A 72,089-nucleotide genomic window follows, 5' to 3' on the forward strand; every position below is an offset into this window, starting at 1 on the left:
ATGTTCATACTACTTTTTTAGATGGTACAGGCAAATAACTGGCACAATGGTTTCATATTTAATAGAATTTTTCTTCTTGCACAGTTAAAAGAAAAGATCACTGTCATACTTATTTTGTGCCTAGTGGTTGAATTTGTAAAAAAACCCATGAATCCAAGTGAAATATGAATGAGCAATCATCGACATCCTTCTGAACAAAGCACTAGGTTATTATGAAAGAATGCAGAGTAATAGTTGTGTTATTATCATAATAGAGGATAAAGGGAGATCTGATTAAACCACTGTGTTCATTATTGTTGTTAGATCACTAATCATCTGTGCAGAGGAAATATTCCTTGAAGCCCTGTAATCCATCTTGAGTAAGTGTGGAATGCAGTAGGTTGTAAAATACACTTTATTTGCTCAGTGGAATAGTTCATCACCCTGAGTAAAACCGGTACATGTTTTCTCATACTGGGTGGGCTGAATATAGAATTACGCTCTCCCCAATGAGTTGCATTTGTGAATCATACAAACCTGTATGACATTTGCATATTTAGTAGTACTGCAAACTCACATGCACACAAAGTCACTATTAAATATTATTATTCAGTCCATTTGTTTAATTCTTTTCTATTTTATTTATTCAACCCCAAATCAAAAAAAGTTGGGATGGAAAATGCAAATAAAAAAAATGCTTTGTTCCTTACATTTACTTTTTTATTTTGAACCCAAGATATTTCAATATACCTCCATTCCTGCATTTCAGGCCTGCAACACATTCCAGAAAAAGTTAGGACGGGGGCAATTCAGGGCTAGTCATGAGGTGAGAAAACTAAATAACGATGTGATTCCAAACAGGTGATGTCGACAGGTGATTGTAATCATGGTTTGATACAAAAGCAGCATCCAGGATAGATGACCAGAGGATCTCCAGTTTGTCAACAAATGTGTGAGAAAATTATTAAAATGTTTAAAAACAATGTACCTCAAAGAAAGATTGGAGGGGATTTGCATATTTCTCCCTCTACAGTGCATAATATCATTAAACCATTCAAGGAATCAAGAGGAATTTCAGTGTGTAAAGGCCAAGGGCGCAAGCTTAAGCTGAACGCTCCTGATCTTCAATCCCTCAGACGGCACTGACATCAAATACCACCACTCAACAATAGCTGATATAACCACATGGGTGAGGGATTACTTTGGCAAACCTTTGTCAAGCACTACAATACAGAGTTACATGCACAAATGCCACTTAAAACTTTACTGTGCAAAAAAGAAGCCTTATGTTAACCATGTCTAGAAGCAGCACCAACTTCTCTGGTCTGATGGACCATCACACAGTGGAAACATGTATTGTGGTCAGATGAATCAGCATTCCAGGTGGAAAAAGACCATCCAGACTGTTATCAGCAACAAGTCCAAAAGCCAGGGTCTGTCATGGTATGGGGCTGTGTCAGTGCCCTTGGCAAAGGTCATTTACACTTCTGTGATGGCAGCATTAATGCAGAAAAGTACATTGAGATCTTAGAGCAACATATGCTGCCTTCAAGACGTCATCTTTTTCAGGGACGTTCATGCATTTTTCAACAAGACAATGCAAAACCACCTGCTGCACACATTACATGCCTGCAGTCCTGACCTGTCCCCAATAGAGAATGTGTGGAGAATTTTGAAATGAAAAATGAGACAGCGATGACCCCGTACTGTTGCACATCTTAAGACGTGTTTGCAGGGAGAATGAGACAAAATAAAAACTGCAACACTAAATCACTTGGTATCATCGGTGCCAAAACATCTTTTAAGTGTGGTGAAAAGGAATAGCAACATCACAAAGTGGTAAATGCTTTACTGTCCCAACTTTTTTGAAATGTGTTGCAGGCCTGAAATGCAGGAATGGAACATGAAATATCTCATGTTCATACAGTCCGCAATTAAATAAAACTCAAAGTAAGAAACTTCCATGCTGTCCATGCTGATTTGGGGTTGTACATCTCCCCTTAATGGTCTCCATTTTCAGCATGCTCCCTCTGACCAATGGGGATTCGTATTGTGTACAGAGAGTCTGCAGATAGCAGAGCTTAGACTCAAATGTGTGAGTTCCAAATGTCATGCTAGCATGCACTTGGTTTTACCTCTGTGCCACACAAGCAGCCAATTTGTATAATGATATGAAAAACTTTATCGAGTTTTACACTGAAGCAAGTTGTGTTGTCAGTAAAAACATATATATCCAAATTTTTGAAAGGGCTATAGTAATGGTTTAGTTTATACTTTCATCCACAATACATGACCTTCATAAAATGAATACACAGTTGTTATCTACTGTGTTAGTGCTGCAGCTGTAAGGTATTTAGATTCTTTGAATATTATACCACAGAGATAGCACGGCTCAACTCTAAATATGTCAGGTGATACCAGTTTGAATAAAAGCTTGCAAACTGCCTTAAAAAACCGTTACTAAATTTCTAATATAATTTTCTTACGTAATGAATATAAAAACTCTACACAACACATATACAGGTCCTTCTCAAAAAATTAGCATATTGTGATAAAGTTCATTATTTTCCATAATGTAATGATAAAAATTAAACTTTCATATATTTTAGATTCATTGCACACCAACTGAAATATTTCAGGTCTTTTATTGTTTTAATACTGATGATTTTGGCATACAGCTCATGAAAACCCAAAATTCCTATCTCAAAACATTAGCATATTTCATCCGACCAATAAAAGAAAAGTGTTTTTAATACAAAAAAAGTCAACCTTCAAATAATTATGTTCAGTTATGCACTTAATACTTGGTCGGGAATCCTTTTGCAGAAATGACTGCTTCAATGCGGCGTGGCATGGAGGCAATCAGCCTGTGGCACTGCTGAGGTGTTATGGAGGCCCAGGATGCTTCGATAGCGGCCTTAAGCTCATCCAGAGTGTTGGGTCTTGTGTCTCTCAACTTTCTCTTCACAATATCCCACAGATTCTCTATGGGGTTCAGGTCAGGAGAGTTGGCAGGCCAATTGAGCACAGTAATACCATGGTCAGTAAACCATTCACCAGTGGTTTTGGCACTGTGAGCAGGTGCCAGGTCGTGCTGAAAAATGAAATCTTCATCTCCATAAAGCTTTTCAGCAGATGGAAGCATGAAGTGCTCCAAAATCTCCTGATAGCTAGCTGCATTTACCCTGCCCTTGATAAAACACAGTGGACCAACACCAGCAGCTGACATGGCACCCCAGACCATCACTGACTGTGGGTACTTGACACTGGACTTCAGGCATTTTGGCATTTCCTTCTCCCCAGTCTTCCTCCAGACTCTGGCACCTTGATTTCCGAATGACATGCAAAATTTGCTTTCATCCGAAAACAGTACTTTGGACCACTGAGCAACAGTCCAGTGCTGCTTCTCTGTAGCCCAGGTCAGGCGCTTCTGCCGCTGTTTCTGGTTCAAAAGTGGCTTGACCTGGGGAATGCGGCACCTGTAGCCCATTTCCTGCACACGCCTGTGCACGGTGGCTCTGGATGTTTCTACTCCAGACTCAGTCCACTGCTTCCGCAGGTCCCCCAAGGTCTGTAATCGGCCCTTCTCCACAATCTTCCTCAGGGTCCGGTCACCTCTTCTCGTTGTGCAGCGTTTTCTGCCACACTTTTTCCTTCCCACAGACTTCCCACTGAGGTGCCTTGATACAGCACTCTGGGAACAGCCTATTCGTTCAGAAATTTATTTCTGTGTCTTACCCTCTTGCTTGAGGGTGTCAATGATGGCCTTCTGGACAGCAGTCAGGTCGGCAGTCTTACCCATGAATGCAGTTTTGAGTAATGAACCAGGCTGGGAGTTTTTAAAAGCCTCAGGAATCTTTTGCAGGTGTTTAGAGTTAATTCGTTGATTCAGATGATTAGGTTAATAGCTCGTTTAGAGAACCTTTTCATGATATGCTAATTTTTTGAGATTTCTAATTTTGGGTTTTCATGAGCTGTATGCCAAAATCATCAGTATTAAAACAATAAAAGACCTGAAATATTTCAGTTGGTGTGCAATGAATTTAAAATATATGAAAGTTTAATTTTTATCATTACATTATGGAAAATAATGAACTTTATCACAATATGCTAATTTTTTGAGAAGGACCTGTATAGTTTAGCTATCTCTTCTAGTTGAATAGGCATTACATATACTGGCATTACATATACACCGATCAACCATAACATTAAAACCACCTCCTTGTTTCTACACTCACTGTCCATTTTATCAGCTCCACTTACCATATAGAAGCACTTTGTAGTTCTACAATTACTGACTGTAGTCCGTCTGTTTCTCTGCATGCTTTGTTAGCCCCCTTTCATGCTGTTCTTTAATGGTCAGGACTCTCCCAAAACCACTACAGAGTAGGTATTATTTGGGTGGTGGATCATTCTCAGCACTGCAGTGACACTGACTTGGTGGTGGTGTGTTAGTGTGTGTTGTGCTGGTATGAGTGGATCAGACACAGAAATGCTGATGTATCGGTGTATCAACAACTGTATAAAATATGGCGCAATAGTGACATCAAAAACAAGAAGAAATTGTCAAGCAGGCTTACCACGAGGGATCTTCAAAAAGTTTCCACACTTTTATATTTTCGGAGTAGTAGTAGTGTCTGAGAGAGCTTATAGTCCAGATTTAGCTGCACCTGAATACCACTTTTTTGGACGCTCAAAAAAGCTTTAAGGGGAAGATTTTCATGTGATGATGTGAAAGCAGTGGTGCATCAGTGGCTATGTGCTCAACCAACGCTGGGAAAAATACATCGGAAGGTGACTGTAGAAAAGTGATGTCATTTGTTTTTGAAATTCTTAATAAATAGAGTTTTAAAAACTGCAGAAACTTTTTGAGAAACCCTTGTACATGTGAAAACAATCTCTTATATTCTTCATATGTCTGGGCTGTAGCGAAGGATGGCAAAAAATACATCCAAGCCCTGCTACATCTTGCAAAAAACTTTATCAAGTCTGCCAAAAGTATGCGGGAACCTGTGTTATGGTCTGATAAGACCAACATTTTGGCCGTAATTCCACAAGGTATGTTTGGCACAAAAACAATACTGCACATCACCAAATCAACACCATACTCACAATGAAGCATGGTGGTGGCAGCATTATGCTTTGGGGTTGTTTTTCCTTGGCTGGAACTAGGGATTTGGTCAAGGTGTATAGAATCATGAACAGTTCCAAATATGAGTCAATATTGGCAGCAAACCTTCAAGTCTCTGCTAAAAGGATGAAGATGAATTTTACCTTTCAGTGTGGCAGTGACCCCAAGTATACCTCCACATCCACAAAACAATGGTTTCACCAAAGATCAAAGAATGTCCATCCTATTGTTTTAATTATCATTTTATTTTATGTTTTATTTATTTTTAATTAAAAAGAATTGGACTATTTTCACATTATACAGATAAAAGCTAAAATGCACTTTATATTAATTATTTTCATGAATTCATAAAAATCAACACTGGAATATGAATCAACGTTTAGGCTGTTATTTTGGCCAGCACACAAAAGAATAAAAAACAATAGCTACAATAGAACTCTTAAACTTTGCAGTTTGTTCTATGCTTTAATGGAATGGTAGGACACCAGCTTGCTACCACAATGAAAAGATTTCACATTCTACCCTTCTAAATCTGCATGTTAGGAGATTCCACGTGGTAAATGTGTCATATATGTTGGTCATTTAAATAATTTAAACTTAAATATTTTAAATGCAAATATATCTAACAGGTCAGCACATGGTGCAGCAGGTAGTATTAGTGCCACAGGGCCCTGGGTTTATTACTTATTTCTTTTTACTGTATGGTGGAGTTTGGCTTGCACTTCCAGTGTGCTTTGGGACTTCAGCTTGGTTTAGTGCTCTGTTCAGGGTATTCCTGCCTGCACCTAGTGTTTTCCGGTGGAACAGACCCCGCCACAATCCTGACCACGATAAAGCGGTTGATTAAATAAATAAAAAAACTATATAAAAATGAAATACCAAATACTAAAAAAATTCTGAAATGCATCCAAATTATTTTCAAGGGTTCAACTTTTCACTTATGTTGATTATTTTCATCTGATTTCATTTTCCTCAACACTGGGCACTAAGCAGAAACTCCCTGAACAGGATGCCAACCATTGCAAGGCTTCAGTTAACTCCCATTCTCAGACACAGCCAATCATGTCTGTGTAGAAGCCCAGACAGCTAATAGCACCAATAAAGATTCAAATCCATGCTAATAATATGATTTGTAATGACAAACTTTTAATAAAATGAGACAAAACTGGAAAACAGAAACATTTTTACTAATGGTCTTAGATGTCAGATGTTATTAAAATAACATTATTAATACATTTAGTATACTGGTTTGTTCTTAAAACATATAACTTAAGGCTATATAAAAAGCTTTGTATTCTTATCTAATACACTAAGGCAGTCTGTTAGTTCAAACTGCACCTTAAAATGACTAAGTGCTTTTAGAAATGTTTGTGACTTTAAATTGCATATTAATTAGTTATTTCTTCTTGGTTTAGTATTCTTCATGGTGCTTACAGCCGCAGCTTTGCTTTCATCCCATCATGTCTTCATTGTAATGAATATTCTGCAGACGACCATAAAGCTCTACAGACAGAATTCATTTTCTTCTGTTGCTGGTGTCAGTTGTTCTTTTTGCCGTGACCCTTAAACTTAGCCATAAAGTCAAACGCTCCCAGATACTCGCCAAGCAGCATGCCCAGTTTAACAGGTAAAAGGCTGTGAGTAGAAAAGAAAATAAGAGAAGATATGTACAAATGTAATGTGTATATATGACCAGTATTAAAGGGCAGATAAAGTCAAATACTTCATTTAAATGAAATACCAAATGTTATGATGTTTTTGGCATGAGCAATGGAATCCCTAACTGCACTGTACATGCTGTATTCCGGGTCAGTGGAACAAATTTATATTCGTGGACTTACCTTATTAACTGACAAATAAATAATTGTAAGGTAATTTAATGAAATATTAACGAGTGGTGAGAGGGTGGGGAAACACAACCAAACTGATTCTCGACCCAACTGCAGTGGCTGAACAGAATCAGCACAAAAGGGAAATCAGAAACACAAAAGTCACAGTAAGAAATTATTATGATGCTGTAGAGTGTCAGAGATGAGCGCACTACAAACTAAGCTAACCAGCAGGCTGGTAGAAACAGTAATGTGAAATGTAAGGAAGCGTGCCACACCAGCTACTCTTTCCACCAATGTGCCAAGACACAATAACAAGCCTGAACTACAAAAGAAAAGAGATTGGGGAATTCAGGTCCCTTTAAAGGTGGCCCACCACTGCTGAGATTTGGATTTGAATCTCAGAGGTGCTATAGGCTGGCCAGATGTCTACACAGACACGATTGGGTATGTCTGAGGGGGTTCAGATGGCCGAAGCCTTTCAATAGACTGGTGCCCTGTTCTGGATATTCCTGCCTTGCGCCCAGTGTTCCCAGTAAAACAGGACATGCAGCAATTAAATAGCTTGAGGAAGATAAAAAATGAATGCAATATTTAAACATCTATGCTTCGCAAATCACTCATTTGATTGAGATAACTCACTAAAATGAATAGGTTTGGTGCAAAGATGGTAACATGGTAACACTGAGCTCTCTTATTTAGTATAGTGGGTAGTGCAACTCTTGTTATAAAAAGTTCAAATCCCCTTTTCAAGTTTAAATATAATCAACAACATGACTGGATGCAGACACCCGATTGGTCGACAGCACAGGTGGGAATTCAACCCTAAATCTCAGTGGTAGTGGGCTAGTGTAGTTTACTGCTGCACTACCCAAGTGCCTACAAAACAATGTAATTTAATAGTGGTGTCTTACACAGTAGTGCAGCAGAACATCACACATATCTACACTGCTTAACTAATACTTATTCTGGTAAGTGTTGATGTGGGTCCAGCACCACCCAGAAGCACTGGGCTCAAGACAGGAACACACCCTAAACAAGGCAAAAATGTATGGGCAGACACCACACCTTCACTCTCCATGGGCAGTTAGGAGTAGACAAACCACTTTCTGGCTGTTTCTTGGGAGGAGGGTAGAAACCAGAGTACCAGAAGAAAGCCTACACAGACACCAGGAGAAAATGTGACCAGAGGCAAGAACAGAACCCAGGTCTCCAGGACCAGCAGCCCACTCGTTAACCAATAGAAAAATTAACAGCAGGATCGAATCCTCTCTCACATACAAAGACAGGACAATGCACCAGGAACCTGGCAGCAGATCAGACAAACATGTGAGTGGTTTATCCATTACAGCATCGTAGTCTCATAGCTACAGCATAAACTGACACGCTAATTAAAATCTTAATCCATGGCCTAATTATGCAAGTTGCGAGTTCAAAACCACATCAGCATTAGCATCAGAGAAAAAGTATACACACGTGTACAGACACATCAATAATGCACAGTACACATATACTCAGAAATGAACACACAAAAAAATATGCATGTATTAGAGTTATTACTGGGTACACATTAGAAGTGCTTACTGTTTAAGTGAGATGGTTAGATACATGCTGCGAGGAAGGTACAGATACACTTGATCTCTTCGAACAGCATCTACAATCTTTCTACACACGTAATCCGGCTCCAGAATAGGCATGAGTCTGGGCCACCTTAAAAACAACACAACACACAACAATAAGAGCACAGAAATTATAAGAGCAGGTCACCTTTTATTACTAGAAATTTACACGTTAGTCATTAGTTACACAGATTGACTTAGGATACATCTATGAAGCATCTCTGATTAAGACTGGTGATCATGAAAATAAATTTTAAAAAGCTAATTATAATTAATTATAGATAATTAATTGTGCGGCTAATACACATATATTTAAATATTTTCTTTAGTTTTTTATTCAATTGTCTAAAAAAAAGGTCACTTACCTGTCTCCATATTTTCAAATACGATTTAGCATATAGTATGTGGTTTGAAACACAGCCTGTGACCTGGTTTTGTTACGTCCTTGGTGTTGTTGTTATTGTATTATTAGTTCTTAGCACTGACACATCATGCCATACCAGACCCTGAATTGCTGATAACATGGTCCTTTCTGTCTTTTGTCTGGAGCACATGGACAAAATACTGACACTGATTTGTCTGTACACAAATACCAGACCCTGAATTGCTGATAACATGGTCCTTTCTGTCTTTTGTCTGGAGCACATGGACAAAATACTGACACTGATTTGTCTGTACACAAATACCAGACCCTGAATTGCTGATAACATGGTCCTTTCTGTCTTTTGTCTGGAGCACATGGACAAAATACTGACACTGATTTGTCTGTACACAAATACCAGACCCTGAATTGCTGATAACATGGTCCTTTCTGTCTTTTGTCTGGAGCACATGGACAAAATACTGACACTGATTTGTCTGTACACAACATGTTTACTGTTATGGTCCATCCCAGATGCCTCCAAACCCAGAGAACTCAACTCTGCTTCTGGACATAGTAAACATAAGGCTTCTTTTTGCACAGTAAAGTTTTAAGTGGCATTTGTGAATGTAACTCTGTATTGTAGAGCTTAACAAAGGTTTGCCAAAGTAATCCCTCACCCATGTGGTTATATCAGCTATTGTTGAGTGGCGGTTCTTGATGCAGTGCCGTCTGAGGGATCAAAGATCACAGGTGTTCAGCTTAAGCTTGCACTCTTGCCCATTATGCACTCTAATTCCTCCCGATTTGTTGAATTGTTCAATGATATTATGCACTGTAGAGGGAGAAATATGCAAATCCCTTCCAATCTTTTTTAAGGTCCATTGTTTTAAAACATTTTAATAATTCAAATGCATTAGTTGACAAACTGGAGATCCTCTGACCATGTTTGCTCCTCAAAAACTCAGCCAAGCCATAGCCTAGTGGTTAAGGTACTGAACTAGTAATCAGAAGGTTGCTGGTTCAAGCCCCACCAAAGGCCTTGCTTAAGGCCTCAACTGCTCAGACTGTATACCGTAATGTAAGTCGCTTTGGATAAAGGCATCTGCTAAAAATGTAAATATATATATATATATATATATATATATATATATATATATACACTGCCTGGCCAAAAAAAAGGTCACCACCTGGATTTAACTAAGCAAATAGGTAAGAGCCTCCCATTGGATAATTACTGCATGGGTGATTATGTTTCAGCTGGCAACAAGTTATTTAACCCTAACTGATGCAGTGAGTAGCTTCTCATTTGTTAAACAACCATGTCGAAAGACACATCCTGTGGTCGTGGAAAAGATGTTAATCTGTTTCAGAAGGGTCAAATTATTGGCATGCATCAAGCAGAAAAAACATCTAAGGAGATTGCTGAAACTACTAAAATCGGGTTAAGAACTGTCCAACGCATTATTAAAAAGTGGAAGGACAGTGGGGAAACATCATCTTCAAGGAAGGAATGTGGTCGGAAAAAAATCTTGAATGATCGTGATCGGCGATCACTTAAACGTTTGGTGAAATTAAATGGTAGAAAAAATACAGTAGAACTCAGGGATGTTTAATAGTGACAGTAAGAGCATTTCCACACACACAATGCAAAGGGAACTCAAGGGATTGGGACTAAATAGCTGTGTAGCCTTAAGAAAACCACTTGTCAGTGAGGCTAACCGGCAAAAACGGCTTCAATTTGTTAGGGAGCATAAAGATTGGACTCTGGAGCAATGGAAGAAGGTCATGTGATCTGATGAGTCCAGATTTACCCTGTTCCAGAGTGATGGGCGCATCAGGGTAAGAAGAGAGGCGGCTGAAGTGATGCACCCATCATGCCTAGTGCCTACCGTACAAGCCTGTGGGGGCAGTTCTATGATCTGGGGTTGCTGCAGTCGGTCAGGTCTAGGTTCAGCAACGTTATGTGCCCAAAGAATGAGGTCAGCTGACTACCTGAATATACTGAACCACCAGGTTATTCCATCAATGGATTTTTTCTTCCCTGATGGCACGGGCATATTCCAAGATGACAATGCCAGACCTGAACCCCATTGAGAATCTTTGGGATGTGCTGGAGAAGACTTTGCGCAGTGATCCAAATCTCCCATCATCAATACAAGATCTTGGGGAAAAATTAATGCAACTCTGGACAGAAATAAATGTTGTGACATTGCAGAAGCTTGTGGAAACGATGCCACATCGAATGCGTGCTGTAATCAAAGCTAAAGGCGGTCCAACCAAATATTAGAGTGTGTGACCTTTTTTTTTGGCCAGGCAGAGTATACAGTATATATATAATCTCAGTACTAGCCCTAAATTGCCCCGTCCCAACTTTTTTGAAATGTGCTGCAGGCCTGAAATGCAGTAAATTAACAAATGAAATAAAGTTGACCAGACAAAACATGAAATATCATGGGTTCAAGAGTCAAAGTAAATGGAAGAAACACTGTGTTTTTAAACATGTATTTTCCATACTGTCCTCACTGATTTGGGGTGGTATTTATAAAGTTAACAAAAACTGTTTAAAACAGTTTAAAAAACCTACCATAGCAAATGTCTGTATTTGCATACACAGAACATGTGGACTACATTACCTATACACGAACACAAATACTGTGTGTCTTACTTTGTGTTAGCCCCTTCAAACATTCCAGTATTGATGAAGAATGGACAGACTATGGTGGTCTTCACGCCATTACAGCCCAAAGCATGAAGCTCAAGAGCCATGGACTCAGCAAAGCCTACTGCTGCAAACTTACTGGCACAGTAATCTGTCAAACACACACACACACACACACACTTGTAAAACTAGTCTGATGTTGGTAAGGCTATACAGAATTCTGTTTACATACACATTGTGGTTTGGGTGTGTACCTGCTAGTCCACTGACACCGATAAGGCCAGCTGAGCTAGCTATGCTGACCACATGACCATGGTTTGCAGCAATCATCGCTGGAAGAAATGCTTTGTATGTCTAAAGAAAAGAAGAGAGGTTGTGTTGTACATCAATATTCCGGTGCTTTTTGCATTGCATTGTAGTATGCATTGTAAGGTGAGTATAAGTGTGTAAGCTAGACAGACATGAAATGAAATAAGATAAATGAGTGACTAACCCAGAAGTGAGCCAGACTGTTGACCTCCATGGTTTTCTCTATGAGATTGTCTGGACATTGTAGGAATTTCTTCCCGGTGACCACACCAGCATTGTTTATCAGGATTGTGACGTCGCCAACCTCCCGTTTTACCTACAACAAGCATGTAAAATTGTGTCAGTGTTTCCTTTCTCATTTCTCACCAGATGTTCAGTTCACATGACTGTTTTGCTTTAAGAATCAAAAGAGAAATTCAACATTTGATGCTACTTGTAACACCCACATTACTTTGATTTTACTGCAATATACACCAATCAGTCATAATATTAAAACCACCTCCTTGTTTCAACACACACTGTCCATGTTATCAGCTCCACTTACTATATAAAAGCACTTTGAAGTTCTACAATTACTGACTGTAGTCCATCTGTCTCTCTTTTAAATTATAGCAGATATGTGTTTGGCAGTTCCTGGATTACACTTGACCATGTGAACAAAATCCTCTCAGCATAAAATGACAGTTTGGAATTTATTTTTGCCATTGGCTAGAAAACACTGTTCCAAGTACTTTCTATTAACAAAACAAATGTACAAATGATTGATCTCCATCTGTGTTTAATCATAATTAACAAGAAATCTAGCAGCCATGCAACAAATTGTAATGACATTACAGAACTTTCTAAACCACCAAATTTGTCATATTTTCAGAAAGCCCATAATAACTAATTTTGGACACAATGTATCAATTGTAATCATTAAGTCACAGAAAAATAACAGCTACATAAATCATTAAAATCCCAACACAATGCCTCTGACTACATGACTGGAATACATAGAATTGCTTCTTTATTTTTCCTGTGGTTTAGAAGCTGTTGTGCAAGAAATAATCCTGTTTCTGCTTTTTCAAACTCTTGTTTTATGTGGCGGTTTTTAAGATTATGGTAAGTGAAAAGCTTGCTCGAGTTCAGACAGTTCCAGAAGCTTAAAATTTTTTTTTTCTGACATTCAAGCCTGGATCTCAGTAGGGGTGTCCTGAGCCAGCTGAGCACCTAGAATAAACATATTATTATTATTTTAAATATTATTACAATAGTTTAAGTAGGACCTCTTTTTCATTAATTTATAAATATTATTTCTATACAGTGGTACCTTGAAACTCAATGTCAATCGGTTCTGGGAATGGCGTTGAGTTTAAATGGCGTTAAGTTTGAAGGTATTTTTTCCCATAAGGATGTATGGGAAACCTGTTCATGCATTCCACTGTCCTGTGGACTTGCATATATTTTAGGCTTATGTAAAATAATAGGGTTGTTTTTGACACTTATACACTGAAAATAACACAAATATAATATAAAAAACACTGAAATAAAAAGCTGATTCTTACAAACCTGCAACACAAGTTTAAAAGTGAAACAGTGAGGAAAATCCAGCTAAACACAGATACATGTGGAGGCTTTCAGAGTGAATCTGACAGTTATTCCACACTTTGATGACCGCTCAAGCCAAGCTGAACAAATCGACTGTTCATTGTTAATTTGAAAGTAAATAAATACATTTTTTTAAAAACAAACTGAACACGTTGAGTTTAAGGGTACAAATTTCTCAACGAAGGGCGTTGAGTTTCAAATATTTTGAGTTTAGGGGATGTTGAGTTACAAGGTACCACTGTATTTCTATATTATATTATTTATTTTCTAAGTCATCAATTATTAAACCCTAAGACTGTCATGGTATGTCCCATACAAGTCAGTGTAAGTTTGTGTGTGTGTGTGTGTGTGTGAGGAGAGTGTCAGTACAGTAGTGACAAAGCTTCACTTTCTTACCAATGTACCAAGTACCACCACATTTGGTCCCAATTCTTCCCCAAATGTAACACCATCATCCCCAGGTAGCACTGTTGCCTCACAGCAAGAAGGTCCTGGGTTCGATCCCCAGGTGGGGCGGTCTAGGTCCTGTCTGTGTGGAGTTTGCATGCTCTCCCCTTGCCTACGTGGGTTTACTCCGGGTGCTCCGGTTACCTCCCACAGTCCAAAGACATGCAAGTGAGGTGAATTGGAGATAATACATTGTCCATGACTGTGTTTGACTTGTAAACTGATGAATCTTGTGAAATGAGTAACTACTGTTCCTGTCATAAATGTAAACAAAGTGTAAAACATGACGTTAAAATCCTAATAAACATTTTTAATTATGTCAAGATAATGCTTACATGACTTAATGATGGCTACAATTGAGCTTATATAGAATTTTAATATTTCATATTTATTTGCGAAGTGGTATAGCAAAATGTCATTATGTGTTGGTAATGACGTGTTGTGGTGATGATAATTTTTACTTTTTTTAAGAAAAAAACTAGCTAGGCCATGGATTTGCTAAAGGTAGTCAACAGCTAGTACAAGATGCACTTTAAATACATATAAATAATGTGTAAATTTCTTTTTTTTTTTTTTTTGGTAAAGTACTGCCATATTGATGTAAATGGTAATGACGCTGAATAAATATACTCTATGATCAGGAGGAATACATGATTAAATTACTCACATTTCCAGACATTAAAATGTTAATCTTCTCTCATGACTGGCATGTGCTTCCTTGAGTCTTTGTTTACATGGTTACAACATAAACAAGTGTTACCTTCAAATGATTCCCTACAGAAACCATACACTGTTGCGGTAATGACGATAATGCTGGGGACAGTAATATATTGCTCAAAAATATGCATAGGTTGTACAAATATGGAAACAAAAATTACATTTTTTTTCTTTTTAAGTTATTATAAAACTCGTATTGTGATTTTTATAATGAATTGATCACTTTTTAGCATTTTATTAGAGCAGAGAAGTTTTAAAGTCTGGGTCGGGGACAAGGCCAAAGTAGCAAAATATTGATGTTTAAATCATCATAAAAAATGGAAATCATAATTATTTTGGTATGTAATTTTTTTGTAGTGATGCAATGAATGATCTTTTTCATACCTAAAATATTTGTTTTGTAATAAAGTATTTTTAACACAAATGTATAACCTAGGGACGTAAAAGTTGAAGAATTGAAGAATCACCCATATATATATATATTATTGCATATTTTCTTTTTTCTTGCTATTGTTATTGTTGTTTTTATATTGTATTTTAAATTTTACTTTATTTTCATTATATTTCCTACATTTGTTACTCAGCTTTGATAATACAATGTTGTCATGCCAATAAAACTACGTTTGAGTTTAAGTGTGTGTGTGTGTGTGTGTGTGTGTGTGTGTTTACCTGATCTGCAACTTTGTACACATCCTCTCGTGTACTGCAGTCGCAGGTATAGGTGTACGCTTTGACTCCGTGTGTTTGCTGAACGAGGCGTGCAGTCTCCATGTTTGCTTCCTCATTAATATCCCACAGTACCAGTCTGGCACCCAGTTTGGCCCACTCAAGCGCCATTGTGCGCCCCAGTCCCGAACCAGCTCCGGTTAATAGTACCAGCTCCCCCTGCACATTCTTCCTCCGAGCGGATACAAACAGCCTAAAAAACGCCTCCAGGTAAAACACCAGGGACAGTCCCAGCACCTTTAGAGTCTCCAGAAAGAAGTTCATGTCGGCAGTGGACTGAAGACTGGGGCGAAATTCGTTTTTAGGCACAATAACGTCCTGTGTTTACAGTAACTTCCGTCAACGCGAACAAGTTCTCCCCGCTGTAGAATCAGCTCTGACTGACCACACTGAGAAACACAGCTGCTGTCCACCAGCTCCTCATCCCCTCTATTTACACAACCACTGAATGTTCGACCTTTGTTCACTGCGTATCACTTACAGTTCGTGTTTACCTTCAACACAAAGGTCGTTATTTCTGTACGGGACTCAGTAACGGTGCAGGATGTGCAAGGCGCGGCCTCTGGTTAACCATTTGTACGCCGTCAGAAACTCGAGCAATGCACACACAAGCGATTAAACTTCTTTTTAAACTTCCAAAACACTAACTAGAACAGTACAAAATCAGAAAAAGTTGGGACAGTATGACAAAGCAAATAATAATAATAATAAAAAAAACATTGTTTCTTACATTTACTTTGAGTATAAGCCCAAGACATTACATTTTTTGTTGGGTCAATTTCATGGTCAATTTATTTCTTAATAAACCTCCATTCCTGCATTTCAGGCCTTTCCAAATAGTTGGGACAGGGACAATTTAGTGCTAATAATAAGGTGCAAAAAACCTCATTACTGAATAATGATGTCATTTCAAACAGGTGATGTCAACAGGTGATTGTAAAATGCAATATCCACAAAAGGCTGAGCTTTTAAGTAGCAAAGATGGGCAGAGAATCTCCAGTTTGTCAACAAATGCATGAGAGAATTATTGAAATGTGTAAAAACAATGTTGCTTTCCATCTAAAGTGCAAAATATAATTAAACAATTCAAGGAATATGGAGGAATGTCACATGCATAAAGAGCTAGGGCCTGCTTGTTTTACCATGCTGTATCATCCCAACTTTTTTTGGGAAAGTGTTGCAGTAATGGTAACGGTTGCAGGAATGGATGTATACTAACAAATACAATGAAGTTGAGCAGACAAAACATGAAATATCTCAGGTTAATACTGTCTGCAATCAAATAAAAGTCAAAGTATATGTAAGAAACACTGCATTTAGCAGACGCTTTTATCCAAAGCGACTTACAACTATGATTGTAACACAATTTTGAGCAATTGAGGGTTAAGGGCCTTGCTTGTGGGCCCAAAAGTAGCAACTTGGCAGTGGTGGGGTTTGAACCGGCAACCTTCTGATTACTAGTATAGTAACTTAACCACTGAGCTATCCCTTCCCTTGCATTTGCCATACTGTCCCAACGTTTTTTGATTTGGGGGTGTATTTTGAATAGAAAAAAGGCACAAGTGCTAAAATAGTTAAACAATTAAAATATGTATGTGTTGTAATAATTCATTCATAGAAAAAGAACAAAAAAATGAAAGCACAATTCTGCCATGATATGCTTGTCTCCTTTGTGACTGAATGAGTGCAATTGCATTTAAAACGAAGTTTTTAGCATGAAAGAAGCCCAAGCTTCTTGGGATGACTTGGGGTTTCAATTATTACTGCAACTTATATGCTATAAATGAATAACTGAAACTAATAAGTCTTTGTCCATAAACAAACTTACATTTATACATTTTAATATGGTAAACAGGTTAGAAAGCTCTAAAGTGCACAGAATCTAATTTCATGGCAAGTGCTCTTTATGTGAAATATTTTAAATAGGCCACAGACAGACAAGACAAAAAAAACCACATGGTTCAAGACATTTACTAATGAAATATTTGCCTCTACATGTGTTACACACAGGACAAAAGTTAAGATTATTTTAAGCAGTCACTAACTGCTTATTAAAATTAGTAGTGCATTATATAATAAACTATATAAACAATTACTAATGTCAGCTTTTAATGTAAATAAAAAAATAAATTACATTAAACTTTTATCGCACTGCAAATGCATTAAATATACAAGTTAATACCTGTTTACTCTGTGTATGTTAAACAATATCCTTCCAATGTCTTTTTTTTTTAAATGACTTGTGTCCACTGGGTTGTATTACAATTTACAGTCACTGTTTAACAAACTTTCATGAGAACAATAGTTCACATTTAACACATACAGACATGAGTTGGATTTGGATTCCATTCGTATTGGATTCCTGATTGGTGTTTTAACATTCGGATAGGTGATACAAAGTTGGGTATCCTTAATATTTCATTTAACCTATTCAAATAATCTAAGTAAAGTAATACATTGTTCAATACTAAACTGCCCAAGAAAATACTGAAAAAGACCTCATCTTTACATCTGTACCCTCATATAAAATAGATGGGCTAATAATTTTGCAGTTCCTTCTGCTATTCCACTATAACAGACCACCTAGGTAGACAAAGGGGGTTAGTATAACATTCTCTATATCTTTTCATATACTTTATTATTTAGAGAATCTTTATTTAAAACAAAATTAAGCAGTTATTTAAACAGCTAACAGACTTAAAATGTGCTATGTTTGTGGTTAGAATTTGGTGTGGGTATAAATTTAGTCAGCTACAGTAAAGCACTAAATATTTCACAAAGCATTATATTGTATATGTTGTATAAAAAGAACACAAGTTCAAGAATGACTGTATGTAACAGGGTGGGAAATATCAATAAACTATGTATATACATATGTATACTGTAGTGTAGTGTTCACTTTTGTAATGATTTTTTTTTTTTTTTTTTACAATATTTTACAATATTTTTATTATACCTTTATAACACCAGGTAATTATTCTATTACCCATAATTATAACTGAGTTAAGGTTGTACTTGTAAATTATTGTTATTTTTATTATTATTATTATGTCTGAACAATAACATAATATAATAATACTAGCCATAATACTACCAGTAAAATTATATCAAAATGTTGTTAATCCATACAGGCCTTTACGTCTATTATTTTCCACATCTGACCCTGACATACTGTTGTCTTTTTTAAGGACACACAAAATCCTAAGTGACTAGCTACACTATGTAGCAACAATATGATGTCAGTAGTTATATAGTTATAAAATGATATGATGTCAACTCTGAGTAATCTGTTACATAATCATTTCAATTGATCTAGATTATTGCTTTATTATTTTACTGTCCTCACTTATAATAATAATCCATGATAAATACAGTGCTATAAAAAACCATTAAGCCACTCCCGAGTTTTTTCTGTTTTTGCATGTTTGTGAGACTAAAAGTACCACCAACCATAATAAAAAGTTTAGCTACAACAACTGCATCCAGATTGCTTTGATAACTGGACTCACTCACATAGCTGTAGAGAAATATTGTACCACTCTTCTTTGCAGAATTTCTTTCATTCAGCCACACTGAAGAGCTTTCAAACCTGTTTAAAGACCGGCCACAGCATCTCAGTTTAGTTCAATTATTCAAGAATGTACTAATATTGTTTCTTTTGAGTTATTCATAGGTGGACTTGGTCTTGTGCTTCAGCTTAACTCAATAACTGTACACTTAAGCTTTAGATCACAGGATAATGGGCAGATATTTTACTTCAGGACAATTTGTTTTGGTAGAGAGCAGAATGATTCTGTCAATTATGTTAAGTTGCATAGGCCGTAAAGCAGTAAGGCATTCTCATACCATCACACTACCAGCACTATGCTTGATTGTTGGTATGATGGTCTTACTGTCGAACACTGAATTAGCTTAATGAAAATTCCACTTTCAGAAAATTCCACTTTCACCGTATCAGTACATGGCACAGTCCAAAAGGTTTGGGGGTCATTGAGGTGTTTTCTGGCAAATGTAAGGCAAATCTTTGTGTTTCTTTTGGTTAGTAGTCTGCTCACTTTTTGAAAGATCCACTATTTTATTAAGTTTTCTGGAAAGATTGTTTTTAAATGATTTTATTTAAATTTAGATTTAACAGAGCTTGCTGTAATCAATCTTGTGTATGTAGGCTAATTAAACCCTGTTGTTAATTACATTTGGTTAATTGAGCAACTAAGTGTGCATATACTTTTTATACAATGACAGTTTGTGACATATAACTTTTTCATTTGTTAATATTTAAAAATATTTAATGCCGTATTTTGTGTTTTCTTTGTCCTAAATTGTGTTCTGAAATATGTAATAATAGAAAAACAGGTAGGCACTCTAAGAATAATAAACTACCAGAAATAAGGACAGTCTAACTTTACACTTTACTGGCATTTTTACACTCACCTATCATTTTATTAAATACACCTGCTAACTAACTAAATAAATAAAAGAGTACATAAACAGGTATTTATTAGGTGACTGTATGATCATTTATTGCTGTGTAAATTTTACCACCTTTTGTTTTTCAGTGGAAATGGACTAAAGAACCATCACTGACTGGATACTAAACTGGATACTAGATGGTGGACTACCAGTACCCAATAACATAATTGTGACATGTAAGTATATATAAGACTTACCTTCTGCATACATTAAATTGAAGTCAACTGACTTAACGATGAATACACATTAACGCAATCCAAAATCACATCACATGATAAAAAAACTTGACATGAAACAAAATGGACCTTTGTAAAAATAATTTAAGTTACTTAATGAACCAATTAATCCAGCATGTATATAATCGTTCTAAAACATAACTGACCTTTGGTAACTTCAGTCAGTTTACCAACTGTACTTGGCAAGCTAATTTAGCCATGCATGTGGAACAAAAAATCTCATGTATTTTCAAGGCTCTCAGTCTTAACGCCTACACATCCATGTTCAAGGCTCCACCAAACCACAGTGAATGCCATTCTCTCAACTAGAGTAAACTTGAAACAGTGGTAAATCTATTTATCCAAGACAAAAGATTGCAGTAAAATCTAAAGAAATCTCTAAGCTCAGTAATTATGACTTTACAATACAATATCCTTTTTGAACAACAGGGTTGTCATTATGACTAAACCATATATAGCATTTTATAACTGGAATATGTATAGAAATGTGATGGTCTACCCTGCATTATTAGGCCGCTCGGGAGATGCAACAGTCTCATTACACCACTGCTGGTTTGAATTTCAGCAGTGCTATTGGCTGGCCAGGCATCTCCACAGGCATGACTGAATCTGTCTGACGGAGGTATATGGCCACAACCCTGACCAGGATAAAGTGGTTGAGGCCAGTGAAGCTAGAGCTATGGACTGTAGCCAAAGTGCTACCATGATTGTCCCACATTAACAATTCAACAAAAAAATGAACTGGTTTCCCAGAGCAGCTTCACTATACCAAATTTGCCTAGTCATGCTGCAGTCGGTGAATAGGTTTGTGGACAGCAATGCCTTTTTGATAAGAGAGGTCAGAGGAAAATGACCAGACTGCTTTATGCTGGCAGGATGCAATGCTTTATGCTATGTTAACTCAAATAACCTCTTCTTACTATTGCAATAAGCAAAAAGCATGCTCATGCTCACTTACAGTAAAAGTGGACAATTTAAACTCAAAGATGCATTGTTTTGTCTGATGAATCTTCACTTCTTCTGTGACATACAGATGATAAAGGTCAGAATTTGGTATAAACAGCATAAATCTATGGACCAAACCTACCTTGCGTGACCAAATTATGTTGATGGTGGAGTTATAATGAAGTTGTGAAAGTTTTTTTGGCACCCAGTTAAAATTCATTGTAAGGATTGTAGGAATACAATTTAATACTATACCTTGATGAAGCTACTTTGAAGACCTCACAGTCACCAGATTTCAAACCAGGAGGACATATTTCATATGTATGTGAACAGGGAGATTTGCACCAATTGTGATAACATGATCATTCTCACTCTTTTTATGGGGAATCCATTCCACAAATGGATAAACCTTTAAGTGCAAAAGGAACCAGTATTGTTATGGTGTTAATAATAAGGTGACTAATGATTTATAGAGTAACCAGTTTACTGTGAACACCATAACAATCCTAAGGTGTCCAGGACTGTGGCTGATACCAGTGTAACAACCCCAAACATACAACCACGTCACTATGATGCCAGGTGTTGGTTGGTTTTGGAAAAAATCAAATGTATGATTGTGTGTGTGCCTTGTGTGCTACTCCTGGCAGCAGATGGATTAACAAACCTGCGATTATGTCTCTAGCTGGATTGTTGTTACATACTAGTCCTACACCGATCAGGCATAACATTCTCCTGTAAGTCCAGCAAATCCCACAGATGCTCGATTGGATTGAGATCTTGGGAATTTGGAGGCCAAGTCAACACCTTGAACTCATTGTTGTGCTCCTCAAACCATTCCTGAAGCATTTTTGCTTTGTGGCAGGGCGCATTATCCTGCTGAAAGAGACCACAGCCGTCAGGGAATACCGTTTCCATGAAAGGGTGTACATGGTCTACAACAATTGTTAGGTAGGTGGTACGTGTCAAGTAACACCCAACACATCAACTTTGAGAATAAAATGTTCACTTGCTGCCTAATATATCTCACCCACTAACAGGGACCATGATGAAGAGATAATCAGTGTAATTCACTTCACCTGTCAGTGGTCATAATGTTATACCTGGTCAATGTAATTAACCATCATTATATCATTACACACATTTCCACAGCTTTTATGTGTACCATGCTATGATTGTGCTTATACATTAAGGCTTTGGAATAAAAGCTTTTGGAAATAATTTCTACATAGTAATCAAGTAATTATTATAGGTTTTTTTTATGAAAAACTTCCTGCCAGACTTTGTTAAAATAGCTCATTATTGCTATATAGGTTGAAGTGGTTTTGAGAGATGAGACAGGTTGTTTTTTTCAGGAGCTGTAAAAATCAAGTATTTTTAAAAGACTGAGACATTCTGTTGCAGTTTCGAGCAGTTTATTCAAGCTGTACAGATTACAAGAAATGTAGACACACCAGACTGCGAAAAACACCGCTTTGGGGAAGAAATCATGGTGTTGTTATTAAATGTAACATTAAAATATTACTTTTTATATTATTTATGCCATTAATAAAGTAATTCTAAACATACAAAAATTTATGTCCAATGTACTTTGGTGTGAAGAGACAAGAAACTACATTTGGAGGTTCAAATGAATGAATGAGCATTCCACTTGGTGATTAAACTTACAGTATATTTGTCTATGGCTTTGTAATGGCTTTCAAAATTAATTGTAATAGCCGGGCCTTTGAGAGCATCGTGTTCCCTTACTGAATATGTCTAGCACAAAGACATACAGACAAATTATGCATCATGTCACCACAATTGAGTTATATTTCAAGCAGATGGACTCTGATAAACAGAAATGCAGATGGCTAACAACAGTCTGCAAGGACTTCAGTATTCCATGAAACCCCCATATCTCTTGGCCATCTCCGATGACTTTTCTGCATCGTTCTCCTCCTGTGCTGAGCGTTTAGGGAAGCTTCTGTAGAATCTAGGCTCCTCCCTCCAATCTGGCCTGCCCACTCGCCTCATGAACCCACCGTAGCGTTTCTGTAGTAGCCCAGCTTCACCCACTGTGTCATAACCTCTCCTCATAAATCCACCATATCGCTTAACCAAACTCTCTAAATCATCAACCCCTTTCTTTATTTTAAGGTTGTCCTTCATTGCAGCCTCCTCCCTCTCTCCGTCTTTTTCGACTTGATCGGCCAGCATCTTCATGTCGCTCGTGGACAGAATTGCTCTGCCTCGGTCAAAATCTTCCGGCTCCGGCCCGCTGAGCTCCGCTGCCTTCTTCATGAAGCCTCCGTAGCGTTTCATAAAACCTCCGTAGCGTTTCATGAATCCACCGTATCGCTTCATGAAGCCGCCATATCTTTTCTCATCCTGATGTTGCCCAGGTGTACTTGTGGTTTCCGTGGACACTTGTTCTGCCTCAGGAGTGCTTTCGGTGGTTTGCAGGAGATTTTGACACAAACCCCAAGAGCCATCGGTGTTAAAATTACCCTCACACTGTATCACACATTCCTGCCAAAACACAAGAACATCAGTGATCTAGTTAAAGGCAATATCTGACCATAGGTGCGAGTGGGGGGTATAGGGCTAAAAAAAACTAAGAACAGGAATAATAAACACAATATATCAGCATGACATTCACAGTATCAGTCTGAGGAACAGAGAGAAGATGCTGTGTCCCAAATACTATCCCGTACACTAAATAGTTTGCTCATTTAGATTCTAGCCAGTGGCAAAGCTACTTTATTGAGCACACTATGTAGGATTTTGTGTGCTGGAGACGCAGCTCTTCAGCCTTGCCAGGTAAGCAATTATGTTTTTGCTCCATTTAAAGCAAAATACAGCAAGTTTTGTATAGTGTTTCTACACTCACTGCCCATTTTATCAGCACCACTTACCATATAGAAGCACTTTGTAGTTCTACAGTTACTGACTGTAGTCCATCTGTTTCTCTGCATGCTTTTTTAGCCCCCTTTAATGCTGTTCTTCAGTGGTCAGGACTCTCCCAGTACAGTGCCACTACAGAGCAGGTATTATTTAGATGGTGGATGATTCTCAGCACTGCAGTGACAATGACATGATGTGTTAGTGTGTGTTGTGCTGGTATGAGTGGATCAGACACAGCAGCGCTGCTGGAGTTTTTAAATATCGTGTCCACTCACTGTCCACTCTATTAGACACTCCTACCTAGTTGGTCCACCTTGTAGATGTAAAGTCAGAGACGATTGCTCATCTATTGCTGCTGTTTGAGTTGGTCATCTTCTAGACCTTCATCAGTAGTCACAGGATGCTGCCCACGGGGCGCTGTTGGCTGGATATATTTTTGGTTGGTGGACCAAATTTTCAAATTATTTTCAGTCCAGCAGTGACAGTGAGGTGTTTAAAAACTCCAGCAGCGCTGCTGTGTCTTATCCACTCGTACCAGCACAACACACACTAACACACAACCACCATATCAGTGTCACTGCAGTGCTGAGAATGATCCACCACCCAAATAATACCTGCTCTGTAGTGGTCCTGGGAGAGTCCTGACCTTTGAAGAACAGGGTGAAAGGGGGCTAACAAAGCATGCAGAGAAACAGATGTACTACAGTCAGTAACTGTAGAACTACAAAGTGCTTCTATATGGTATGAATAGTAGCGTAGCAGAGCTGATAAAATAGACAATGTGTGTAGAAACAAGGAGGTGATTTTAATGTGATGGCTGATCGGTGTATATATGTTGAGTTATTGTATAGTCTTAATTTCTTTAATGGTTTGATTTTAATTGGTTTTGTTTGTTCACTCACCCTGTCACAACTCAATTTTTATCACTGGCAAGTATTTATATGAGACATTGATTAATATATATGTAAGAAAGTGTATTATATGAGCAATTTACTGGCTAATCAAGAGCGTTCATGCTTAAAATAACACAAAGGTTGCCAGATTTGTTGAATTCACAATCCACACTTTGTTGCACTGTTTCAGAATCTGACTCAGAAGCATTATGGTAAGAACGATGTTGACACAACCAACTGTAATGCTAGTGTATCATAAACATTCTGCACAAACTGAACATAACATTCCTTTTTGGAAGCTTTATCACAGCATGATTTAGTTGGCAGCTGTAAGGAGAGTGTGTGTGCCAAAATAAAGTTGTGATAAAATCTTGAGCAATCAGATAATTGTTATTCCTCAACAAATAATCAACAGAACACCCATCATAAAATCATTAGAACTTAAAAAAGTACTTTCTTTGCACTGTATAGTATATAGCGCTGTGGTGCATTGGTAAATTACGCTAGCCCACTAGTGCTGGAATCCAGGGTTTAAATCCCCTAGTGCTGCTATCGGCTGATCAGGCATGTACATACAGATATGATTGGCTGCGTCTAAGGGGAAGGCCAAGGCTCTGCGATGGATTGCTATCCTTTCTGGAGTGTATTACTACATTGCACCCAGTGATACTGGGGAAAACTAACCCACCGCCACCCTGACCCGGATAAAGTGGAGGAAAAACATAGAGGTAAAAAAATTATCATGTATTATGTAATTTTTCTAGGCACTTATGTGGCACAGAAGTCTATTGTGCTATCCCATCCACTGCTGCAATCCGGGTTTGAAATCTGTGGACTGTATAGGCTGGCCGTGTGTCTACACAGACATTATTGGCTAAGTATGCAAAGGATTGACTCCCTGTTCGAGGTATTTCTGCATTACGTCCGGTGTTTCCCTGTGAAGCTGGACCTGCTGTGACTCTGAAGTGGTTGATGAAATAATTATGAAGTAATTATTTTTTCATAATACATAAAGCTCGCTAGTCTTAGTACAACTGTGTTTAAAGACCCAGCTAGGAGCCTGGTGTGCTAATTAAAGCTTGTCAGTTGGATGTAGAGCCTATGTTTACTTATACAATTAGTACCTGCTATATCCTAATCATTGTGGTTGTGGGAACAGAGCTTACCCAGAAACACTGTAAAATACCAAATCCACTTATTCATGCACATTCAGGGTCAAGATAGAGAAGCCAATTCAGGGGTACCTGGTGAAAACTCAGGAGGGAAGATGAAGAGAAAACCTGCAAAACTAGGGTTAGGGTTAGGGTACTGGAGGAGCCAGTTCAAGCCCCACCAACACTAAGTGGCCACTTTGGGGGCCCTAAGCAAGGCCGTTAACTCTCAATTGTTTGAATCATATTCGGTCACAGTTGTAAGTCGTTTGGATAAAGGTGTCTCCTAAATGCCATAGATATAGACAGGTAATAAGTAAAATGTGCATTTTATTGCCTTTCTTGGTCCAGATATTGTTTTGCAACATTTTGCTTAATATGTAAAGTATAAGCGTGTTCAAACCTTTTATTGGTAAATATAGAATGAATATGTGCACATCCTTTTTGTGCCTGCTCTGTTCTATGCCATGTTCTAATTCAAGGTATGCAACGTATTATTTTTTTTAAATAAATGTGACTAACTGGGACATTCAGGTGGTGCAGCGGGTCTAACGCTGGTCTAGCACACCAGTACAGATAGAAGTCCACCATCCTGGCCAGGCATCCACACAAATGGGAATGATCCAGGCACCTGCGCAAGTGGGGGGTATGTGGTGGAACCCAACACTGGAGAGTGATAAAAAGCAGCCGCAGATTGCACACACGTCTCAGGGGGTGTGTGGTGATCCGGCTCTTCTTTATCAGATAAGGGGTTGTGCAAGTGGAAGCGGATTCGCTATCAGGAATTGAAAATGACTAGATTGGGAGATAAAGGGTGACAAATTAAAAAAGAAATGCAATTTTGGTTAGGATTCTACATACACTTCCAACCAAATGCTCCCTTGAAGTCAACATGACCTCAACAAGTAATTGTAACATAATTGCGAACGCACCATTAAATCACAACTGCCTTAACCACACAACAACCACAAATGCACGAAGTGAAAATAATTAAACCAGCCTAAAATGGTGTGTTGGTCGAGCTCCCAGTATAAGCTGTTAGAACCAGCCTTGGAGGTTGCTTTAAAACTGATTCACCTGGCTAGTTTACCCAGCTTGTTGTTTCAGCAAGGTAGAGAAGAAACAGAGAGGAAACATTGTAATGTAGATTAACATTCTAGAACAAGCATTAAAAGCACACAGGGTCAGTATAGACTTACTATGGAGTTGAGATGAATTTGTTGAAGGCGCAGGTGCAGTGAGCAGTAGGCGCAGTCGGTGCCGCAATTCGCACTCACCATCCGCGCTAAACACGCACTCACAAAGAGTGCCCAGTGAAAACCCACCACCAACCACAACTACAGACAGACAAAGAGGTAGTAGACATACAAAAAGTGATACAGAGTGAAAGAGAAGGAAAATTTGAGATTGATTATGGAAGTCACTGTTTAAGATTTATGTGGACATTAAACAAGATACTTAAGAAAAGAGGGTAAAATAGAAATTGGTTATAAAAGTTGCTGTTCAGGTTTTTTACTAACACTAAGACAGATAAAAAGAACACAAGACAACTGCTTATAGGATATAAAGCTTTACCTAAACACGAAGACAGAAAGAGACCAAAAGTGAAGGAGAAAATGTGTTATATGGTTACTATGGTATGTTTACATGTTCAGGATGTAAATATGGAGATACCCAATTTAGCACATTTACAAAATATGAGCTCATAAAAAATGCTCATAAAAAACAAAGATTATGAATCATACAAAACTACAACTCTCTGTTTGCAATAACTGATGTAAATCTATATTAAATTACCATCATGTTTATTTATTCAGATAGCAGACTTTCCCATGATTGTATTTAAACTGTTGTGGGAAAAAAGCCAAACTGCATCCAAAAAAAAAACCACTGGGTGCATGACTAGAATACAAAATATTATTATAACTAGATTTTAAGTTAATTGCAGGTCATTACACAATTACCCATTCACAGACAGGGCAAATTTAAAGTAGCGCATACAATTACTAGCATATTTTGATGAAGTAGAAAGACAAAAGGAAAAAAAAACACTCCACAGACAGTAGCTGGAGCTGAAAAACAAACTTCTCTATGGGAAACTGGTGTGGCACCATACTACCTGCTGTTTTACCATGCTATTTCGTATGTACTACAAAATTAGGGTAGCATTATATCCACAAAGCTCCATGTTCCCAGAGACCTAGATTTGAAAATTGCCTTAATCATAGTCTGTTTTGAGCTATGATACTCTATGTTCTTCATGTCTATATGGGTATGGGTCAGCTCCCCAAAAGAGTGGTGGGCTGGCTAGTTTAAATTCCTTATAGATGTCATTGACTGAAAGGGACTGATGCCCTGCAATGAATTTGTGCCCTTTTTTGCGCCCAGTGTTTCTATATCCAGACCCACTGCAGCACTAATCAGGATAAAACAGTTACAAAAATAGATGAAATAAGCTCATTTTTATTATTGTTATTAATATTATTATTATGATTAATAATAATATTAATATAAAACCTTGGCAAGTCTGCTATTTGTAAGACCATGGACACAAGCTATTAGCTCTAAGAATGTAGCTCAAACAACAGTTTGGTTAGTTATGGAAATTTGTTCTCCGTAACTAACCAAGAAGGGAAAATATTTGCCCCTCTCCAATTTGTTTTCTTTGATCCACACGCAAATGAAGTTGTTAGAGAAGATGAATACTGTACATTAAAATCAGTCAATAATATTTTAATGAATTTAAAGTTTCTTATCCAAAAATGATTCACTTAATTCTGCATATTGCCTTAACAATATTATAGTCTTCATGACTTGTTTTTAATTATTTAATTTAATACAATTACAATAATTTTTAAATCCACACATATAAAAAGAAAAAAGGGAAGGTTCACTGACCTTCATTGTTTCTTTATGTTGAGGATCCGCTTCAGTCTGATGTCGCTGAAGTCTAGCAACTGAAGTGCAGCCACAGGTCCGTCTGACTCGGCAGATTGGCAGCGAGTGAGAGAGGGAGTAAAGAGAGATGAAGAGAGGAGGGGTAACCTATCGGGCTTTTCTCACCCAGTACTTGCAGTACCGCTGATGTTCCAAAGCAATTCTCCGCGTCTCCCTGTGCTTTCTGGTGTGAAATGATTCCCACTGAGTAAGTGCACTGAATATCGTGCTACCACATAATGATTTACACTAAATGCATCTAATTATTCACAAGTGAAAGGGGAGAGGAGGTCAGTAAAAGGGGTCACTGTCCACTAAATCATCCCCCAGCCTGAGCTAAATGAACCATACACTATTTCTATTTCCATGAGGTCAATCTACTGCTTGGGGTTTAGAGTCTAGCTACAGGCATGGGGGTTCATGTAATTTCTCTGCAAGTCAATAAGATCAGAATCTCACAATCAGAGAGCCACCCCCATGCTTTCATAAACAAATAAATCAGTCTGAGGTGACTGTGGTTAATGTTAGTCGTTTCACTGAAGCTGGAACATGAGTATGACGTGCTTTTATGTCTTTGTTCCAGCATTTCACCAATATGTGAATATAGTCTCTGGCTGCTATTGACCTCATGCTCCACTCCACACTGCACAATAGCTATTGATGTAGTCGAAACACTCCAATAGCTATTTTACTGAAAGATAAAGATAGCTTTGTTCATTTGTGTGTAAAAGCCATGGGAGCAAGTACAAAACCTACACACAAAAAACTACATTGTTAAAAATTAAATATGTATTTCTTTTGGTGACAAATTGGTGACATGCCTTATTTAAAGACAAAGTAAATGATTACATTTAATTTTTTTTAGAATGGAGCCCTCAGGTTGTTTTTTTGTCTTGTTTTGTATTATGTATCACAGGCTTGTGGTTTTTATTTTTGGTCCTGCTATTGCAACAGTGGATCAGTGGGTTAGAAACAATGATAATTGCTGAAATTTCCAAACAAACTACTCATAAAATGGGCATTGATCTTTATTAAATTATGATCATGTTTATGATAATTAACCAACACAACATGTCTAACCTAATCACAAACAATGTTTATTTACCACATTAATTATTCATAGTTCAGGCTTAATATCTCAACCCCCTTTAGCAGCAATAATGTTTTCTACGCTTGTTGAGCAAACTTGCACAACAGTAAGTTAATACCATTCAAGCATTTCTTGCATTAACAGCTTTCTCTGGTCATCCCAGAGCATTTTAATTGACTTAAGGTCTTATCAATTACAAAACATATGTTTTCTTCTGTTTAAAACATTCTGTTGCTAATTTACTGATCTGTTCTTATCATTTAATTATCCAGCCTTTATTAGCCCTGGATTACTCCTGTAATATTTCTCTTTTCAAATACATTTTACTGTTTCCAAGTACAACCCCAAATCAGAAAAAGTTGGGACAGCATGGAAAATGCAAATAATAAAAACACACAAAGTTTCTTACATTTACCTTGACTTTTATTTCATTTCATGTATTAATAAACATCCATTCCTGCATTTCAGGCCTGCAACACATCCCAAAAAAGTTGGGACAGTAAAGCATTTACCACTTTGTAATGTTTCCATTCCTTTTCACCACACTTAAAAGACGTTCGTTTTGGCACCGATGATACCAAGTGATTTCGTATTTCAGCTTTTATTTTGTCCCATTCTTCCTGCAAACACGTCTTAAGATGTGCAACAGTATGGGGTCGTCGTTGTTGCATTTTTCATTTTAAAATTCTCCACACATTCTCTATTTAGGACAGGTCAGAACTGCAGGCAGGCCAGTCCAGTACCTGTACCCTCTTCTTCCACAGCCATGGTTTTGCATTGTCTGGTTGAAAAATGCATGTACGTCCCTAGAAAAGATGACGTCTTAAAGGCAGCATATGTTGCTCTAAGATCTCAATGTACTTTTCTGCATTAATGCTGCCATCACAGAAGTGTAAATTACCTTTGTCAAGGGCACTGACACAGCCCCATACCATGACAGACCCTGGACTTGTTGCTGATAACAGTCTGGATGATCCTTTTCGTCTTTGGTCCGGAGCACACGGCGTCCATTTTTTCCAAAAAAGACCTGGAATGCTGATTTATCTGACCAAAATACACGATTCCACTGTGTGATGGTCCATTGATGAGAAGTCAATGCCGCTTCTGGAAATAGTTAACATAAGAGTTATTTTTTGCACAGTAAAGTTTTAAGTGGCATTTGTGCATGTAACTCTGTATTGTAGTGATTTACAAAGGTTTACCAAAGTAATCCCTCACCCATGTGGTTATATCAGCCATTGTTGAGTGGTGGTTCTTGATGCAGTGCCGTCTGAGGGATCGGACATCACAAGCATTCAGCTTAAGCTTGCGCTCCTTGGCCTTTACATACTGAAATTCCTCTCGATTCCTTGAATCGTTTAATGATATTGTGCACTATAGAGGGAGAAATATGCAAATCCCTTCCAATCTTTCTTTGAGGTACAGTCGACTCTTGACTTACGAACTTAATTGGTTCCAAAGGGCTGTTCTTAAGACAAAGTGTTTGCATGTTAAACCTATTTTTCCCATAAGAAATAATGTAAATAGAATTAATCCATGCCAGACCTCCCAAACCACCCCCTTACCTAACCTCTCTAATGTCTTAAATGGTCTTTTTTGTTATAAATACAAGTATATTTTTTATTAAATCTTAAATTATAGAATAGACATTACTGTAATAAACAATAATAAACAACAATACAAAGTACTGTACATAAAAACACACACATCACATTTCATACACTATAATACATTTCCTTCTTTTTTATACAATGTACAGTGGGGCCAAAAAGTATTTAGTCAGCCACTGATTGTGCAAGTTCTCCTACTTAGAAAGATGAGAGAGGTCTGTAATTTTCATCATAGGTACACTTCAACTATGAGAGACAAAATGAGAAAAAAAAATCCAGGAAATCACATTGTAGGATTTTTAAAGAATTTATTTGTAAATTATGGTGGAAAATAAGTATTTGGTCAATAACAAAAGTTCAACTCAATACTTAGTAACATAACCTTTGTTGGCAATGACAGAGGTGAAACGTTTCCTGTAAGTCTTCACCAGGTTTGCACACACTGTAGCTGGTATTTTGGCCCATTCCTCCATGCAGATCTCCTCTAGAGCAGTGATGTTTTGGGGCTGTCGCTGGGCAACACGGACTTTCAACTCCCTCCACAAATTTTCTATGGGGTTGAGGTCTGGAGACTGGCTAGGCCACTCCAGGACCTTGAAATGCTTTTTACGGAGCCACTCCTTTGTTGCCCGAGCGGTGTGTTTGGGATCATTGTCATGCTGGAAGACCCAGCCACGTTCCATCTTCAATGCTCTCAGTGATGGAAGGAGGTTTTGGCTTAAAATCTCACGATACATGGCCCCGTTCATTCTTCCCTTAACACGGATCAGTCGTCCTGTCCCCTTTGCAGAAAAACAGCCCCAAAGCATGATGTTTCCACCCCCATGCTTCACAGTAGGTATGGTGTTCTTGGGTTCTTCTTCTTCCTCCAAACACGACGAGTTGAGTTTTTACCAAAAAGTTCCATTTTGGTTTCATCTGACCACATGATATTCTCCCAATCCTCTTCTGGATCATCCATATGCTCTCTGGCAAACTTCAGACGGGCCTGGACATGTACTGGCTGGGGGACACTCCTGGCACTGCAGGATTTAAGTCCCTCTCGGCGTAGTGTGTTACTGATGGTAGCCTTTGTTACTTTGGTCCCAGCTCTCTGCAGGTCATTCATCAGGTCCCTCCGTGTAGTTCTGGGATTTTTGCTCACCGTTCTCATGATCATTTTGACCCCACGGGATGAGATCTTGCGTGGAGCCCCAGATCGAGGGAGATTATCAATGGTCTTGTATGTCTTCCATTTTCTTACAATTGCTCCCACAGTTGATTTATTCACACCAACCTGCTTGCCTATTGTAGATTCACTCTTCCGAGCCTGGTGCAGGTCTACAATTTTCTTCCTGGTGTCCTTCGACAGCTCTTTGGTCTTGGCCATGGTTGAGTCTGGAGTCTGACTGTTTGAGGCTGTGGACAGGTGTCTTTTATACAGATAACGAGGTCAAACAGGTGCCATTAATACAGGTAACGAGTGGAGGACAGAAGAGCTTCTTAAAGAAGAAGTTACAGGTCTGTGAGAGCCAGAAATCTTGCTTGTTTGTGGGTGACCAAATACTTATTTTCCACCATAATTTACAAATAAATTCTTTAAAAATCCTACAATGTGATTTCCTGGATGGTTTTTTCTCATTTTGTCTCTCATAGTTGAAGTGTACCTATGATGAAAATTACAGACCTCTCTCATCTTTCTAAGTAGGAGAACCTGCACAATCAGTGGCTGACTAAATACTTTTTGGCCCCACTGTATCTACCAGAAACAACAATAACTCTCATATTTCTCTATTATTTCCTTCTTTATTTCAGTAGTGTTGTATTTTGTAGGTGTAATTGAACGAAAGAAAGAATACTTTACTCAGCCGAATTCCTTCTTCTCTCTCACTCACTGTCCCCTCTGTCTGATACACAGTGACAGCTGTAACTATACAACAACAAATAGTGATTTTTTTTCATTTTCTCAGCTCTGCACTCTCTCTGCACCTTATTTGGGGACATTTTAATATTGAAAACACCGGAAAAACACTGTCCACTGTGCGAATGTTCACTCACTGTATATATATATAGAGAGAGAGATGCTCGTCACGTGTTTCGCGAATTTCGGTTCGTAATCCGAAATTTGTTTGTACGTTAAGGTGAACAAGATCATTCATAACCTGAAATGTTCGTATGGTAAACCGTTCGTAACTTAAGGGTCGACTGTACATTGTTTTTAAACATTTAAACATTGTTCACAAACTGGAGATCCTCTGGTCAGCCTCTGACATCATTATTCAGTTTTTTCACCTTATTACTCGCCCTAAATTGCCCTGTTCCAACTTTTTTGGAATGTGTTGCAGGCCTGAAATGCAGGAATGGAGGTATATTAACAAATTAAATAAAGTTAAGCAGACAAAACATGAAATATCTTGGGTTCAAACTGCCTGCAATCAAATAAAAGTCAAAGTAAATGTAAGGAACACTGCATTTTTATTTTATTTGCATATTCCATACTGTCCCAACTTTTTCCGATTTGGGGTTGTAGATATTTTTTGGAAGAAAAAATATGCTCTATGTGCTCTGGATCAAAGACGAAAAGGACCATCCAGATTGTTATCAGCAACAGTCCAAAAGCCAGGGTCTGTCATGGTATGGGGCTGTGTCAGTGCCCTTGGCAAAGGTCATTTACACTTCTGTGATGGCAGCATTGATGCAGCAAAGTATTTTTTGCCACAAGACAATGCAAAAGCACATGCTGCACACATTACAAAGGCATGGCTTTGGAAGAAGAGAGTACGAGTCCTCAGTTGGTCTGCCTGCAGTAATGATCTGTCCCCAGTAAAGAAAAAGGAAAAATTTTTGGATAACGACAACCACATTGCACAACTTAAGATGTGTTTTGAGGAACAATGGGACCAAATAACCAAAAGCTAAACACAAATCAAAGCACTACCACACTACTGAAGCACTACTGAAATGTCCAAATTTAATTTAGACAGTATACTGAAAATTTGAACAGGCAAACTTGCTGTTTAGCTGGACAGTGTACTAAATGGTTCCATCTTTAGTTGAGAGTTTCTAGTAGAACAAAGAACAATTAGCAGCAGCAAACTATTATATGGTTCTTCTAGCAAAATACATTCTCTCAAGCCTAAACCATACAAAGAATCCTTAAGGGTCTTTTATTCTAGAAGAATATAGCAGATTGCTCTGAAAGTTTATCTTTAAGATGGTGTTGCACACAGCCACTGATTACAGAATTTCATCTTTCTGTGATTATTTATTGTTTTTTATTATGTGAATTTCAGTTTTTGATAAAGTTTTACCAAATTATTTCTTAGTTTCCTATAAATATTTAGCATGTCATATGTCTTTAATTATTCAGAATTCTAACCATAAGTAACTCAGCTAACTAGAGACTAGTACGGATCTTCAAAAAGTTGCTGCACTTTTATATTTTGGTTGGAAACGGTGAGGGTGAGAGGAGTAGTAATTGATCGTGTCTGAGAGACTGAGAGAGCTTATAGTCTGATTTCCACCTTTTTGGACTGCTCAGAGAAGCTTTAAGGGGAAAAAGATTTCCGTGTGATGATGATGTGAAAGATGAAAGCAGTGATGAATCAATGGCTACACGCTCAACCAAAAACTTTTTCCCCCAATTTTCTCCTTAATCTAGTCGTATCCAATTAACCTAATTGCATAACGCTGCCTTTGTACCGATACAACCTCCACTGCTGACTGAGGAGCGTCGCAACTGACACACGCCCCCTCTGTCACAAGTGGAGTACCACCTGCATCTTTTCACCTGCACAAGGAGAGTTCATATGCCGATCAGCTTTGTGTATGGAGCGCCAAACCCCGTCGACATTATTCCTAGACTCTGTGCAGGCGCCAACAATCAGCCAGCAGAGGCCGTAGCTGCATCAGTTATAAGGAACCCTGGTCTGACTTGTTCCACCCATTATGAACAACAAACCAATCGTTGTTCATGAAGCCGCCCAGCCGGATGGCAGAGCTGAGATTCGAAACAATGTATTTAAAATCTCAGCTCTGGTGTGCTAGCGTGTTTTTTTAGATTCCAGTAAACATTTAGTTTTTAACTTATAATTAATATAATTTATTTCAGCTTTATGTGACTATTTACACTGATCAGCCATAACATTAAAACCACCTCCTTGTTTCTACACTCACTGTCCATTTTATTAGCTTCACTCACCATATAGAAGGGGGGAGAAGAAGACAGCCTCCACGTGGCCTCCCCCGCAAGTAGCTGAAGAGTAGTTGCAAGGTTGCATGCCCTTCAAGCGAAACAAATGTCTTCACATCGTCCACTGACCACAGCCCCAGTGCTAGCACTTCTCCAGCTCAACATTGAAGGTCTTACCACTAACAAGATCGACGTCCTTGAGCAAATAGCCATCCAAAGTAATGTGACAGTGATCACCCTACAGGAGACCCATATGGAAAACAAGAACATCCTGAGGGTTCCTGGGTACACCTTGGCCGGTCACATCGCCAGTAAACATCACGGCATTGCCACATTTGTCCGCAAAGATATTGCCTGGTCAGCTGCTGGACAATCTCTGGAGGGTGCAGAGATAGAATGGTTAACAACGAAAGTGCATGACATCACCATCGTCAACATCTACAAACCACCATCCAGCAGACTGGTCCCATCGTCTCTGCCAGATGTCCCAGCCCCTGCTGTGTATGCTGGTGACTTTAATAGTCACCACACAGACTGGGGATACAGCAGCTCCAACAACGATGGTGACGCTCTGGTAAATTGGGCATCGACTGTAGATGCAACACTGTTATATGACCCAAAGGAGCCATGTACTTTCTACTCTGCCCGATGGAACAGTACCACCAATCCAGACCTGGCATTTGCAAAATGGCATAGTAACCAGCCACTCCCGGTAAGACGCACCCTGGACATGTTTCCACGATCACACCATCGACCGTCGCTTATCGCTATTCCATCTCTGGTCCAGCCTGTGCAAGGGAAGGATGTCAAGAGGTGGAACTTTCGGAAAGCGAACTGGGCAGGCTTCACCAAACAAGTCAGCAAGGCAGTTGCCAGTCTACTACCCCCGTGCCCTTACAACCTAAACGATGCCTACGACTCGTACTGCAAGATGCTGCTGGCCGCTGCCAAGAATAACATCCCCCGTGGTGTGCGTAAGGCCTATGTTCCCTGCTGGGACAAAGAATGTGAAAACCTACTGCATGCCCATACAGAATCGCAGACCAGGGAAGACAGGGACAAAGCAGCAGATGATTTATTTTGTAGGTTAACCGAGAAGCGTAGGCAACGCTGGACTGAGACTGTGGAGTCAATTAACTTCACACACTCCAGCCGACGGGGGTGGCAGACCCTGAACAAGCTGACCGGTAGGTCAACAACTCCGGCACAATGTCCCATCACTGCAAACTCCATCGCGTCACTCCTGCTGAGTAATGGCCGCTTCCCCAATGCAGACAAGGACTCCGCTCGACAGATATCAGCAAGAGTCCATGAGCTGCTTAGGGCCCCAGGGTGTGATTCCGACCTATCTACTAACTTCACGACGCAAGAACTTGAACTGGCAATTCAATGCCTGAAGACTGGCAAGGCACCAGGCATAGACGGCATCCACCCCGAATACATAAAACACCAAGGCAAGAAGGTAACTGACTGGCTCCGTTCCTTCTTCTCTGTATGCCTTCAGTATTTAAAGCTGCCTAAAATCTGGCGTCGTGCGAAGGTGATAGCCCTGCCAAAGCCGAACAAGCCAAGCGATGACCCCAAAGGATACCGGCCCATCTCACTGCTGTGTGTACCATACAAGCTCCTCGAACGTCTCATCCTGGCACGCCTAACCCAAGTGATTGACCCACAGCTGCCCGACGAACAAGCTGGCTTTCGAAGTGGCAGATCTACAACAGACCAGGTGACCCTCCTGTGCCACGACATAGAGAACAGTTTCCAGGCAGGTGAGAAAGCTGGGGCCATCTTCCTGGATCTCACAGCTGCCTACGACACTGTCTGGCTGCGTGGGCTACATATGAAGCTTCTGGATACCATCCCAGACAAGCACATGGTGAGCTTCATTATGGAGATGCTGAGCAACCGCAGCTTCCGGCTATATACCAGCAACGGTCAAAGCAGCAGGGTGAAAAAGCTCAGGAACGGCGTCCCACAGGGTTCAGTGCTGGCACCAATGCTGTTCAACATCTATATCCACGATCTACCCATAACAACATCTCGGAAGTACAGCTACGCAGACGATCTGGCCATCTTACTCAGCAAGCCATCCTGGGAAGCAGTAGAGGAGGGCCTCTCCAAGGACATGGCCATCTTGTCCTCTTACCTGAAGAACTGGCGCCTCAAGCTCAGTGCCGATAAGACTGTAGCAACAATGTTCCACCTATACAACAAGGAAGCAACCCGCGAGATCAACATCATGGTTGACAATGTCCGGCTACAGTCCCAGCCCTCCCCGACGTACCTCGGTGTGAAGCTAGACAGAGCTCTGTCCTTTAAACAACACCTGGAGAGTGTCAAGGCAAAGACCACTGCCCGTGCTGCACTGATACGCTGTCTCGCTGGCACTACATGGGGAGCCAGCACAAAGACACTGCGCATCTCGACTGAGGCACTGGTGTTCCCCACCGCTGAGTATTGTGCCCCGGTCTGGTGCCGTAGCCCCCATGTGAAGAAGCTGGATGTGGCCCTCAACACTGCCCTGCGGACTGTCTCTGGATGCCTACGAGCCACCCCAACCTATCAACTGCCTGTCCTCGCTGGAATAGCCCCGGCAGAGGTCAGACGAGAAGCGGCCATGTTGGCCCTCGCTCGGAAGGCACAGATGAGCGAATCACACCTCCTCCACAAGATCATCACAGAGACACCACAGCGCATGCGCCTCAAGTCCCGACACCCCTTTGCCACACATGCCCAGGAACTGCTCCGCATAACACCAGTTTACATCTCCAAGGCTTCCTGGGTGACGGCAAGATGGAGGGACCAGTGGAAGGCAGCAGGGCCATCTATGCTTCATCACTATATTAAAGATCCAACAGATGTTCCTGGCCAGCACCTCACCCGTAAGGAGTGGACAACCCTTAATCGCCTGAGGACAGGGGTGGGACGCTTTGGAGCAGCGATGCAGAAATGGGGTCTTGCGGACAGTGCCCACTGTGAATGTGGGGACCCATTACAGACAGTGGAACATGTGATGACCAGCTGCCCCAAATTCCGGCCACCGAATGGCGCTCGTGGGCTAATGGATCTGGATGACGAAACACTAGACTGGCTAGCAACAACGGAGCTGAAGGTCTAAGGACATACGCCAGAAGAAGAAGACCATATAGAAGCACTTTGTAGTTCTACAATTACTGTACAATTACAAAATCTGTTTCCCTGCAGACTTTTTTAGCCTGCTTTCACCCTGTTCTTCAGTGGTCAGGACCACCACAGAGCAGGTATTATTTAGGTGGTGGATCATTTTCAGCACTGCAGTGACAATGACATGGTGGTGGTGTGTTAACGTGTGTTGTGCTGGTATTAGTGGATCAGACACAGCAGCGCTGCTGGAGTTTTTAAATACCGTGTCCACTCACTGTCCACTCTATTAGACACTCCTACCTAGTTGGTCCACCTTGTAGATGTAAAATCAGAGACGATCGCTCTTCTGTTGCTGCTGTTTGAGTTGGTCATCTTCGAGACCTTCATCAGTGGTCACAGGACGCTGCCCACGGGGCGCTGTTGGCTGGATATTTTTGGTTGGTGGACTATTCTCAATCCAGCAGGGACAGTGAGGTGTTTAAAAACTCCAGCAGCACTGTGTCTGATCCACTCATACCAGCACAACACACACTAACACACCACCACCATGTCAGTGTCACTGCAGTGCTGGGAATGATCCACCACCCAAATAATACCTGCTCTGTAGTGGTCCTGTGGGGGTACTGACCATTGAACAGCATGAAAGAGGGCTAACAAAGTATGCAGAGATGGACTAAAATCAGTAATTGTAGAACTACAAAGATAGCATTGCTGGGTATTTGAACCCTGGATCCCAGCAGTAGTGGGTTAGTGTAATTTACCACTGCACCACCTGAGTACCTGCCCACAGTATTTTATATTTTACAAATATTTAGTGTTACGGTGAAAGTCTTATGGCTTTAAGCACTATTCATGACTTGCACATGCTTGACCTTTGTCCTCTCTTCTGTATACTGTAGTTTGTCTAATTTCTTAGTATTGTTTTGTTGTTATTCAATGTATTTATTATTTTGTTCATCTTGTCTTTCAGACGTTTTGACTACAGTTATACTACATCTATAAGCTATACCTAGGAACATGTTTATTTTCTCTTATCTCACCTTGTGTCCTTGTTTTCTTAGTTTCTTTGTTATGTTATTTTCTGTCTTTGACCTTAGTCTGTTCGTGTTATATTGTCTATGGATTTGCATATGATGACTGTGTCTGTCTGTGCCCTGGTTCCTGCTGTGGACCGAAAATGATTTTGGAAAAGCTTCAAAAACGGACTCTGCTTACATCCTGTCGTTTCTGGCTCCTGTGTGATACAGAGGACTGTTTGTCCTTGTCCTGTAAGGCACTCTTGTAAAAGGGCTCTTTAATTCTTCACAAAATGTCATGCAAATTATTCATTATTATATAAGGTATTATTTTCATTTGTGGATGAAAGGTACAGCTACATCATTCTTATGTTTGATGTTGGATATTTGAATTATTTTCAGATTTACATTGTTCATGTTCATGCTATGAACTTGTAGTTTGAATTGATGCAGTACAATTTAACTCAGATTAGACATGAGTTGCTTTATCTTGGTTAGCATAAACATAGATAAAAATGTATGTATAAATGTAAGTTATATGTTAAACTTTATTGTTTTTTAAATGCCTCTACACACAACATGACAACACTCTAAAGCAAGTCTAACCTAATAAGCAATATGAACATCTGACAATACTGAAGTCACCAGGGGCTTAATAACATTATTTTTACTATTACCATAATAGAAAAGCTGTGTTATTATCACATTAGTCAAGATAAACCCTTTTCCTTCACACATGGGGTGAGGGTAGAGATTAGGACAAGTATTCACTCACTTTTGAATACAATATTTAAAAAAAGAAAAATGTATAGGAACAATATTTTGACACCACAGATGAATGACATTGCTTCTTTGTTGCCAGTTACACTTTCCTAATGACTACAAATTAAACATAGTTAGCTCTTTGTGTCAGAGATTGGGCACATGGAGTTTGTTTGTGTGCCACGCCCCTCTCGACGCCCCTCATCATGATTGGTCTCCTCCTGATTATTCACAGCTGGATTAGTCGGCGGAGACTATTTTGATCTGCCTCTGCTTGCTTGCCCGTTTGTCTCTTGTTAGTCCTTGCTTCTTGTTTAAGTCTTGTTTAGTTCACGTCTTGCCTTAGTCCAGTTCATGTTTAGCATTATATATGTATGTGTAGGTTAGTGTTGGCATTTAGTTTAGATTTAGCTTTGTTCATGTTTAGAGTAGCTATAGCATTTAGCATTAGCATAGGTTTCATGTTTCATGTGTTTAGCGATTAGCTTTAGCTGTTAGATTAGCATTTAGCTTAGTTTGTGTTGGTGTGTCCGGTCTTGTTCAAACCTGTCTTGTGTAACCTTATCTTCTGTCTTTTGTTATTATTAAAATGTTGTTAATACATCTCTGCATGTGTCCGCCCCTCTCTTGTCTCATTAAGCCCAATTTGTTAGACTGCAACATTGTGGCACAATTTTAGCACTTTTCTCTTGACAACCCATCCCACATACCGAAAGATCTCTCTGATGGACTGATAAAAAGTGATGCCCATTGTTTCAAAGTTGTTCTGATCTGTGTAAATGCATGGTGCAAAATTTTCTGAGCATGTTTGTGCTTCTTTAGTCAGCAGTACAGCAGTAGAGTTTTGCATAATGTGATAGAAATAGAGATGATTAACTGTTGTTCCTGCTGCATTCACTTTTTCCTGCAACTTATTTTTTTAAGTGACTGCTGGCTTTTCTATTAACTTCCTTATCCAAAGTCTTTGGGCATGTTATAAAATCTTGTATGACAAACTTTAGAACACATTTGTCAAACTCAAGGCCCGTGCTTAAGCTTAAAAGACGTGCGATTGTCTTAAAATACACTGTAAAATCGTACGTAAACTGCATCTCACACAATGCATGCCGATTTTGTGACCCGCAAAGTGACCGCATCCCGCCACTAGATGGCAGTGTTTCTATATCAGCGTTTAAGTAGTGAAGTGATGTTGAGAAATATTTACAAATAATCCCAAAATGTACAAGAAGAGAAAACTGAAGCAGAAGGAGGTAATTTAATGAAAGATGGGAAAGTGATTCCAAGTTTGTGCTTCAAGAAGAAAAACCAGTACGTCTCTTGTGTTATGTGGCCGTGTCTGTGGTAAATGTAGATATACATTATAAATATACAGTATTAATTTGGCATTTTAACACCAAACACAGAATTCAACCTCCAAGAAAAACAACACATTGTTCAAGACTAAAAAGACAGACTGCAATCACAGCAGGATACGTTACAATCGGCCCTTTGAGGGCCACCGTAATGCAGATGTGGCCCTCGGTGAAAATGAGTTTGACACCCCTGCTTTAGGTGATGTGTGTGGGAGAGAATCTAATCTGAACATAATGGCAAAATGTCAATGTTCTATTTTTATACTTATTTATGCATAATGTTTTATATGAATTAAAGTTCAAATTTAAATGGATTTAAAGTGGATATGCACTGAATGTATATTTAATACCAAAAACACAATAGGGTAAAAAGTTGTTTTCCCTAATGTATTTTTCATAATGTTCATATTTTTTAGATGATCCAACAAAATAAATAGAACAAAGTCATTTTAGATAAGTTCAATTATTTATTTGATGTTACTCAGGGGTGACACAGGCAGCAGCTGGTCACAGGGATTAGCCCTATTTTTACTGTATGTGAGAAATTTGCATGTTTTCTTCACTCTCGTTTCCTTTTATCTTTCAAAAACATGCATGTTCTTGCTGTGTTTGTGTGGGTTTCATCCAGGTGCTCTTGTTTCCTCCCACAAGTCTAAAAACATGCAGTCAGGTGTACTGGAGCTACTAAAAATTACACTATGTGTGTGTAAGTGAATGAGTGCCCAGTGCTTTTAGTGTTTGCTTTTTACCATAATTAAGCCTACAATCTCCATAAATTTTCATTTGTTTGATTTAAATATTATTTATTTGCATTTATTAATTTGTAAATTTGGTCTATGTTAAATTATGTCTAGGAGACACAGTGTTGTGATAAAAGTGCTGATAAAATCTTGCTCAGGACCCCCATAAGGACTGTCCTGTTTGCATTTTATTGAAGGTCTCTCAGATTTCACTTTCAGATCAGGGATTAGAACATGACAGACATGGTGACATGATGAGCCTTCTGTAAAAAAAAAGACTCCTTTTAAACCTCACAGATCTTTGGCTGTTCAATGTGCCAGCTCCAAAATGTTTATTACTAGTTGGAGATGCCGTGCAGCACTGATAATGGGTCTTTTTTGGAGGAGGCTGAGATGAAGGATGCTCTGTGACATTTGATGGAAATAAGTAGCTTATAAGTCAAGGGAAAACTACATGCAAGCAATGGCTAAAGAGTATTTGGCATTACCTCATGTCTGAGCAGATGAAAGAACAGATTGGTTTTATGTACCCTGTCCTACAAAGGCAAATCACCGTGACTATGCTAAATGGAAACTGAAAAAACTGACTCTAGGGGGTACATGTACTGTATATATCAGATAATTATATAATTTTGTCAAAAGAATAAACACATGGAATTTTGTAAAAATATAGAAAAATTGTAGTTTTTCAAGTTTATTCTTTTTTTCAAAATTCTTTTTTCATCCACTGTAGCTCAGTGTTGTATGGTTCAAAATTCCTTAGCTTTTCTCTTTCAAACATTTATTTGGTCATGGTGACCAAATAATAAAATCTTTATGTTATTTGACCACAAAACGCTAGTCTTAAAGGCTTTTTTGTTCATGTAAGCAGCAACATTGTGACCTTGGCAAATATACCATATACATAAAGTATATACACCGAGGCATAACATTATGGTGAAGTGAATAGCACTGATTATCTCTTCATCACGGCACCTGTTAGTGGGTGGGATATATTAGGCAGCAAGTGAACATTTTATCCTCAAAGTTGATGTGTTAAAAGCAGGAAAAATGGACGAGTGTAAGGATTTGAGTGAGTTTGACAAGGGCCAAATTGTGATGGCTAGACGACTGGGTCAGAGCATCTCCAAAACTGCAGCTCATGTAGGATGTTCACGGTCTGCAGTGGTCAGTATCTATCAAAAGTGGTCCAAGGAGGGAACAGTGGTAAACCGGCGACAGGGTCATGGGTAGCCAAGGCTCATTCATGCACATGGGGAGTGAAGGCTGGCCTGTGAGATCCAACAGACGAGCTACTGTAGCTCAAATTGCTAAAGAAGTTAATGCTGGTTCTGATAGAAAGGTGTCAGAATACACAGTGCATCACAGTTTGTTGCGTATGGGGCTGCATAGCCGCAGACCAGTCAGGCTGTCGCTTACCTGGGGAACACGTGGCACCTGGATGCACGATGGGAAAAAGGAAAGCCGGCGGAGGCAGTGTGATGCTGTGGGCAATGTTCTGCTGGGAAACCTTGGTTCCTGCCATCCATGTGGATGTTACTTTGACACGTACCACCTACCTAAGCATTGTTGCAGACCTATGTCTGCCTATGCCAAGGCCCTGTGATGGATTGACATCTGGTCAGGGGTGTCTAACTGCAATGCGCCCAGTGATTCTGGGTAAGCCGCCCCCACCTCTACCCTGAGCAGGATTAAACATAAAAATTAAATAAAATGAAATGAACATATTTGTGATACACTGTAATATCACCCACATAAGTGCTCTAATCTCTAATGATTGTATGGCTAGAGAGGAATTAAACCCACGGTCTTGTTCAGAAATCTGGCAAAAAAGCACCAGGGAACCTACTCTATATTATTTTTACTGGTTTGCAATGTTCCACAAGCATATATGAATTAGATGATTAGGAGTCAACAAACTTTTGGCCATACAATGTATTATTGATACATAATGTGCCAGAGGTTCTCAATTGGATTCAGGTCTGGGGAACAAGAGGGCCAGTCAATGACATTAATGCCTTCATCGTCCAGGAACTGCCTACACACTCTGGCCACATGAGGCCGGGCAATGTCCTGCCCCAGGAGGAACCCAGGACCCACTACACCAGCGTTAAGTCTGACAATGGCTCTGAGGATTTCATCTCGGTACCTAACAGCATTCAGGGTACCGTTGGCTATCACATGGAGGTTTGTGTGACCCTCCAAAGATATGCCTTCCCAGACCATCACTGACCCACCACCAAACCAGTCATGCTGGATGATGTTGCAGGCAGCATAACATTCACTACGGTGTCTCCAGACTCTTTCACGTCTGTCACATGTGCTCAGTGTGAACCTGCTCTCATCTGAAAAGAGAACAGGGTACCAGTGGTGGACCTGCCAATTCTGGTGTTCTCTGGCGGATGCCAATCAAGCTGCACAGTGCTGGGCTGTGAGTACAGGTCTCACTAAAGGACGTCGGGCTCTCATGCCACCCTCATTGAGTCTGTTTCTGACAGTTTGTTCAGAAACATGCACACCAGTAGCCCGCTGGGGGTCACTTTGTAGGGCTCTGGCAGTGCTCCTCCTGTTCCTCCTCGTACAAAGGAGCAGATACCGGTCCTGCTGCTGGGTTGATGCCCTTCCGCAGCTCTGTCCTGCTTTGCTTGTGTAACGGCCTGTGTCCTGGTATCTCCTCCATGCTTTTGGGACTGTGCTGGGAGACACAGCAAACCTTCTGTGACAGCACATATGGATGTGCCATCCTGGAAAGGGCTGCAGGTACCACCTCATGCTACCAGTAGTGACAAGGACACTAGCAAAACTAGAAAAGAATCAGTCAGGAAGGATAAGGAGAGAGTATTTGTCTGTGGTCACCACTTGCAAAACCATTCCCTTTTTGGGAGTTGTCTTGCTGTTGCCTCTCCGCAGCACGTTGTCACTTTCTAACTGGGCAGATTGATATTCCTGAAGTTTAACTGACTTTGTGTTAGACTCCCCTAATTTTTTTGAGCAGTGTATTATTTATTTCACCAATTTTTGTTATTTTAGTTTTAGATGACTGCAATAATGGTGTTTTATTCTGAATTTGAACTTAGTTCAGGTGCCATTAATCAAACCTGATATGAATCTTTTTCTCTCCTTAGAGAATATTAAAATGTCATGTCATTTAGGTAACACACATCAGATAATGGCATATTGTGAACTATTTGTTATCAAACTCAAATAAGTGTCCTTATTTATTCTTTGCAAAGAGAAATCTTTACATGATGTATAATTTTTTTATGCATATCAAGCAGATTTATATTCACTTCTCACAGACTTTGAATGTTGAAGACTGTGTTCTGTAAACCTCTATTTTATTAATAAGACCATACAGTTGAGTGGAGGTGGATGTAAATATTGTCTACAGCACATCCCTTAAGACTGTTTTAATGATTTAAAGCACTGAGATGAAACAAAAGCTGCCAATTAGGTTTGACAGTCCTCTCTCAAAACACAAATGTTGTACACTGTTCATAAAAAGTTTGGTTTAAGAAAATAATGAACATAATTAATATGCTAATAGGGTGGCACAGTGGCTCAGTGGGTAGCACTCTTTGCCTCACAGCAAGAAGGTCCTGGGTTTGATTTCCAGGTAGAGTGGTTTATGTCCATGTGGGTTTTTCCAGGTGCTCCGGTTTTCTCCCACAGTCCAAAGACATGCAGTCAGGTTTATTGGAGATCCAAAATTGCCCTGTGTGTGTGTGTGTGTGTGTGTGTGTGTGTGTTTGCACTGTGATAGACCTGTCCAGGGTGTTTCCTGAATTTCGCCCAGTGAACTGTACCCACCCCGACCTTGAGTTGGTGGTAAAACAGACAGTGAATGAATGAATGAATGAATGAATATGTCAATATTTGTAACCAAATATGGTTATTTGTGTTGAGTCCGTTTTCTAGAGTTCTACAAAGCACAGTTCTAATTCAATTCCATAGTAGCTCAAATAGCTTAATGATAGGAGTGGCTAGTTATCACATTTACTCAGTTACATCTACTTTTTAAAAGGAATGTACTGAAATTAGATTTAGATTGGAGTACTTCTGAAATCCCCCCCCCCCCCCCCCATATTTCCCAGTGTAGTCATTTCCAATTCCAAATGGTGAATCTGCTGCTGCTTACACAACCCCTGATCTGATCAAGAAGAGCCGGATCACCATATGCCCCCTTTGACACTTGTCCAATCTGCAGCCACTTCTTATCACCTTCCAATGTTGGGTTCCCACACAAAGCCACATTGCATACGGAGAGCCACACCTAGCACTATGTGACCCCCCCCCCCCCCCCCCAAAGATCACACATCACAGCAGCAGCAGGAAACCCTGTACAACCATTCCTTCATCAGACACAGCCAATTGTATTTGTAAGGACACACTGCCATACTGCTAGCATATCGGACCACAGCAGTACACAAGGGCCGCAAAACTTTAAAGCTTTACTTTTGCTTCATAGTTTGCAGTGATTTATACCATAAGTACCTTTAATTAAAAAAACAATACAACTAAAGCTAAAGTATGGTACCAGAGGAAATTAATCCAAAAAATATAACAAAATATATGATAACTGCAAGCTCACTGTTTTATAAATCTTACATTCGGGCTGATGAATGTGCTTCATTTTTATCTGAAAGCGCAGTTACTAATCCCTCTCTAAATATCTGATGCAAAAATAACTCCACATACCCCCAGCCTTGGTAAAAAGCTAATTATTTTGCCTTTATAACCCCTATTAGCTATTAAGTGATTTTGGTAAGTGCTAACTGCTCAAAAAAACTGCTCAAAAGAATTAGGGTGACACTTAATCGTCAGTGAGCACATGTAACAGACGTGAAAGACTGTAGAGACACCATGGTGTGACTGGTTTGGCAGTGAGCTAGTGATGGTCTGGGAAGGCAAATCCTTGGAGGCTTGCACAACAGTACCCTGACTGCTGTTTGGTACTGGGATAAAATCCTCAAAGCTAATGTCAGACCTTACGCTGGACCAACAGGCCCTTGGTTCCTCCTGGTGCTGGACGATGCCCGGCCTCATGAATCCAGTAGTGTGTAATGTTGAACACAGCATTTGACTGGCCCTCAGGTTTCCCAGACTTAAATCCATTTGAGAACCTCTGGGACGTTATGTATTAATGCATTTGATGTTGCCAAGTAGCACCACAGACTGTCCAGAAGCTCACTGATGCCCTGATCAAGATCCCCCAGGACACCATCTTATCGTCTCATCAGGAGCATGCCCACACATTGCCAGGAGTGCATACACACATGGGGGTACACATTATTGAGTCACATTTTATGTTGCTGTGATGAAATCCACACAAATTGGATCAGCCTGTGATTTTTTTTTTCTTAATTTTCAGTGTGAGTTTAATCCAGGCTTTAGTGGGTTAATGGTTTTGGTTTCCACTGACCATTGCAAACACATCAGCTATGACCAGAGATCATGGTGGGAGGTTCGCACAGTTCACCAAGTTGTTTGATCAGAATGGAACTGTTAAACAGCAGAAGAGTAGAGCGAGCTGCTGAGCGGTGAAATGAATAAGGTGGCGGATGCTGAATTGAATTAAAAATAACAGCAGGTACGGCTGAACCTGCTTCAGGCTAATTACACCTTTCAGGACACCGCCAGCTTTGTAGGAATTATTAGAGGAATAAGTGACTCTACCTCAGTCAGGTGGAGGTTTTAATGAAGCTGTTATTTCTGCTTTGTTAGAAGAAGGGAAAGGTGAAAAATAAGTAGAAGCAAAGAAACAAACATAAGTAAAAATGATCAAAAATAAGTAACAAAAAGAGTCCCCAGGTGGTGAAGTCACAAAATATACAGATTGGAAATAAGAATATAATCAATAAAAAACACAGAACAACCGCAAAGCAAAACAAAAAAGATAAAACAAATACAGAGGGGCTGGGTTCCCATTAGTGCCAGCTACTCAATCCACAAGTGACAGCCCAGGTATTGAAAAAAATTTGGGAAAAGAGCACTGATAGGTCCTCAGTGTGCTTAAAATGCTTTTTAAAGGGACTGGCACTGATAGTCATCTGCACCCTCATGAGTTACTATAATCCACACCCTGTGACAGCCAATACAACAGATTAACACAGTATAAGTTGGAAATTTACTTATTTAACAAGGCTCAAAACAGGGCTTTGTCAGGAGTCCCAGGGAGGCTTTGGCAACTCCTAGCTGAAGGGAACTGCCCCAGATTTTCCCTAACAACTCAGCCAATAGATCTCTTCCATTACTGATTATACTCACCTGATTTCAATCTGCTCATCACCACCCTGCTTTTAAAAGCCCCGGGCCACCACTCTTGGTTAGATTGTCTGTTTGTTACCTGTTGGTGTCCCCTTTAGTCATGTTGATGTTATCTGTTTGACCTTCCCTGGTTCCTGCTGATGCTATCTTTCTGACCTTCCTCAGTTCCTGTTTATGTTACCTGTTGTACTGTCCTCTTTTCCTGTTGACCCCATAACTATTATACAGCTTTTTCATTTTTTTTCCCTGGATGTCCTCTTTCCTTTTTTCTTAACACCCCTTTTTTCTTGCTTCCTCTTGTTCCCTGGTCATCAAACTCTTTCCCCTTCACCTGGATCTTCTGTTCCACACCACTATCCTCCTCTTCAGTGTTCCCATCGGTCCCAACTGCCTCTGTTCCTGCCTCCTGGTTCCCTTGCTGTACCTTCCAAGTATTCCTGCCTTAAGTATCTCTGTTTTGGAGTAACCCTGTTCCAAGTCTCCAGTCTCCAGTCTCCAGTGTTCCTGTCGGCCACACCAGCCTCTTTCCCAGCCTCCTGGTTCCCTTGCTGCACCTTCCAAGTTTTCCTTCCTTGAGTTTTCTTTTCGGTTTTGTCACCTCCTGGATCCCCTGTTCCTTGCACCCTTCCTCCTCTTTAGTCTTCAGTGTTTCTGTTGGTTACGCCTTCCCCTGTTCCAGTCTCCAGGTCCCCTCACTGCTCTCCTAGTAATACCTGCCCTGACTCTACTTGTTTCGTTGTTCTTAATAAACCTGTTAAATATTCCTCTGTGTCTGTGGTGTGGTGTTCGCTTAGGGTTCTAAAAAAACCTCAGCGCCACACCTGTAACAGGCTTACATCATTCTTAAATAGGTTTTTAATGTGGCTGTTTGTCATGGGCAGCAAATAAAAATATGTTTTTATTTGATGACCAGCACAGAATACACGCAATCTTTTGTTTGACTTTCATTAATGTTAATTTACCAAGAACAAGGGTTATTTTGGGCATAATTTTTGCCTAGTCAAAATGCCATTAAACTAACATCTGTTATCAGTATTATTATTTTGTAAAATATAACTTCAGTCATTTGTTGTAAACGATTGCTGTGTTGTCAAAAAAAATTTACATTTTTCCTTGGTTATCTCTGTATTGTTATGTGTGCAATTTAAGCTTTAAGGTTTTAGTCCCTTAGTGTGCTATTAATCAGTTAGCTTCTATTCTACCGGTCATATCCTGCAGCTTAGGCATCATATAACCTAAATTTAAAGTTGTTTAAAGTATAAAACAAATCTCTTTAAGGCTATTACTAAGCTAGTTGCTCTTTTAGAGTTTGAAGTGAGCATGCAAAGCACTGACTGTTACCAGAGGCAGGATTTGAAGCTTTAGTTGCTGTGTGGCACACACAAAACCTGTACACATAACTCGGTCGCCTGAGAAAGACGAAAATTTAAAGGTTTTTTTGCTTAAAAATGGGCCACAAAATATACTACACTTTAATAATACACACTTTTTGTTTATATTGATTTTGATAAGTTTTGAGGTGTGAAAGGATGCAGCATTGAGTTTACACCTTACACCAAACAAAACACAGATAAAACCTGAGCCTCTTTTAATTGTTTTGTTTATTTATGTATTGTGAATCATATGAAGTGGTACTTCTAGTAAAGAGCTACTTTGTTCATGCTTGTGTTCCATTTTTGCAATGATTATCAAACCACAGTGCAATATGTGATTGGTGCTCTTTTTAAACCACTCCAACTACTCCAGCTAGTTACTCATTATAACACACACTCACATCTACACACACATCTACACACAAAAAATCTCATCATAAGAAAAAAGCCAGTAGTATAGATTTATACTTGTCTTGTATATGCTTTTTTAGAACACAAATGCCCACATATCTCCACTAGAACAACTAACTCGGACAAAGACACAAATGCAGGAACACATACACAATATTTTAACACAAAACCAATGTCTCTTCACTGGTCTTAACCTTCACAAGATCTTTAATGCTAATTACGAACAGATTGATACTGTAAACACTAAACTTATACGTATGTCATCAGTCTTTTATGGTAAGTGCTTTTCTTCATGCTTGCCATGTTGCTATTCCTTTTCACCACACTTAAAAGATGTTTTGGCACCGATGATACCAAGTGATTTAGTGTTTCAGCTTTTATTTTGTCTCATTCTTCCTGCAAACACGTCTTAAGATGTGCAACAGTACGGGGTCGTCATTGTCGCCTTTTTAAAAATTCTCCACACATTCTCTATTGGGGACAGGTTAGGACTGCAGTCAGGCCAGTCCAGTACCCGTACCCTCTTCTTCCACAGCCATGCCTTTGTAATGTGTGCAGCATGTGGTTTTGCATTGTCTTGTTGAAAAATGCATGAACGCCCCTGGAAAATATGACACCTTGAAGGCAGCATATGTTGCTCTAAAATCTCAATGTACTTTTCTGCATTAATGCTGCCATCACAGAAGTGTAAATGACCTTTACCAAGGGCACTGACACAGCCCCATACCATGACAGACCCTGGCTTTTGGACTTGTTGCTGATAACAGTCTGGATGGTCCTTTTCGTCTTTGGTCCAGCGCACATGGCGTCTATTTTTTCCAAAAAAGACCTGGAATGCTGCTTCATCTGACTACAATACACATTTCCACTGTGTGATGGTCCATCCTAGATGCCTCTGAGTCCAGAGAAGTTGACGCCACTTCTGGACATGGTTAATATAAGGCTTCTTTTTTGCACAGTAAAGTTTTAGATGTAACTCTGTATTGTAGTGCTTGACAAAGGTTTGCCAAAGTAAACCCTCACCCATGTGGTTATATCAGCTATTGTTGAGTGGCTGTTCTTGATGCAGTGCCGTCTGAGGGATCGAAGAAACTATAGCTAATGGGTGAAAGCCACAGTCAGCCAACCAGCTACTCAGTCCACCAGTCAACCGACATGGGGTCGAGATCCCAGTGCAATGGAAAAAGTGTAGCGGAGTGATACAGTACGCATTTCAGACAGAATTGAAGGTGGCAAAAATGCTGAGCATGAAGAGATCTCTTCAGAAAGAGAAGCAAGGAAGAACGCACACTGGCTGACTACCTTATTGACTGAGTTTAGACAATTACTCAGCATTATACTGCTCTCTTGGACTTGCTTAGGTTGCTCTGTTTTCAGGTGTGGTGCATGCACTGATTAATGCTACAGCTCCGGGTAATATTGGGTTATTTTGAACTACAATGATTCAATCTATGCCTTCCGCTGTGAGATGGTGCAGACAAAGTTAATCTACCCATTACACTAATGTCCCCCTAAGCTACAAGTACCAATTTTTTATGCTAATTTATTTTAAATCTGTAATTACTTGTTGCATCATGTATACCACCAATATGAGATAATTTATACTTTGTATATTACTCAGCACTGACAATCACTCTTTAAAACCTGTTTATGCTTTATACAAATCATGTGAAATTCATGTGATATATCATTTCTTATAATATACAATGGCATTGTATTTGCAATATTTTTATAATAGGGCGGCACGGTGGCTCAGTGGGTAGCACTGTTGCCTCACAGGAAGAAGATCCTGGGTTTGATCCCCAGGTGATGCAGTCCAGCCAGGTCCTGTTCTCCCCGTGTCTGCGTGGGTTTCCACCGGGAGCTCTGGATTTCTCCAACAGTCCAAAGACAAGCAAGTGAGGTGAATTGGAGATACAAAATTGTCCATGACTGTGTTTGACATTAAAGACTTGAACTTATGAATCTTGTGTAACCAGCAAATACACTATATTGCCAAAAGTATTCGCTCGCCTGCCTTCACACGCATATGAACTTGAGTGACATCCCATTCTTAATCCATAGGGTTGACCCACCCTTTGCAGCTAAAATCCCCCCTCCACCAAACTTTACACTTGGCACAATGCAGTCAGACAAGTATCGTTCTCCTGGCAACCGCCAAACCCAGACTCGTCCATCGAATTGCCAGACGGAGAAGCATGATTCGTCACTCCAGAGAACACGTCTCCACTGCTCTAGAGTCCAGTGGTGACGTGCTTTACACCACTGCATCCAACGCTTTGCATTGGGCTTGGTGTAAGGCTTGGATGCAGCTGCTCGGCCATGGAAACCCATTCCATGAAGCTCTCTACACACTGTTCTTGAGCTAATCTGAAGGCCACATGAAGTTTGGAGGTCTGTAGCGATTGGCAGAAAGTTGGCGACCTCTGCCCACTATGCGTCTCAGCATCCGCTGACCCCGCTCTGTCATTTTACGTGACCTACCACTTCGTGGCTGAGTTGCTGTCATTCCCAATCGCTTCCACTTTGTTATAATACCACTGACAGTTGACTGTGGAATATTTAGTAGCGAGGAAATTTACTGGACTGGATTTGTTGCACAGGTGGCATCCTATCACGGTACCACGCTGGAATTCACTGAGCTCCTGAGAGCGACCCATTCTTTCACTAATGTTTGTAGATGCAGTCTGCATGCCTAGTTGCTTGGTTTTATACACCTGTGGCCATGGAAGTGATCGGAACACCTGAATTCAACTATTTGGATAGGTGAGTGAATACTTTTGGCAATATAGTGTACCTGTCCTGTCATGAATGTAACCAAAGTGTGTAAAGCATGACCTTAAAATAAATAAATTAATTAATTAAAAAGGAAAAGTCAGGACAGAAAGAAAACAAATGGAACTAGAGAGTGCATTTCCGGAGAAAATGCGAGTGTGATTGCCGTGTGCCGGTCGGGCGGGCGCGCGTAACCCAATGCTTTATCCAACTCGGGGTGTCATCAGTGGGCTTTACGATTTAGAGTTGGAACGGCGTTGATATCTCGAACTTTCAAAAAATGAATGGAAGTGAATGGAGTGGGAAAATGGGCGTGGCAGGTGGGCGTGTGTTGGAATACCCATGCTGTATCTGAGTCGGGGTTACATCAGTGGGCTTTACAATTTAGAGTTGGAACGGAGTCGATATCTCACATTTTTAATAAATGAATGGAAGTGAATGGGGCCGAAAACCGGGCGTGGCAGGTGGGCGTGGGTTCGAATCCCCATGCTGTACCCCTGTCGGGGTGTCATTAGGGGGCTTTACGATTTAGAGTTAGAACAGCGTTGATATCTCAAACTTTCAAAAAAAGAATGAAAGTAAATAGAGCCGAAAAACGGGCGTGGCAGGTGGACATGGGTTCGAATCCCCATGCTGTACCCAAGTCGGGGTTACATCAGTGGGTTTTACGATTTAGAGTTGGAACGGCGTTGATATCTCGAACTTTCAAAAAATGAATGGAAGTGAATGGACCCAAAAAACGGGCGTGGCAGTTGGGCGTGGGTTCGAATCCCCATGCTGTACCAATGTCAGGGTGTCATCAGTGGACTTTACAATTTAGAGTTGGAACGGTGTTGATATCTCAAACTTTCAAAAAATGAATGGAAGTGAATGAAGCCAAAAAACGGGCGTGGCAGGTGGATGTGGGTTCGAATCCCCATGCTGTATCTGAGTCGGGGTTACATCAGTGGGCTTTACGATTTAGAGTTGGAACGGTGTTGGTATCTCAAACTTTCAAAAAATGAATGGATATGAATAGAACTAAAAACCAGGCGTGGCAGATGGGCTTGGGTTCGAATCCTCATGCTGTATCTGAGTCGGGGTTACATCAGTGGGCTTTACGATTTAGAGTTGGAACAGCATTGATATCTCAAACTTTTAAAAAATGAATGGAAGTGAATGGAGATGAAAACCGGGCGTGGCAGGTGGGTGTGGGTTCGAATCCCCATGCTGTATCTGAGTCGAGGTTATATCAATGGACTTTACGATTTAGAGTTGGAACGGCGTTGATATCTCAAACTTTCAAAAAATGAATGGAAGTGAATGGAGATGAAAACCGGGCGTGGCAGGTGGGTGTGGGTTCGAATCCCCATGCTGTATCTGAGTCGGGGTTACATCAGTGGGCCTTACGATTTAGAGTTGGAACAGCATTGATATCTCAAACTTTTAAAAAATGAATGGAAGTGAATGGAGATGAAAACCGGGCGTGGCAGGTGGGCGTGGGTTCGAATCCCCATGCTGTATCTGAGTCGGGGTTACATCAGTGGACTGTACGATTTAGAGTTGGAACGGCGTTGTCATCTCGAACTTTCAAAAAATGAATGGAAGTGAATGGGGCCGAAAAACGAGCGTGGCAGGTGGGCTTGGCTTCGAATCCCCATGCTGTACCCATGTCGGGGTGTCATCAGTGGACTTTACGATTTAGAGTTGCAACGGTGTTGATATCTCAAAATTTCAAAAAATTAATGGAAGTGAATGGAGATGAAAATCGGGCGTGGCAGGTGGGTGTGGGTTCGAATCCCCATGCTGTATCTGAGTTGGGGTTACATCAGTGGGCTTTACGATTTAGAGTTGGAACGGTGTTGATATCTCAAACTTTCAAAAAATGAATGGAAGTGAATGGGGCCGAAAAACAGGTGTGGCAGGTGGGCGTGGGTTTGAATCCCCATGCTGTATCTGAGTCGGGGTTACATCAGTGGGCTTTACAATTTAGAGTTGGAACGGCGTTGATATCTCGAAATTTCAAAAAATGAATGGAAGTGAATAGAGATGAAAATCGGGCGTGGCAGGTGGGCATGGGTTCGAATCCCCATGCTGTATCTGAGACGGGGTTACATCAGTGGGCTTTACGATTTAGAGTTGGAACGGCGTTGATATCTCAAACTTTCAAAAAATGAATGGAAGTGAATGGGACTAAAAACCGGGCGTGGCAGATGGGCTTGGGTTCGAATCCCCATGCTGTATCTGAGTCGGGGTTACATCAGTGGGCTTTATGATATAGAGTTGGAACGGCGTTGATATCTCAAACTTTCAAAAAATGAATGGAAGTGAATGGGACTAAAAACCGGGCGTGGCAGATGGGCTTGGGTTCGAATCCCCATGCTGTATCTGAGTCGGGGTTACATCAGTGGGCTTTATGATATAGAGTTGGAACGGCGTTGATATCTCAAACTTTCAAAAAATGAATGGAAGTGAATGGGACTAAAAACCGGGCGTGGCAGATGGGCTTGGGTTCGAATCCCCATGCTGTATCTAAGTCGGGGTTACATCAGTGGGCTTTATGATATAGAGTTGGAACGGCGTTGATATCTCAAACTTTCAAAAAATGAATGGAAGTGAATGGGACTAAAAACCGGGCGTGGCAGATGGGCTTGGGTTCGAATCCCCATGCTGTATCTAAGTCGGGGTTACATCAGTGGGCTTTATGATATAGAGTTGGAACGGCGTTGATATCTCAAACTTTCAAAAAATGAATGGAAGTGAATGGGACTAAAAACCGGGCGTGGCAGATGGGCTTGGGTTCGAATCCCCATGCTGTATCTGAGTCGGGGTTACATCAGTGGGCTTTACGATTTAGAGTTGGAACGGCGTTGATATCTCAAACTTTCAAAAAATGAATGGAAGTGAATGGGGCTCTTATAGGTTAAATAAAGGTTGTAGAAAAAACCATTCAACAACCATTCAGACAAAATGAATGGAAGTCAATGGGACCAAAAAACGGTAAAAAAGAGGGCGTGGCTGGTGAACGGAAAGGCGGATCGAAACGTAAAAAACAAGAAGTTATTTCAATAACGGGCCGGACGATTTAAAGTTGGAACGGCGTCGATATCTGAAAATTTTTTCGAAAATGAATTGAAGTCTATGGGACAAAATTTTCGGAAAAACGGGCGTGGCGGGCGAACGGGCGGGCGGATCGAAAACCTGTATACAAGCAGTCCATTCCCGTATGGGCCGGACGATTTGGCGCTGGAACGGGGTCGATATCTCGAAAATTGCGGACGAAGAAAGCCGGACAAAAAACGGGCAGAATAATAATAATATGACTAACGGATAACAATAGTATGATTGCCTTTAGGCAATCACACTAATTAGTTCAGTGGGGTGATACAGTACGCAACTGTGGAAGTAAGAAGCTATGTTCACATACGTGCCAAAAATGCTAAGCGTAAAAAAGGTCTCTTCAAAAAGAGAAGCAAGGAAGAATGCACACTGGCCAACTACTTTATTGACTGAATTTAAACAATTACTCAGCATTATACTTATCCCTGTTTTTAGCGCTGATTAATGCAATAGCTCCTGGTCATATTGGTTCATTTTGAACTACAATAGGCCGATCTACGCCTCCCGCTGTGAAATGATGCAGACAAAGTTAATCGACCTGTTACACTAATGCCCCCCTAAGCTACAAAAAAGAATATTTAATCACTAATTAAGTAGATCTGAAAATGTATTTTTAATCTGGAATTAATTGTTGCATCATGTATACCACCAATATGAGATCATTTATACTTTGTATATTACTCAGCACTGACAATCACTCATTTAAACACAATTATGTTTAAATGTGGCCATGTTGTATTTGCACATTGCTAAACTATTTTTATACAGTGGACCCTTGACTTACGAATTTAATTGGTTCTGAAGGGCTGTTCTTAAGTCAAAATGTTCGTTAGTTAAACCTATAATGTAAATAGAATTAATCCGTGCCAGACCTCCCAAACCCCCTTACCTAACCTTTCTAATGTCTTAAATGATCTTTTTTGTTATAAATACAAGTATATTTTCCCTTAAATCTTAAATTATAGAATAGACATTACTGTAGTAAACAATAATAAACAACAATACACAGTAGTAGTACTGTACATAAACACACATCACATTTCAGTACAGTACGTGTGCTGTACCATACACCATAATACATTTCCTTCTTTTTATATAAAATGTATCTACAAGAAACAACAATAACTCTCTTAATTCTCTTTTATTTCCTTCTTTATTTCAATAGTATTGTATTTTGTAGGTGTAACTGCATGAAAGAAAGAATACTTTACTGAACCAAATTCCTTCTTCTCTGTCACTCACTGTCCCCTCTGTCTGATACACAGTGACAGCTACTGGCAGGAGTAATTATACAAAAACAAATAGTGATTTTTTAATTTTCTCACCACTGCGCTTCCTCTGCACATTGTTTGTGGACATTTTAATATAGAATTTTACAAAATATAAAGAAAACACCGGAAAAACACTGTCCGCTGTCCGAATGTTCGCTCACTGTATATAAATAGAGAGAGAGGCGGTTTGAGTCAACTTGTTCGTGACGTCACTTGTTTCGCGAATTTCTGTTCGTAATCCGAAATGTGTTCGTACGCTAAGTTGAAAAAGATCGTTCGTAACCCGAAATGTTCGTATGGTAAACCGTTCGTAACTCAAGGGTCTACTGTATTTGCAATATTTTTTTTAAAAACACTCTTTGGTGCTGTCACAAAACATATTTACAATATAATATAAAAGACCAGTGCTAAATTTGCACCAATAAAATATGTTAGAATGCTCAAAAAATTAAGTGACACATTAATTTAGGGACAACTAAAAGCTAACAGCTTTTTTCCAGGAGCTGTAACAATTCTTAACCACAGTTGCTCCATTGGTTAATACTTATTTAACAGACCAGACAGCACACGGACTGTTAACATGCTACATGTCATACATGTGTATTATGTGTATAATTATGTGTACTATTATGTGCATTATTATGTGTATCACCAAAACAAATTCCTTGTATGTGTAACATACCTGGCGAAATAAAGTGATTCTGATTCTGATTCTGAAATGACACATTGGATCCTAATAAACAAAACTTTATCATTATTGATATAAATTGTTTAATTTGTTGAAAACTAAATGACTTAACAATGGTCAGTTAATCAAAGTAAAAAATTTAAATCACAGGCTAATCCACTTTTATCACGGCAACTCAAAGTGTGACTCAGTAATGTGATTGCCCCCCATGTGACTGTATGCACTGCCAACAACAAGGTCTGGACATGCTCCTGATGAGATGGTGGATTGTGTCCTTCCAAACCAAATTGATCTCCTTCCAAACCTGAAACAGGGCATCAATAAGCTCCTGGACAGTCTGCTTGGTACTACTTGGCAGCGTTGAATGCACTGATACATAACATTTCACAGGTTCTCAGGTGGATTCAGGTCTGGAAAAGTGAGAGCAAGTCAGTGGCATCAATGTCTTCATTATACAGAAACTGCCTTTACTCTCTGGCCACATGAGTCCAGGCATCGTACTGCATCAGGAGGAACCCAGGGCCCACTGCACCAGTGTAAGGTCTGACAATGACAGTCAGGGTACCACTGACTATCACAGGGAGGTTTGTGAGAGCCTCTAAGGATATGCCTTCGCAGACCATCACTTACCCCCAAGCCAGTCATGCTGGATGATGTCACGGGCAGCATAACAATCACCACAGTGTCTCCAGACTTATTTACATCTGCCTATTCTTGCTTTGTACAAGATTTCAGCTGCTCAACAGTCTGTGTTTGCCAGTGTCTAATTCTAATCATGCACAATGCATTTTCTTTAAATACTGTATATATTTTTATGCTTTTTCTCCCAACTTTTTAGCGCGTCCAATTGCCCGATTGCATCACGCTTCAGTAGGAGGCTTCTATTAATGCCGACTCCCGCCCTGATTGGAGAAGAACTAAGCTAACCCACGCCCCCTCCGACACATGGGCAGCAGCCGTATGCATTTTATCACCCACACTAGGCGAGTGCATATATGCGAATCAGCCTTGTGTACGGAGAGACACACCCTGATCCGCACTCCTCCCCCGCTTCTGTGCAGGCGCCATCAATCAGCCAGCAGAGGTCGTAGTGTATCATTTACTACAGTCAGTAATTGTAGAACTACAAAGTGCTTCTATATGGTGAGTGGAGCTAATAAAATAGACGGTGAGTGTAGAAACAAGGAGGTGGTTTTAATGTTATGGCTGGTCGGTGTATGTTTATATAGCTATTTACTTGTTTGAATAAAACTAAATTTAAGCACACTCTAGTTGCTCTGATAATTAAATAATCAAGAACTTGTCTCTTCCTTTTGATAGCACAGAAGTTATTAACCAATCAACAGGCTTAAAAGATAAGTTAATTAACGTTTAGCTGAATAGCGAGAAATGTTAATTGTTTGTTAACATTATCTCAGCTAGTTTTATAGACTGGTGGGCAGAAAGAGAGAATCTACAGTTACGCTTGAGTCTCTTTGTGGTTACAACAATTTACACTCTCCTAAGGCATGTGTCTTTGGGAATTTGTGCCCATTCAGTCAGATTAGGATTGAAGGCAAGGCTTTGTACAGGCCACTTGACCCAGTCTCATCAAACTATGTCTTTACAGGTCCCATGTTTTAGTATTGCAACAAAGCTGAAAGAACATAATTTATTTTATATTATTGATTTTAAATGACTGTTTATGAAATGTTTATGATTTAACTTGAACTCAGTAATTAGGAGGAATGCCCACAACATTTTGGTCATACAGTATAGAACCACAAAAAGGTCTACTATCAATCAGAAGCTGCTAGAACATACTGTAGGTGACACTGAAGGGCTTGAAGGCTGTTGCACAACAAAAAGAAAGTCCCTGCTCCAAAATCAGAACATTACAGATAAACTAATTGTCACAGGGTGATGATTCAAGATTCAAGAGTCTTTTTTAAGTACATACTAAAACTAAACAACCTTCCCCCAGCACAATGGTGCAACACAGAACATAGGAAGCTTAACCCAAGCAGAACAATACAGTGGCTTAAATTAAATTGAAATATATATATATATAGTCTGCACACCACTTTCACCTTCCTCACGTTTTATTATGTTACAGACTCATTCTATAATAGATCGAGTTCTTTTTTTGCCTCAAACATCTACACACAATCACCAATAATTACAAAGTGAAAACAGGGTTTAGAAAATATGCAATTTTATTTTACTGACAAAAATTGTTTATTTAGGGGTTACATATCTGTACAAACCCTTAGCCTAATACTTGGTTGATGCATCTCTGGCAGCAATTACAGCTTCAAGGCATCTTGGGAAAGAAGCTACGAGCTTGGCACACTTGTTCCTGGACATTTTTGCCCATTCCTCTGGGCATATCCTTGCAAGCCCCGTCAGGTTGGATGGGGAGTGTCGGTACACAGCCATTTTCATCTCCTTCCACAGATGTTCGATTGGATTCAGGTCTGGGCTCTGGCTGGGCCACTCAAGGACATTCACAGACTTTCTCCAAAGCCACTCCTTTGTTCTCTTGGCTGTGTGCTTCGGGTCGTTGTCATGTTGGAAGGTAAACCTTCGCCCCAGTCTGAGGTCCAGAGTGCTCTGGAGCAGGTTTTCTTTAAGGATCTCGGTGTACTTAGCTGCATTTATCCTTTCCTCTATCAGCTGAAAAACATCCCCACATCATGATGCTGCCACCATCATGCTTCACTGTAGGGATGGCATTAGCCAGGTGATGAGAGGTGCCAGGTTTCCTCCAGACGTGACGCTTGGTATTTAGGACAAAAAGTTCCATTTTGGTTTCATCAGACCAGAGAATCTTGTTTCGCATGGTTTGAGAGTCCTCTAGATGCCTTTTGTTAAACTCCAAGCGGGCTGTCATGTGCCTTTTACTGAGGAGTGGCTTCCGTCTGGCCACTCTACCATAAAGGTGTGATTTGTGGAGTGCTGCCTGGATGGTTGATCTTCTGATAGGTTCTCCCATCTCCACAAGGATACGCTGGAGCTCTGTTAGAGTGACCCTCGGGTTCCTGCTCACCTTCCTGTCCAAGGTCCATCTTCCCCGATCGCTCAGTTTGGCCGGGCGGCCAGGTCTAGGAAGATTTAATTCCAAACTTCTTCCATTTGGATGGTGGCCACTGTGCTCTTTGGGATGTGTAAAGCTGCAGCAATGTTTCTGTACCCTTCTCCAGATCTGTGCCTTGACACAATCCTGTTTCTGAGGTCTGCAGATTCCTTTGACCCCATGGCTTGGAGTTTGCTCTGATATGCACTGTCATCTGTGGGACCTTACATAGGCAGGTGTTGGCAATCACCAATCATGTCCAATCAATTGAATTTACCACAGGTGGACTCCAATTAAATTGTAGAAACATCTCAAGCATCAGTGTTATCAGTGAAAACAAAATGCACCTCAGCTCACTTTTGGGTGTCATATTAAAGGGTGTGCACACTTGTGTACATATGATATTTTACATTTGGATTTGTAATAAATTAGCACAAATGTCTAAAAACCTGCTTTCACTTTGTCATTGTGGGCTATTTTAGTGTAGAATTCTGTGACAAAAAATGAACTCAGTCTATTATGTATGTAATGTAATAAAATGTGAGGAAGGTGAAAGGGGTGTGCAGACTTTCCGGCTTGACTGTACATACTGTACCGAATAAACATAAATAATTGCTTCATAGTTTCATGCAACATGCATTCTTGGACGCATTTACAAGTGTTATGTTTCTTTATCTGTATGTTTACAAGTTGTTTACTGAAACTACTATTTTTTTATTCAGAAATATCTTATGATGTGTGTAATGATCCAAGCCAGATATTCTGAACAAATTGTAGTTTTGAACAGCTTTATAAGTTTTCACTTTTGATCTTACTGAATGCCAGTATGACAGAAGATGAAAGTGATTTTACATTGTTTAGAAAACAAAGTACAGAAAATGTAATGGAGAGGTCACTATTAGATATTCACCTATGCTATGTGATCATTTTCCTTTTCTTTCTTCTTAGTATCGCTTGCTCTATTTGTTTTGTTTCATCTTTTTTCTTCCATTTTCTTAATCCACACAAACCACAAACAAAAGTTACACACTTAGACAAACACAGTGAAAGCTAGTGCACAAACTAAGTTAATAAGACATACAATAATCAGCCATGACATTAAAACCACCTCCTGGTTTCTACACTCATTGTCCATTTTATCAGCTCCACTTATTATATAAAAGCACTTTGTAGTTCTACAATTACTGACCGTGGTCCATCTGTTTCTCTACATGCTTTTTTAACCTGCTTTCACCCTGTTCTTCAATGGTCAGGACCCCCACAGAGCAGGTATTATTTAGGTGGTGGATCATTCTCAGCACTGCAGTTACAATGACATGGTGGTGGTGTGTTAGTGTGTGTTGTGCTGGTATGAGTGGATCAGACACAGCAGCGCTGCTGGAGTTTTTAAATACAGTAGTGTTCAAAATAATAGCAGTCCAACACCATTAACCTGATAAATCACTGTTTTTAGTAGAAATGCTATTTCTACATAGCAAAAAATTGACTTGAAAGTGTAGTAGAGTAATGAAAACAAAACAAACCCAACAATTAGGACATGCATGCCGCTCATTCTGAGTAATCGAAGCATTGATTGAAAGGGCGTTGTTCAAAATAATAGCAGTGAGGAGTTCAATTGGTGAAGTCATTCATTCTTAATTTTCTGTAAAGGATTAACACAAACTGACTAAATTTTGTTAATGATTTGATTTAGAATTGAAAGTGTAGTATTTTCAGTGCATTTGCATTTATGGAAATAAAAGTTATTATAATGATTTTGTGCTTTATTCGCTTTTTTAAAATCACTGCTATTTTTTTGAACACCACTGTACCTTGTCCACTCACAGACACTCCTACCTAGTTGGTCTTCTATTGCTGCTGTTTGAGTTGGTCATCTTTTAGACCTTCATCAGTGGTCACAGGACACTGCCCATGGGGCGCTGTTGGCTGGATGTTTTTGGTTGGTGGACTATTCTCAGTCCATCAGTGACAGTGAGGTGTTTAAAAACTCTGTCGGCATTGCTGTGTCTGATCCACTCATACCAGCACAACACACACTAACACACCACCACCATGTCATTGTCACTGCAGTGCTGAGAATGATCCATCACCCAAATAATATCTACTCTGTGTTGGTCCTGATCATTGAAGAACAGCATGAAAGGGGCTAACAAAGCATGCAGAGAAACAGATGGACTACAGTCAGTAACTGTAGAACTTCAAAGTGCTTCTATATGGTAAGTGGAGCTGATAAAATGGACAGTGCGTGTAGAAACAAGGAGGTGGTTTTAATGTTATGGCTGATCAGTGTATATGTCAGATCAGAAATCTATAAGATTGCTTATGTCAGATGATCAAAAAAGACATAAAATCTTGACTTCTTTGTGAGAATCTGCTTTTTTAAATGACTTAGAAATGAATTAGAACTTTCAGCAACCTACCAGATGTTGCCTATTAAAATTACAAGAAAAAATGCAGATATTTACAAAAAACTAATATATTTTCTCCTGCTTGCATCTGGCAATCTGCAGTCTATATATTTCAGTTTAATTAGTTCTGTAGAACAGTGGTTATCAAACAAGAACAAGGACCTCTTTAAGTGCAGAAAAATCCCATGAACCCAGTTCTGTTCTGTTTAAATTGAAAAAGTATTTAAAATTTAAGTACATTAGGCAAAATACATAACTATTTTTATTACTTGACTTTCTTAATAAACTTAACCTTTTTTTCTTTACATGTAAAACAATTCTAAAAACAGAATAGTATCTACTACAGTTTTAATAAACATTTACATTGACAAATAATCCATATTCTCTCCATTTGGCAGTTTTAGATATGTCTTTGTTTGTTAATCTGGCTATTTATTACATTTATTATACATTAATGCAAAATGTCAATGTGATCTTCATTGAAAGCTAGTGCACAAAGTGAGTTAATATATATATATAAACTGATCAGCCATAACATTAAAACCACCTCCTTGTTTCTATACACATTTTATCATTTTATCAGCGCCACTTACCATATAGAAGCACTTTATAGTTCTTAAATTTGCTGACTGGAGTCCATCTGTTTCTCTGCATGCTTTGTTAGCCCCCTTTCATGTTGTTCTTCAATGGTCAGGACTTTCACAGGACCACTACAGAGCAGGTATTATTTAGGTGGTGGATTATTTTCAGCACTGCAGTGACAATGACATGGTGGTGGTGTGTTAGTGTGTGTTGTGCTGGTATGAGTGGATCAGACACAGCAATGCTGCTGGAGTTTTTAAACACCTCACTGTCACTGCTGGACTGAGAATAGTCCACCAACCAAAAATATCCAGCTAACAGCGCCCCTTGGGCAGCGTCCTGTGATTACTGATGAAGGTCTAGAAGATGACCAACTCAAACAGCAGCAATAGATGAGCGATCGTCTCTGACTTTACATCTACAAGGTGGACCAACTAGGTGGGAGTGTCTAATAGAGTGGACAGTAAGTGGACACGGTATTTAAAAACTCCACCTAAATAATACCTGCTCTGTGGTGGTCCTGTGGGGGTCCTGACCATTGAAGAACAGGGTGAAAGCAGGCTAACAAAGTGCTTCTATATGGTAAGTGGAGCTGATAAAATGGACAGTGAGTGTAGAAACAAGGAGGTGGTTTTAATGTTATGGCTGATCAGTGTATATGTCAAATCAGAAATCTGTAAATTTGCCTATGTCGTGGAAAAATAGGGTCAGACAATCAAAGAAGACATTAAATCTAACCTTTCTGCTACACCTACAATACATTAATGTAGCTCACAATTCTGCTTACTTTCTTATTTTTTTCTACTCTCACCAAAGAGCTGTACGAACTAACAGATTTAACTTAATTTTAGCAATTAAATTCAGTTCAGATATAAGGCAAATTATTACTTTTTCACATCTACTCTATGTTTCTTTGATCAAGTTAATCTCATATTAAAATATTTTGCTTAGAGGACTCATTAAATGATTTGAGAAATCGGAAAGAAAGAAAGAAAGAAAGAAAGAAGCCTAAGCTGAAAACGTGTGATCTCTGATCCCTCAGACAGCACTGCATCAAAAATAATTATTTAACAATAGCTGATATAACCACATGAGCAAGAGATTATTTTGGCAAACCTTTGTCAAGCACAACAGTACAGAGTTACATTCACAAATGCTACTTAGAACATCACTGTGCAAAACAGAAGCCTTATGTTAACCATGTCCAGAAGTGGAGTCAAGTTCTCTGGGCTCGGAGGCACCTGGGATGGACCATCACACAGTGGAAATGTGTATTGTGGTCAGACAAAAATCTGCTCTGACAAAAAGAACCATTTAGACTTTTATCAGCAACAAGCCCAAAAGCCAGGTTCTGTCATGGTATGGGGTTGTGTCAGTGCCCTTGGCAAAGGTAATTTTCTGTGATGGCAGCAATAAATGTCAAAGTAAATGTAAAAAAACATCATGTCTTGTTAATTAGTTGCAAAAGTGTATACGCACTGACTAAACAATGATAATCACTGTACTCTTAAGTAGATTTTATATTTGTAGAATAAAGGGGAAAATGGAGAAAATGGTACAGACATAGTACGACAAGGACACGAATGGGTGTTATTTTCCTCCTTTGTCACTGCTGTCATTTCAGTTTAAAACTGAGAGTTGTATGACCCACTTATCACGTCCGCAACAAAAGTCCTTTTTAAAAAATGACATTTTAATTGTTGCTTTTGCATCTCTCACATAAAGACACAGAACTGCATTCAGTCATATTTCATAGGACAACTGAAAGGGGTTTAGAATGTACAAAATGCAATATGAGGACAGAGTTTGTCAGGAAAAAGGATGTAAAGTGACATATGATAAAGGAAAAAATCAATAATCTCCTTAGGCATGTAAAACCAAATAAAAAATAATCCTGTTTACAAGCATTCATATGTTTCTTGTTGTCTTGAGGATCAGCTTTTTTAAATGACACATTCGAGCTTTCTGCAACCTACCAGATGTTGTCTATTAAAATGACAGAGAAAAATGCAGATATTTACAAAAAAATAATATATTTTCTCCTGCTTGCATCTGGCAATCTGTAATATATATACATATATACAGTATATACTGGTGCTGGTCATAAAATTAGAATATCATGAAAAAGTTGATTTATTTCAGTAATTCCATTCAAAAAGTGAAACTTGTATATTATATTCATTCATTACACACAGACTGATATATTTCAAATGTTTATTTCTTTTAATGTTGATGATTATAACTGACATCTCAGAAAATTAGAATATTACTTAAGACCAATACAAAAAAAGGATTTTTAGAAATGTTGGCCAACTGAAAAGTATGAACATGAAAAGTATGAGCATGTACAGCACTCAATACTTAGTTGGGGCTTCTTTTGCCTGGATTACTGCAGCAATGCGGCGTGGCATGGAGTCCATCAGTCTGTGGCACTGCTCAGATGTTATGAGAGCCCAGGTTGCTCTGATAGTGGCCTTCAGCTCTTCCGAATTGTTGGGTCTGGTGTATCGCATCTTCCTCTTCACAATACCCCATAGATTTTCTATGGGGTTAAGGTCAGGCGAGTTTGCTGGCCAATTAAGAACAGGGATACCATGGTCCTTAAACCAGGTACTGGTAGCTTTGGCACTGTGTGCAGGTGCCAAGTCCTGTTGGAAAATGAAATCTGCATCTCCATAAAGTTGGTCAGCAGCAAGAAGCATGAAGTGCTCTAAAACTTCCTGGTAGACGGCTGCGTTGACCTTGGACCTCAGAAAACACAGTGGACCAACACCAGCAGATGACATGGCACTCCAAACCATCACTGACTGTGGAAACTTTACACTGGACCTCAAGCAACGTGGATTCTGTGCCTCTCCTCTCTTCCTCCAGACTCTGGGACCTTGATTTCCAAAGGTAATGCAAAATTTACTTTCATCAGAGAACATAACTTTGGACCACTCAGCAGTCCTTTTTGTCTTTAGCCCAGGCGAGACGCTTCTGACGCTGTCTCTTGTTCAAGAGTGGCTTGACACAAGGAATGCGACAGCTGAAACCCATGTCTTGCATACGTCTGTGCGTGGTGGTTCTTGAAGCACTGACTCCAGCTGTAGTCCACTCTTTGTGAATCTCCCCCACATTTTTGAATGGGTTTTGTTTCACAATCCTCTGCAGGGTGCGGTTATCCCTATTGCTTGTACACTTTTTTCTACCACATCTTTTCCTTCCCTTCGCCTCTTTATTAATGTGCTTGGACACAGAGCTCTGTGAACAGCCAGCCTCTTTAGCAATGACCTTTTGTGTCTTGCCCTCCTTGTGCAAGGTGCCAATGGTCGTCTTTTGGACAACTGTCAAGTCAGCAGTCTTCCCCATGATTGTGTAGCCTACAGAACTAGACTGAGAGACCATTTAAAGGCCTTTGCAGGTGTTTTGAGTTAATTAGCTGATTAGAGTGTGGCACCAGGTGTCTTCAATATTGTACCTTGTCACAATATTCTAATTTTCTGAGATACTGAATTTGGGGTTTTCATTAGTTGTCAGTTATAATCATCAACATTAAAATAAATAAACATTTGAAATATATCAGTCTGTGTGTAATGAATGAATATAATATACAAGTTTCACTTTTTGAATGGAATTACTGAAATAAATCAACTTTTTCATGATATTCTAATTTTATGACCAGCACCAGTATAAGGTTTAGCTTTTTTTATTTCCGTATACACCACTCAGCCATAACATTAAAACCACCTCCTTGTTTCTACACTCACTGTCCATTTTATCAGCTCCACTTACCATATAGAAGCACTTTGTAGTTCTACAATTACTGATTGTAGTCCATCTGTTTCTCTGCATGCTTTGTTAGCCCCCTTTCATGCTGTTCTTTAATGGTCAGGACCCCAACAGGACCACCACATAGTAGGTATTATTTGGGTGGTGGATAATTCGCAGCACTGCAGTGATACTGACATGGTGGTGGTGTGTTAGTGTGTGTTGTGCTGGTATGAGTGGATCAGACACAGCAGCGCTGAGTTTTTAACACCTCACTGTCACGACCGGAGCACCCCGTGGGCAGCGTCATGTGACCACTGATGAAGGTCTAGAAGATGACCAACTCAAACAGCAGCAACAGATGAGCGATTGTCTCTGACTTTACATCTACAAGGTGGACAGTGAGTGGACATGGAATTTGAAAACTCCAGCAGCGCTGCAGTGTCTGATCCACTCATACCAGCAGAACACACACTAACACACCATCACCATGTCAGTGTCACTGCAGTGCTGAGAATGATCCACCACCTAAATAATACCTAATCTGTGATGGTGCTGTGGGGGTCCTGACCATTGAGGAACAGGGTGAAAGCAGGCTAAAAAAGGTATGTAGAGAAACTGATGGACTACAGTCAGTAATTGTAAAACTACAAAGTGCTTCTATATGGTAAGTGGAGCTGATAAAAAGAACAGTGAGTGTAGAAACAAGGAGGTGGTTTTATTGTTATGGCTGATCGGTGTAATTTGTTCTGTAGACCTGTGGTTATCAAACCTTCTTGAAGCCAAGGACATTAGGCAAATATGCATAATTACACCAACCAGGCATAGCATTATGACCACTGACAGGTGAAGTGAATAACACTGATTATCTCTTCATCATGGCCCCTGTTAGTGGGTGGGAAATATTAGGCAGCAAGTGTACATTTTATCCAGGGTCATGGGTGGCCAAGGCTCTTTGATGCCCGTGGGGAGCAAAGGCTGGCCCGTGTGGTCCGATCCAACAGACGAGCTACTGTAGCTCAGATTGCTGAAGAGGTTAATGCTGGTTCTGATAGAAAGGTGGCAGACTCCATGCCTCGACTGGTCAGGGTTGTTTTGGCAGCAAAAGAGGGACCAACACAATATTACAAAAGTGGTCATAATGTTATGCTATCGGTGTATTTTTTATTACTTGACTTAATTAACTCAGCATTGTTTTCTTTACTCATAAAACATTTCTAAACAACAGAATAGTATCTACTACAGTTTAAATAAACATTTTTGGTCTAAAACATAAAATAGTTAAGTTGGTCTTTTACTGCATAGTTATGACAAATATAATCCACATTCTCTCTGTTTGTCAGTTTTAGATATTTCTTTGTTTGGTAATCTTGTTATTTAAAAACATTAGACCGTTTACTACTATAGCATCAACAAGTAAGACAGGGCCGGCGCTAGGGGGGGGCTGAGGGGGGCATTGCCCCCCCAAATTGTGTCTTTGCCCCCCCAAGCAAAGCAGTCCAGAACCGGGGCTAGGGGGGGCTGAGGGGGGCATTGCCCCCCCAAATTGTGTCTTTGCCCCCCCAAGCAAAGCAGTCCAGAACCGGGGCTGAAGTAAGATATGCAGCCTTGTAGCATATACTGTATAATATTTCTATACTGGCTTAATTTAACACTCTGGTTCAGAAAAAGAGACTAAATGGTGGACTTTTAAATCATGAACCCAACTTTACAAACCACTGCTGTAGACCATACTGATAGACCCCACAAAATATATGCAAGCTAGCTGGTTACAACAGCAATTTTAGTATTGATTGATGTACATTATTAAATTGTGAGCATTTTAGAAGCTATTCCAACATGTTCTGTAATTACCATAATTTGATGTAAATGACATTAGAACTTTGCAAAGAGCTAGTTAACCTAGAAAGTCCCACATATAACCCCAATTTAAAAAAAGGATGTGAGAGTAGGAAAAATGTAAATAAAATAAAATTGCACACATTTCAATGATTCTAACCTGTCCAATTGTTGAAGGGTGAACTGTTGAAGGGTGAACTGTTTATGTCCAATCTTGATTTTCCTCCAGGATGTTCATGCATTTTGCTCCATTCATCTGAAACTCAATGTTGATAAGTCTTTGTGTCTCTGCAGCTGAGAAGCTCCCCCATAGTATGGTGCTGAATTTGTCATGTTTTACCATAGGGATTGTTTTCCCTTGGGATGGCCATCCCTTACATTCAAAGCTCTAGTTATTGCCTGATAGACCCAGGTCTGTGCCTGTGAAAACTTTGTTTAGCCAATTCAAATTTCTACAGGTGGAATGCAGTTATAGACACAAAGTTCTAAATACATTTCAGGAATGATTACAGCAGGATGCACATGACAACAATTTGGATGTACCACAGTTTTTAGTTTAATTCATTTTCAAAAAAACTCATGCATGTTTTCACAGTGTCATTAAGCATGATTTAGTGCAAATTGATTGGCAAAAATGGCAATCATATTAATTTAAAATCAAATCTACAAGAGGTCTGAATGCTTACTGAATCCACTTTTTAGCATATAAATAAATGACATGTTGTTAGCCCTGCAATCACTCTGCCATGGAAAATGTTAAAGGAAAATTGAAAAACCTTTCTACAGTGCTTGAAAATTCATTAAGAGTATTAAGAGTAGGCAACTGCTTTAAAACATGAACAGCAGATGATAAGGTCTATGACACCACCCATTGCCTTTTAACCTACAATGGCATACTGTTATCTCTTACCCTTTGAACCATAAGGCCAAGCCAGTGTAATGACATAATAAATATTAGTCACATCAGTTATTTTTCAAAGTTGCTGCATTTGGCTGCAAAATATTGAAACAGCTCAAATAAAGTTGGAACATTTTGTAAAATGCAATATATGAATTAATTTATTTTTTTTACTCGGCACAGAGTACAAAAAAGGTTGCCAACCCCTGGTCTACCCAATACTCACGTTTTCCCATTTATTTTCCATTCTGGATCAAATTCTTTCCCTCGACCATGAACAGAACTGACTTATCTCAATAAGACATGAGACATGGGAATAGGACATGGGGGCTACTATCACAGATAGACAATGGTGCCTATGGTGAGTTCAGTCGTCCTCTATCTGTGCGAGACCAAAGGTTCTTGCCTTTATCACGTTGTTGACTAGTTCTGCTTAAATGAAAACATAGTCTCCCACCTACATATGATCGTGGGTTAAAGAAGTTTTGACTTGTGTTAAGTTGGAAAAGATAAAATTTTCCCTGAAGGGATCTCTTGATTTTTTTTAAATAAAATATGTGGCCCTATTCTTGACTATATCAAGGATAAGATAGACACACTGGATCCAGAGGATTAAAAATATACTATAGATAGTTAATAACTTGCTACACCAGAGAATGGCTTTTTTTTATTGTTATTGTTTTTCCTCCTCCCTCTTTTACATCAGGGGGGACCTTGCCTAATAATGTTTTATGTTTAAGAGAAGCAGATGTAGATGTGGAGGGCGGGATAAGGGGATTAGGTGAGCACGCTCTCATGTTCTATGTCAATAAACTACAAATGTGTTGACAACCATAGCAATTACATTAATTACCAGTTTGCAATTTTCTGCTTGAAATGATTGCTTTATGGTGATGCTGAATTTGGGCAGACACTTGCAAAAAT

At 39.6% G+C, this 72,089-nt stretch overlaps 2 protein-coding genes across 3 annotated transcripts; both read right to left on the reverse strand.

Annotated features, from left to right (window-relative positions):
* Positions 1–6,236: 6,236 nt before the first annotated feature.
* On the reverse strand, positions 6,237–15,787 carry sdr16c5b (short chain dehydrogenase/reductase family 16C, member 5b). 2 transcript variants are annotated; one of them, XM_062994022.1, is made up of 6 exons: positions 15,314–15,787; positions 12,075–12,206; positions 11,836–11,935; positions 11,588–11,732; positions 8,524–8,649; positions 6,237–6,745 (listed from the first exon to the last, which is right to left on the reverse strand). In XM_062994022.1, exons 1-6 carry the CDS (start codon positions 15,632–15,634, stop codon positions 6,649–6,651), a joined length of 921 nt encoding a protein of 306 aa, XP_062850092.1. In that variant the 5' UTR covers positions 15,635–15,787; the 3' UTR covers positions 6,237–6,648. The 2 variants fall into 2 exon arrangements, with proteins under 2 accessions (XP_062850092.1, XP_062850093.1); XM_062994023.1 differs by lacking the exon at positions 15,314–15,787 and adding an exon at positions 13,877–14,101.
* A 6,636-nt stretch (positions 15,788–22,423) lies between these two features.
* Positions 22,424–28,913, reverse strand: penkb (proenkephalin b). Its single transcript, XM_062993117.1, has 3 exons — positions 28,847–28,913; positions 27,148–27,285; positions 22,424–23,529 (listed from the first exon to the last, which is right to left on the reverse strand). Exons 1-3 carry the CDS (start codon positions 28,850–28,852, stop codon positions 22,894–22,896), a joined length of 780 nt encoding a protein of 259 aa, XP_062849187.1. The 5' UTR covers positions 28,853–28,913; the 3' UTR covers positions 22,424–22,893.
* Positions 28,914–72,089: the final 43,176 nt, after the last annotated feature.

The sequence above is a fragment of the Trichomycterus rosablanca genome, chromosome 4 (assembly GCF_030014385.1).
Source record: "Trichomycterus rosablanca isolate fTriRos1 chromosome 4, fTriRos1.hap1, whole genome shotgun sequence".
In the NCBI taxonomy this organism is placed as follows: Eukaryota; Metazoa; Chordata; class Actinopteri; order Siluriformes; family Trichomycteridae; genus Trichomycterus; species Trichomycterus rosablanca.

Coding starts and splice junctions, on each gene's coding strand:
- sdr16c5b (XM_062994022.1), bottom strand. CDS start 15,634: ATGAACTTCTTTCTGGAGACTCTAAAGGTGCTGGGACTGTCCCTGGTG. Junction 11,936..12,074: donor ACAGTCTGGCTCACTTCTGG/GTTAGTCACTCA, acceptor TCTTTTCTTTAG/ACATACAAAGCATTTCTTCC. Junction 8,650..11,587: donor TTTGAAGGGGCTAACACAAA/GTAAGACACACA, acceptor GTTGTTTTTAAG/GTGGCCCAGACTCATGCCTA.
- penkb (XM_062993117.1), bottom strand. Junction 23,530..27,147: donor AAATTCATCTCAACTCCATA/GTAAGTCTATAC, acceptor GTGTTTTGGCAG/GAATGTGTGATACAGTGTGA.